General features: G+C 34.7%; 7 protein-coding genes across 11 annotated transcripts; 2 read left to right on the top strand and 5 right to left on the bottom strand.

Annotated features, from left to right (window-relative positions):
• Positions 1-8857: 8857 nt before the first annotated feature.
• On the bottom strand, positions 8858-11727 carry LOC132621391 (exocyst complex component EXO70E2-like). Of its 3 annotated transcripts, none has more exons than XM_060335641.1 (2): positions 11575-11727; positions 8858-11147 (listed from the first exon to the last, which is right to left on the bottom strand). In XM_060335641.1, exon 2 carries the CDS (start codon positions 10995-10997, stop codon positions 9027-9029), a length of 1971 nt encoding a protein of 656 aa, XP_060191624.1. In that variant the 5' UTR covers positions 10998-11147; positions 11575-11727; the 3' UTR covers positions 8858-9026. The 3 variants fall into 3 exon arrangements, with proteins under 3 accessions (XP_060191624.1, XP_060191625.1, XP_060191626.1); XM_060335642.1 differs by having other exon boundaries at positions 11358-11662; XM_060335643.1 differs by having other exon boundaries at positions 11474-11662.
• A 9018-nt stretch (positions 11728-20745) lies between these two features.
• On the bottom strand, positions 20746-28967 carry LOC132622958 (serine carboxypeptidase-like 25). Its single transcript, XM_060337650.1, has 8 exons — positions 28580-28967; positions 26159-26362; positions 24528-24703; positions 24150-24431; positions 23129-23259; positions 22921-23016; positions 22688-22793; positions 20746-21201 (listed from the first exon to the last, which is right to left on the bottom strand). The coding sequence occupies exons 1-8, from the start codon at positions 28833-28835 to the stop codon at positions 21055-21057; spliced, it is 1398 nt and encodes a 465-aa protein (XP_060193633.1). The 5' UTR covers positions 28836-28967; the 3' UTR covers positions 20746-21054.
• An 8992-nt stretch (positions 28968-37959) lies between these two features.
• LOC132624911 (uncharacterized) lies at positions 37960-39254 on the top strand. Its single transcript, XM_060339671.1, has 3 exons — positions 37960-38289; positions 38821-38941; positions 39029-39254. The coding sequence occupies exons 1-3, from the start codon at positions 38057-38059 to the stop codon at positions 39080-39082; spliced, it is 408 nt and encodes a 135-aa protein (XP_060195654.1). The 5' UTR covers positions 37960-38056; the 3' UTR covers positions 39083-39254.
• A 1626-nt stretch (positions 39255-40880) lies between these two features.
• On the top strand, positions 40881-43799 carry LOC132622751 (uncharacterized). 2 transcript variants are annotated; one of them, XM_060337415.1, is made up of 4 exons: positions 40881-41308; positions 41442-41569; positions 41950-42968; positions 43389-43799. In XM_060337415.1, the coding sequence occupies exons 3-4, from the start codon at positions 42019-42021 to the stop codon at positions 43618-43620; spliced, it is 1182 nt and encodes a 393-aa protein (XP_060193398.1). In that variant the 5' UTR covers positions 40881-41308; positions 41442-41569; positions 41950-42018; the 3' UTR covers positions 43621-43799. The 2 variants fall into 2 exon arrangements, with proteins under 2 accessions (XP_060193398.1, XP_060193399.1); XM_060337416.1 differs by lacking the exon at positions 41442-41569.
• Positions 43800-45962: 2163 nt separating this feature from the next.
• On the bottom strand, positions 45963-50596 carry LOC132624935 (uncharacterized). The gene is made up of 4 exons (XM_060339703.1): positions 50092-50596; positions 47617-48507; positions 47001-47475; positions 45963-46930 (listed from the first exon to the last, which is right to left on the bottom strand). The coding sequence occupies exons 1-4, from the start codon at positions 50375-50377 to the stop codon at positions 46777-46779; spliced, it is 1806 nt and encodes a 601-aa protein (XP_060195686.1). The 5' UTR covers positions 50378-50596; the 3' UTR covers positions 45963-46776.
• Positions 50597-52754: 2158 nt separating this feature from the next.
• LOC132622764 (probable sugar phosphate/phosphate translocator At3g17430) lies at positions 52755-60590 on the bottom strand. Of its 2 annotated transcripts, none has more exons than XM_060337426.1 (10): positions 60226-60590; positions 58983-59296; positions 57549-57656; positions 56761-56792; positions 56630-56680; positions 55536-55597; positions 55190-55451; positions 53947-54212; positions 53775-53869; positions 52755-53362 (listed from the first exon to the last, which is right to left on the bottom strand). In XM_060337426.1, exons 2-10 carry the CDS (start codon positions 59067-59069, stop codon positions 53180-53182), a joined length of 1146 nt encoding a protein of 381 aa, XP_060193409.1. In that variant the 5' UTR covers positions 59070-59296; positions 60226-60590; the 3' UTR covers positions 52755-53179. The 2 variants fall into 2 exon arrangements, with proteins under 2 accessions (XP_060193409.1, XP_060193410.1); XM_060337427.1 differs by having other exon boundaries at positions 58983-59214.
• A 2904-nt stretch (positions 60591-63494) lies between these two features.
• On the bottom strand, positions 63495-68090 carry LOC132622403 (ninja-family protein AFP3-like). Its single transcript, XM_060337011.1, has 2 exons — positions 67213-68090; positions 63495-64239 (listed from the first exon to the last, which is right to left on the bottom strand). Exons 1-2 carry the CDS (start codon positions 67805-67807, stop codon positions 63851-63853), a joined length of 984 nt encoding a protein of 327 aa, XP_060192994.1. The 5' UTR covers positions 67808-68090; the 3' UTR covers positions 63495-63850.
• Positions 68091-70768: the final 2678 nt, after the last annotated feature.

Here is a 70768-nt window from a genome sequence, read left to right as displayed (position 1 = left end):
CTGCTTATGGGCGTATTGCACGCCACGTTTATAATTAAGATACTATAAGCCTATGTTCCGTTCTCGTCACCTGTGCACTACCCTTACAAAGTTATAAATCCATTCTCTCTACAGGTTTGGCCACGATTCTTTCCATACCATCATATTTTCCATCAATTTTCCTAAACCGTACTTTCTTACAAACTCATATTCGTCAGTCCAAACAAAATTGGCTACTACGTCAACTTCTTCGCCCGAAGACTCTTACATCATCTCCGGTCGAAGAGGGGCATCTGTTGACACCCAATTTTGTCCCTCTTTTATTTAATTTGCCCGGGTTTTTTAATTTACTAACGAGCTAAATACTTTATTTTTCGCGATATTTTATTGCTACTACTATTAATATCACAACTTTTATTTTTTAACATTATAAGCATTACTTTATCACAAATTTCAAACGGTTAGTCATCGTCTCGTTTTCGGGTTCGGATTCGTCAAATTAATTACAAGACAACACTTGGTAAAATCCTTACTTTCTATACACTAATTACTATTTATCTTCACATAATAGATATTGTACTAGTCACTAAATTAAAAGCCCGAAGATAATTAAAATAGCGGAGGAAGGACCAACAATTTTCAGCCAAATTAATGGCCTAAAATACAAATGCAATATTATTTCCCTACCAAACAACCTACATGTTAATACCCAACCCACATTTTCAACCCATATTCAAATTAATGGGCCAGCCCAAACGGACCAGCCCAATAGAATTCGTCCGACCCGGCCCACCCCTTTATTTTCCTCCTTACCCTAAATCCCTAAACCCGCCTCCTTCCTTTCTCTTCCTCTTTATCTTCACCCGCCTCCTCTCCTTCCCTTTCTCTTTCTCCTTCCTTTCCTCTCGCCTCCATCCTCACGTTCCCCTCCACCTTTATACCAGCCCACGTTCCCTTGTCCCCTACACGCTGCTCCCCACTCCGTCTCTCTCTTACGCTCCTCTATTTGTTTTTTACCAAACAAAGTCCTATAAAGCGGGGGATTTTTTGGGGGTTACGGGGGCAAAAAAAAAGGACATTGTTGAATAACAATCTTTACTTTCTATTTCCTAGCATTTTTCGTTCAATTCGTCAAAAGTGAATACAGAGCTTTAGTTCACAAAAATCCGTAATATTTTCGTTCGAATTCGTTTGGCTCAAGGTTCGGGTCTATTCATAACGAGAGAGTAGATTTGACGACATCGACGCCCCATTCACTGCGACCACAAGAGGTAAATTTCCTATCTCTTTTACCCCTTTTATTGGATTTTTAGTTATGCTTTGCTAAGTTTAGTATCAGTTTAAGCTTGATGTGGTTCATTATGTCTACCAAGTTAATTTTACCTAGTTCGAACAGAGTAATTAGTTAAGTGGTAATTTTGTTTAGTCGAAGATGTCTGTTAAGTTATTTGCCGGCTATATTGATTAAATAATGTTTATGTGGATGATCGGATTCATAATGATCAAAGATTGTGTTCATCGGGTGTGAATTACTGTCGTTATACTACTAGCTTTAAATTTCTTGTGCATGACTTGATCTCGGTTGTTTATCTCATATGACTTTGTATGTTGACACCATGAGTAATATATAGACTGATGTATACCTCTTGAAGCATTGCTTGTGTTTGTTCTAATGCATAATTTGGTAATCTGTCTAGGTAACTTGATTCCTGTGGGTCTGATTCTGTATTTCTCAAAATATAAATGGGGTTTTGATATATGCTTGTATTTAGAACAATTGGTGATTACTTTCCTCTATGTTGTCCATGTCAACTTAGTTGTTAGTTACATCTGTTATTTGATTGCCTGTGGGTACATTGAGAATGTTCTGTCGCATAGTTGGAAGTTGTTGTCTAATGGATAAAAAAGGCTATTTTACAACTTCCAGTGATATCAAGTGCTAAAATTAACATATGCTGCAGATGTGTGTGTTATGTATAATTGAATGTGCTTGGAATAAAAGTTCAGTCTTCGTACTTGTTAGTTGTTCCTCAGGGTCATGTAAACCCACATCTGTTATGATAATATATTAAAAAAAAAAGAGGGGGGGGGGGGGGGGGGCCTGAGCTCTGAACTTTCAGCTTTTTTATCTTCAACTAAGAAATCCTTTCTTGTAAACTGAGTTTCGAATCCAAAATATCCTTAAGGTGCTTTTTGTAGACTGTTATTGCATTAGAAGGATTGTAGCCATAATGTTCGATGCCATTTTGTTATTTAGCTGACTATGACTAACTTAAGGGATTGAGAGAATGTTTATTTGAATGCACAGTATTATGGGATGAAACCTTGTAAAGGATTTATGCCTTCCTTTTTTTTTGAACCCTGTCCTCTTCAGTTTTGCTCTCTGTTTTTTTTCTTTCTCTCTGTTCTTTACCACATTTTAGAAATGATCCGAATTTGCAAATGTCCTTGAATGCCTTTGTGTTTGCCAAAATCAGTTTGTTGCGTGTTCCTTAGCATGCCTGCGAGCCTCGAGTCAACTTTGGAAGCTCTTGCACATTGAACAAATATTATCTTCTTCTTGCCTCATCATCGTCATTCGTTGCTTCATGCTTCATTCATAGAGTTTAGATGCTTCTGTCGTAATATTCGTTAGTGATTAATGAGGTTAGTATAGGGAGCAATATGAAATTTGTACCATGGGTGATTTCCAGTTGTAATATCCGTTGTACTAATACCATTATATGCCTATTGGATTAGATATCTTTAATATCAGTGTTGTAAAGAAAATTCAGTACTCCAAACGCTGATTCCATGGACGATGTTTCCCACAAATTTTCTGTTGCTTCTCATTTCTTGCCTCTTTCTGTATGTGCCATGAAAATTAGCATGCGCCACTTGCCAAATTTCTTGACAATTAAATAACTGATTGTTCGGGTCTTAGGTACTTAGTCATGTATATGTTTATAGGTTCTCCTTTGTACGAACATGTTGACGCGGATTAAACGAAACTGCTGCTGCATGTTAAGCATGTTAAACTGCTGTTGCTGCGAATTAAACATGTTTCTACTGCAGTTTTGGGCTTGAATACAATCGCTTTTTTATTGCACTTTGAGTCTTTCTCTATTGCTGCTTAGTAGCCATTTTGGACTTATATGCCTCTAAATCTTGGAATGCTTGGCTGGTACAGTTCTAGGGGGGGAATAATCACTAAAACAGTGAACCATTTGAGCATTAATTATTAGTTGAAACGTTCTACTAAGTTTACTTGGCTTAATCCTTTCTAAAAGCTGCTGTATTGATGCTTCATTTTGTTGCTGTGTCTTCTTTGAAATTTATGCTAATATTTACCCTTTTCTTTACATGTATACATCGGAGAAAAATGGAGTCCTAATTCGGGACTCATCATCTGCCGCATTCGGTGTTGGGCCAAAACCCAACGAAATCTTCATCTCGAGTCATCCTCAACCCGCAACATACAAAAGAAAAAAAAATCTTGGGCCATGCCCATATAGCAAAGAACCGAACGCCACAAGCCTTTAAATGGGCTAGGCCCATCTACTTTCTCTACTCTATTCCTTTTTTGTATATTTGACTTGCACGGATTGACTAACATTTATCTTAGTTTGCTGTTTTCTTAGCTTAGACGAATCCTAACGGGGTTCATAAGAACTGTAGTTTTGGAAGATCAAGTAGGATCATTTAAAAAATCTGGAATGAAATTAATGTTAGTATTTATAAATTTCTTGGGTTAAATAAAAAATGTCTTTCCAAAAGAACATCAAAGGCCAAACAATAACTATACCTTCCAAATAGGTCATGTTGATTTAGGAATACTTTTAAAATAATGAAGACTTGTATCTTTTAAACATTAAAGACCTCTCAGATATCTGGCGATACCATCACATTTTAATACTGTAAAACCTTAAATTTACTAATATTAATCTTATAGTGATTCCTTCTAAATGGGTAGTTGATATAATTTATTTTCCTCAAATATATTTATGCAACATTGTACAGTCTTGCGTTTTCTTCAGTTTGTTTATAACTAAAATTATTTTATGCAAATTGTTATTTTTCTACAAGTCCTATTTTAAATAGCACTCTTACATGTCTATCTATAACATTAATAATAATTACAAAGCTATTTTCTTTTTCTATAATATTATGCTTACACTTAGCCTTATTAATTAAGCCCTATCGGTTAACCATTGTTAATGGGTCTTAAAGGGTGCCTAATACCTTCCCTTTAGACTAATTGAACCCTTACCTAGAATCTTAAGTTTCGCAGACTTTAAACAGAGTTAACTTTAAACATAACTTTAATGAACTTTAGGTGTCCTAATTCACCATAAATAATTAGGTGGCGACTCTTTAAAACAAATAACAAAAAAAACAGGAATCTCCAACATGTCGTATTTCAACCTTAACTCTTCCGGGTTAAAATGGGGTGTGACATTAAGTAGTTCACATCAATTCACTCTAATGATAACTCGATTTAGTGCATACTGACTTAGTATATCATATTTCCTGACTCAAAATACATCAAATTGATTAGGTATATACATTGATTACTAAATATCGTTGATTTCCTTTGTTTATCATTAACTATGGGTGAATCAAGTAGTTCACAGTGCATACTGACTTAGTAGATCATCTTTCCTGACTCAAAATACCATCAAATTGATTAAGTATTATATGTTAATAACTAAATATCATTGATTTCATTTGTTTATCACTAAATATGGGTGAATCAAGTAGTTGATATCAATTCACTCTAATGATCATTGGATTTAGTGCATACTGACTTGGTAGATCATCTTTCCTAACTCAAAATACCATCAAATTGATTAAGCATTATAAATTGATCACTACATATCGTTAATTTCCTTTGTTTATCATTAAACATCATTGATTTCCCTTTGTTGATCACTAAATATGGGTGAATCAAGTAGTATCTGTTGCAACTACTGTAATATCTGTTGTAGCAAGTGTAGTATCTGTTGCAACAATTGTAGTATCTGTTGCAGCAAGTGACATAGTTGTTGAACAAGTCCTTACTCTTGTTGGATAAACACAACAAGTTACCCAGTTTCTGCAACAAGTCACTCCACTTGTTGGAAAAACCCCAAAATGTAACTTAGTTGTTGCAACAAGGCCTGTCAGTTGTTGCAACAGATTGCTTACTTGTTGAAAATCTTTTAGCAGTTAGATAAAACCCAACAAGATAGTAGTTGCTGCAACAGCCAACAAGTCCTGTTACTTGTTGGATAAAACACAACAAGTTACAGAGCTGTTGCAACAGATTCATTAGTTGTTGGAAATTATTCAGCAATTTACTAACCTCAGAATACACACATTTGTGATTGAACACGATCAACATATCATATAAACTAAGTTCACAAACACCAAGAACAGAAATTATCATTCTAAAAAAAAAATAACATTAAAATGTCATAAAGTTCCAACAAATAACTATTATTACAACACAATGCAATTAACAATTATGGATCATTTCGGTTTGGACATGTTATTTTTTGTGCCAACTGTTTTGCATAAAGAGCATTTGTTTTTTCTCGTTCGCAATGATTCCCCGATTCCATGCCTCCTCTTTGTCCGCCTTCTTCCGGATTTGGTAGGATCAACATATGGAAGAGGTATCTCTCTCTAATTCAAAACTTGTTTTCAAGTTTTTTTTTTTTGGGGTGGGGTGGGGTGGTGCAAAAAAAAAAATTCAAAACTTTTTGTAAAGCAATTTTTTTTTGGGGTAGGTGGGTGGAGCAAGAAACCAAAGAAAAAAAAATTCTTTTCAATTTTTTTTGCTGGTGGGGGGGGGGGGGGGGAGGAGGGGGGGGGGGGTGCAAAAAAACAAAACAAAAACTTTTAAAAAATAAAATTAATTTTTTTTGGGAGGTAAGGGGTGGGGTGCCAAAAACATAAACTTTTCAAAACTTTTTTTTTTAAAATAAAATTAATTTTTTTGGGAGGGTGGGGGTGGGGGGATAGGGAGGGGGGCGTGGTGGGGACTGGGGGCAGGGGTGGGGGTGGTGCAAAAAAAAACTTTTAAAAATCTTTTTTTAAAAAAATAATTTTTTTGGTGGGGGTAGGGGTGGGGGGTGGGGGTTGTGCAAAAAAAAACTTTTAAATTTTTTTTTTAAAAAAATATATTTTTTGGTGGGGGTGGGGGGCAAGGGAGGGGGCGTGGTCGGGGGGTGGGGGTAGTGCAAAAAAACAAAAAAAAAACATTTAAAAATCTTTTTAAAAAAAAACATTTTTTTTGTGGGGGGTGGGGGTGGGGGGCAAGGGAGGGGGCGTGGTCGGGGGCTAGGGGCAGGGGGTGGTGGTGGTGGTGGTGCAAAAAAACAAAAAAAAAAATTAAAAATCTTTTTTAAAAAAAAACATTTTTTTTGGTGGGGGGTGAGGGTGGGGGGCAAGGGAGGGGGCATGGTCGGGGGCTGGGGGCAGGAATGGAATTGGTGGAAAAAAACAAAAAAAAAACTTTTCAAAATCTTTTTCAAAAAAACATTTTTTTTGGTGGGGGGTGGGGGCAAGGGTAGGGGATGGGGTGGGGGGATAGGGGTAGGGAGGGGGTGGGGCAAGGGACAAAGTGTTAAAAATAAAACTTGAGGGCAAAGTATTAAAATAAAGTTGAGGGTCAAAGTGTCAAAAACAAAACTATTGGACAAACTCAAAACTCCTTAATCACTAATAAAAAATCATCATCTCTGCTCAATAATTAAAACTTGAATCATCTCCCCTCAATTTTAAAACTTAAAAGTCACTTATATTTAAATGCCCAACAAACATGGGTTCAAGGTTCTTCCCGTTTTTTTTTTTTTTTAAAGCCCATTTTTGGTGTTTCTTTTTATATTTTTCATTTTAACCATAAGGCACAAAATCGGAGTAGTTTTTGGGGGGATTTTTTTAACCTAAGATAAGATGATATTATATGTACACCTAGTCATCAAGCCTTTTTTTTTTCTACCCGACGTCCTGTACTCGCATTAGAGCCTGACTATATTCAGATTCTGCCGCTTTAGGCAGTGACAGAGCCAGAATTTTCACTAAGAGGGTTCAAAATATAAAAAGTAAACACACGCAGAAGCCAAAGGGGGTCAATATCTACTATATATATATATATATATATATATACATAAAAAATAATTTTAATCATGTATAAATGGTGTAATTTTTCGTCGATACCTGACTCCGCCCCTGCCCGTAGGGCCTCATTTGGGGAGAAGCGCTCCCTATCGAGTATTTTTTTTTCATACGCAGGGCTCGAACGCGAGACTTCTGATTAAGAGAGGAACAAACCCATCCGTTGCACCACATCCTTTGGTGGTTAATCATCAAGCATGAGTTCCATTTATTGGCTGTATTAACGTTTAAAATAAGTAGACTGGATAAGAGGGGTTGTTCAGATGGCCTACACCCTCACCTACAACCCCACGGTATCAAAGGGGAATTAAAAATAAAAAATAAAAATAGACTCGTTTTGATATCAGGTGCAGTAAAAAGAAAAATAACATCATTTTTGGTATTCTTTTTGTACGTAAAATCTGTCGAATCTGATAGTGATGGAAGCTCCTATCCTAAGTAGTAGGAGTAATTTTTGCTGTCTTTGATATTTACAATCCTCCCTCTATGTAATATTTATTCTACTTCACCTTGGTGTTTTACTTATAATTTATGTTACTATATCTTATTCTAACTTTAATTTAAAGTTCACATTAAAAGCATGTCTTGAAATTTCGTTTAATGAAAAGGTATCCTAAAGATGATCTGCATCAGCGTTATATTATGGTAAAATTTGATGATTCAATCATTTTGCTTAATCTTTTGATTGAAATTTGAAAATATCATATCATGGGTCAAATTGGATAAATATATGCCATACAACTGTTAACTATTAAGAATCTTGTATATACGACTGTGACCCCCCTTTTGACTTACTCGACTCCCAAACACGTTGTAATATGTCTGTTCTTATTTCACAGTCCAAGATAAAGGTCGTCTTCCGATAAGACCATACCTTGAAAAAGTGCGGTCTATGCTAGAAGGCTTAATAATCCTCCTCATTGAGGTAGAGTTCACAAATAGCCACTTTTTAGTTACTGTAAATTGAAAACTAGGTAAGTTTCAAATTCCATCACTCTATGGTAAGTTTCAAATTCCATCACTCTATGACAACGGCTATTATTCAAAGACGAAGTTGAAAGTAGGCAGTGAGCGCTATTTCATCTCCTTATTGCTAGTGCAGTTTAAAAGTGGCAACTTTTTGTTAAAATCTGCAAATGGTGTATTTATATCTTTTATTTTTCCTAAGCAAAAGAGGTGGCTGGAAACCACAATTGAACAAAAAAAAAAACGAGATAAGCGACTTGTTCTAGGGTCGAAGGAGAAGCACTGATCTCATTTATGGCCCAATGAATATGACAACAATCCAATCCACACTTGGGTGTATGGTGTAGCCGTCAAGCACATGGGGAACTTTAATGCAGAATAAATAACTCAAGGCATTAAATGCAATATGTTACTGAATTGGGAAAGCTTTGCTAACTCTGATCAAATTTACAGGATGATGAAACAATAGTTAATGGACAAAGAGAGACATGGTCTCTATCAGTCTCAGACATAATATCTGTGAACAAGGTGATTGCAGTTGTTAAAAAAGAATGTTGCCATGCTAATCAAGATTCAAGATATCAGATCTCCAACCACAAGCAGCTTTTCCAGTACCCAACTAACAAACAAACTTTGTTTTGAATCTTGATAACAAAGTTATTAACAATCTTAAACAAACCTGTTTTGCCAATGTCGATGAAGTTAGCCGTGAAATTTATTCTAGCAAGCAACAAACAGCAAACAGATACTCTTAATCTATGCATTTCACAAGTACCATGTAATTGATCTTTTTGCACATAACACCAAATTTCTAAATTCAAAAAGTTATGAATACATTAGATTACAAAAATAGATATATCTAAATGTATAACAGGTATGATGATTGAGAATTAAGAATCCTCGACATCCTCTGGCAGAAACCCCTGATTAGCATATTAAGCTCACTTCCTGTAGGAACCATGTAAAGATCTTGGAGAACCCTCAAAGAGATCCAAAAGGAAGTTCTCCAAATCATCCGCAGTATACTTTATGTGCTTATCACTTACATTGTTGGTGTGTCTTCCAACAAATGTCCTGTATGCCTGAATAACCTTGAGTGATGTTGAGATTCGAAGATCTTCACGAAGTTGACTATCTGGGATTGACCATCCTGTCTGGCTCTTGTAAACATCCTCAAATGAAACATAAAAGTTGTATAGTCTCTCCTTGAGAAGAGTTCTCGAGATAGAATTCGAGCCTGGATTCGTTAGCCCTTCATCTCGAAGTAAAGAGAGGATAGAGCTCCAAGTAGCTCTCTCATAGCTCATTGCATGGTGTTGGAATTTCCAATTATGTTTTCTGATCCAACCATCGCCTAGTATTGTTCTTAGATTGGAATTCTTCACCTTTTCAGCCATGTAATGAATATTATTCATTAAGAAAAGGTGACCTAGTGATTCATCCTTGTATAACCTGGACTTATCCTCAAGGTTGCATTCCAAAATCGAAGTAAAGGATCGAAAATGTTGAGCCAGCGGAGAAATATAACACCGTCTCTCTGCGTTATCTTCATCTCTATCGGGTGTCATGTCCACTGAATCTTCCTTTTCATGGCCCTTCAGAAGCTCATCAAGTGTCTTGCTATAATCTATAAGAGTTTTCATGTAGTTCATAACATACCTTGTGAGATGGTGTATTCCACCACCCGGAAAAGGATTGGCCGATATGCTGGAAGCAACAGCATTTTCAAATTCCAGAAATGTCGCCTTTGCACAATCTCCCAAGTTTCTAAGGATTACCTGGCATTCTGTTCGAACGCATAAACCTGCCTCATCGGAGTACATAGCATCAATATCTGGGATAAGATCTGCAAGCACTTCATACATGTCAAGAATCCGAATCAACTTCTCCGGTTGATGAGGGCCAATAGCTATAGCTTCGCCAAAATTCAGAAGCTGCAAGATTGAAGCTTTCGAGGCCTCAGCAAAGCAAACTGAACTAACTGATTCCAGCTCACTAAAAATCTGATCACTTAACCATTTTTCACTAGCAAGGTAAATGCGAACAAAGATCTTCATAGCACGTATCCACCTCCTGATTTTGGAGTTCAATGACTTCCATTCCATCTTTAACACATCCTCGATGCTCAACTTCTCTACTTCAAGAATAAAGAGGCAATCATCCAAACCATCTTTTCGAACATTAATAAATGCCTGAGAACACTCGCGACCATAATTTGAATCGAACATCAAATTGGCAATGCATCTTAGATCAGGAATAACATCTGGATGGACCAATTCAATAATAAACTCCTCCGAGCTCCTACTCATACTATCTCTTTGAACCACATTATCCTCAACCGAGTCATCCCCAAACGAAACAATAGAGCCATCATCTAATGTATCGTCTTCGCTTGAACGAAAAGACATATGCTCCGGCTCAAAAGGCTGCCTATTGTGAACAAGCAAATGCGTAAACTCTTCCTCAAGACGATTCATCGCTGTTTGCAAAAGATCGTGAGCCCTACGAAGAAGCTCATCCTCTTTGCTACCTTTAACCAAGTTCAAACTCTCCAATCTCTCAATCAATTTTCGAGCTTGATCGACATATCTCAAATACTCATATGCTTCTTCTTGGCCACAATCCCATATCATTGACTTACCCACTTCCCAGCTCATAACTTTACTATGCACTAAAGTAAACTCCTCCTCTAGCTCAATAAACTGATCCTCAGTTTCATCAGCTTCCTCATCTTGGGGTTCACTCACTCTAGTTATGGAAGACAATTGAGTGCCTAGATCAGCCAAGATTTTTCTAGCATCATCGGTTAAAGTCCTATTTGACCCTAATGCTTTCACAATGTTCTGTGCAGCAGCTATTAGGTTTTCTTCTTCTTCTTCCATTTGGGGGACTGAAGGTTCACAGTCTCCCATATAATCCAAGAACTAAGGAAATCAGCTCAAGGGTAATCCCAAACAGGTAAAAATTGCAACTTTAGAAGTCCAATTGGGAAACGAAAGATAGAGCTAAGAAATTACTATCAGCAAGAAACTTCACCAAGAATGATATCAATATGGATATACCTGAACAAAGATCAATACTTTAAAATCAACCCAAATCTCTTTTTGAAGGCAAAACAACTAAAGTATGTAGGAAATATAAAAATGGGGCGGCAGGGTATAATAAGAAGATAAAAAGTAGCAAACTTTAGGTATAAACTAAAGTGGGAAATTTCAGAATCAGCAAAACAACGGACAGAAGCAAGAATTAGAGGAAGCTGAAAATGCACAAACCTCAAAGCTCAAATCTTGAATATGCAGAAAGAGAACAAATTAGCAAACAAGATCCATATATATATAGCAGAGGGGACTCAAAGTAAAGGAAAGAGCAAAAGATGAAATGAACTGACCCTTTTTAGCACAGTAGTTTTATGATCAGACAAAAAATGTTAAAAAAAGAAGGGTGTTTTCCTAGGAGAAATGAAGCTGAAAATTTGCACAGAAAACCGACCTTCTAAAAATATATGTCCATCATGTGGGTAGCTGCTTCCTATTGGAGTAACTTCGTTTTTGGGCTTTGGAGAATGGCCAGTGCTGCTTTGACCTTCAGTCTTCGAGGAATATATTGAGAAATTTACCTGACAGTGGACCTTGCGTGTAGAACTCTTATATTTAAAGAATGAAGTATTCAAGTTAAAATATTCTAATATAAAAAGGTTTTTATTGAAGCATTAATAAAAGAGTATATGAAATGGAATTGTGACAGTACAAGTACTCTTGCAGCAAAGAGAAATAACATGACCAAGATAAAGTTTTATGTACCAATAATATAAATATTTTTTACACGATTACTTTTTCTAGGAGCCAGCAAGAAGTAATTGCTTGTAATTTAGCGTAAAATAGGTATTTCATCCGTCTCAAATTATTTGTCATGATTATTAAAAATATTTATCTCAAATCATTTATCGTTTCAAAAGTTCAAAGCATAATTAATTATTTTTCTCTATTTTACCTTTAGTAAAATTTTATCATTAATGGAGATGACACATAAATAGAATAAATATTTAATTGAGAGAGATTACAACTTAGATGTAAATAAGGATAAAGTGAGTCAAATACCCTTCCTAATTAATATTTCTTAAAAGGCATGGAAAAAAAAGTAATTGTGTAAAAAATATTGATTACTCTTTTTTTTTATCCGAATGAAGTATTTATTGATAGATTATGTAAATATCTATCATTTCTTAAAAAGCATGTAAAACAAAACAAAAAAACAAAAAATAATTTAAGACGACGAAAGTAGCCTATAAAAGGCAAAGACAGTAGGTAATTGCAGCAACCAATAAACTTATTTTTTAAATACTTTTTAAAGATTATAACTTAAAGTGACGATAAATTCAGCTTAGACTTTACGCTGATGGTGTAAAACTAGGGGAAATGTTATCAGCAATGTTGGTCTTGTTAATTGCTTATAGATTAACGCAATAATATGGAAAAACATAGCTGTTAGGTTTTTTTCTAATGTTAAAAAAGGACAGATGCATGATAAGCCGAACAAAGCCGAAATCATCAAAAATCAGGTACTTTGATTTATTTATTTTTCGACAAGGTCTTTGACGAAGGAATTAGGGGAAGAAAAGTCACGAGACCAAAACTGGAGCAAATTTTTCCAATTTTGACAAGAGTAGCAGTCTTATTTTTAATCCCTGTTTTTTTGTATAATAGTTACTCGTTACCAACTTATTTCTTGTTAATGATTGAGATTTCATAATTGTTCAAATAAACTAATTTTCTTTCATCTTATTTCACAATCAAAGTTTAGACTTTTTTTTGTTTTGTTTGTTTTTTTGCTATCCTTTTCCAATACAAACATGATGACTAAAATCTGAGACCTCAAGATTTAGAGTGGAATAGAATTATTGCATTAAAAGTCAAGAACTCTAGAAATGTCAAATTCTAAAAGGTTGTCAATTTGGTTACAATCTCGAATATTTAACTAACTTGGAACTTCGTTCTTTGATATATTTTTAGTCAACGGAGGCATTTAACTTCTAGTATATGCAAGACTATAATACCATTGATTCCTGGTAGAATTCTAATTATGAGCCCTTACATTTTATTGGTAAATATTACCCACTTGGTATGTTTAATTCCTTCAATAATTGTCATATTATTTCTATATCATAATATTAATCAATTCTCTACGATTAATGAAAAACATCAATTGTTTTTTATGCATGTCATATAAATACATAGTAAAAAATGGGAAAAGATGTTGGTCAACAAAACTCTTAATGCTTTAAATTAGATCAAATGGACGGTAAACTTATTTAAAATAAGACATCAAGTTGGTTGTATTGAGAATTTTTTATGGAGGTGTGTTCAATTGGTTTCGTAAATTAAAGATCTCCAATTATTGAGAATTTGAGATCTGATGAGAACAGGAAGGAAACAAATCCCCCATTTAGGCCTCATTTATTTTCATTAATATTTAAGAAGTCTGAATCTAAATGCACATTTGAATGATTAAAATGTTATCCCTAGATCTGAACACTGAATGATTAAGACTTTTATTTTTCAACATTTGAATGTGCATAATGTATTTATTTAAACATAATAAATATACAATTCAAATAAGAAAGTAACTAATATTAGAAAATAAATACAAATTTAATAAAATAATAATATTATTTCATAAAAAATGAAACATTTATGTTTGCAGTAATGATGGAGATGTTTGTAATGGTGGTGGGCGGTGGGGTTGGTAGGTAGTGATGGTACGGTGGGTCTGGTGGGTGGTGGCGAGGGGGGTGATTGGGGGGTAAGGTAGGTGGGTGGTGGTGGTAGTGGGTGAGGGGTTAGGGATGGGTAGTGAAGGGTTGGATGGGTGGTGGTGGGGGTGGGTGATGGCGTAGGTGGGGGTGAAGGGTTTGGGGTGGTGTTGATGTTGGTGAGTTGGGGGTGGTGCGTGAGTGGGGGGTAAGGTTGAGGGGTGGTGGGTGAGTGGAGGGAGGGGTAGAAGGTTGGGAGTGGTTAATGGAGGGTTGGGTTGGGGGGGGGGGGATGGAGCCGGTTATAAAAATTATCCAGACAAAATACCTCTGAATGACATTAAGAGCCTGTTCGGCTTAGTGACTAAAAACTGCTTATTTTTGTATGATGCAGTGGGTTCGGTGGGCGATGGCGAGGGGGGTAGTTGGGGGTAAGATAGGTGGGTGGGGGGGTTGGGGTGGTGGTGAATGGGGGGGAAGGGTAAGGTTGGGAGTGGGGGGAAGGGGTAGGGTTGGGGTGGGTAGTGGAGGGTTGGGTGGTGGGAGTTTGGGGGCTGGGTGGGGTTAGAGCCAGTGGTACAAACTATTCATACAAAATACCTCTTAATGACATTAAGAGTCTGTTTGGCCTAGCGGCTAAAAACAACTTATTTTGATAAGTACTTTTCGAAAAAGTACTTTTGGTGAGAAATTATTTGTGTTTGGCTAATTAATTTGAAAAGTGTTTTTGACTGTTTTTAATAAGCAAATTGTGTTGGGCTAATCTTCTTAATGTGCTTTTGAGTGTCAAATTACAAAAAAATAACAAGTATCAATGAACGTTTAGCATCAATATTGTTTTACAGAGATAAATTATTTTAAATATCTATTATGGAAGGCTTCAATTGAGTTTTTACTTTTATTTAATTACAAATTAACCGTACATATTAAAATTATCAATGAAATGCATAGATAACTAAAAAAAAAATGTTAAATATTGATATATTATCAACACGATGATTTAAATATACTAAAAAACTACAATCAAAATAAAATTTAAAGTCATTCCACAAATTAAAATTCAACACAAAGAATTATTAATCAGAAATTAATGGATTGATGAGAGATATACTTGGTAAATATATATTTATGGGAGGAATATTTTTGTCTTGAAAAAGATAATTTCTATTTCTCTGCAACCACAGAAAAACTGTTTCTGCCTCTACTTAAAAGTAGTTTATTATTTGGCCAAACATTTCAAATATCCAAAAAAAAAAAGTGTTTTTAAAAAAAAGCGTTTTTGACCTCAAAACCGCTAGGCCAAACAAGTTCTAAAACTTTGTTCAAGATCTTAATCAGCTTCTAAAATCAGCTTATTTTAAAAATTATTTTTTTCAAAAGTACTTTTGGCTAAAAGCAATTTGTGTTTAGCCAATTAATTTAAAAAATACTTTTGAGCAGCAATTAGTGTTTGACCAAGTTTTTAAAAAGTGCTTCTTAGTGTATTTTTCTCAAAACTACTTTCAAAAAATTCTTTTGGGCAATTTTTTTTTTTGCTTCTGAAAAATTCTTATGTTACTCTTCAAAAGCATTTACTTTCTCCCAAAAGCTTGGCCAAACGCCTCGTTTTTTAAAAATAAGCACTTATTGAAAAAATAAGTACATTTGGGAAAAAACAAGCTTGGCCAAAACAGGATATAAGACCTGTTCAGACCAAATAAGTGATTTGATCTTAATGTAAACAAATGCACTTAATGGCCTAAGTTCTGAACCATTCAGATTCATAACCCCATTAAGTGCAAACAAATGAGGCCTTAGACTACTTTTAATATTGAGTTTAAATTACATCTATTGGCTGTAAAATATGTTTATATAATCAGATTATCCATAACAAAAATTACAGATAAATTTTATTATAAATATCAATTAATAACCTGGAGTTAATTCCCTAGATCAGGGTGTCAATGGTACGGTTCGAGCGGTTATTTTATAAAATTTATACCATACCAATTTTTCAGTTATTTGATTTTGTAGAACCAAAATTAGACTTTTTGAAACATTCCCATCATCTCGGTTTCTCTTCGGTATCGGTACGGTACAGTTAATTTTCGATTTTATAGGACTTTGGCAAAAACTCTCTAGACATTTTTACTATTTAAAGGGTGACGAATTAAGAAAACATGAAAGACGACAAGAATAAAGATTGATCTCACTATTTTACGATAGTGTAAAACAATGTTCAGCAACGACAAAAAGTATAGTTTAGATCGCATGAGGGGCAAAAATCAATCAAGACGGCACTCAAGAACGGAGTCTACTGAGATTACGTATCCAATAAGATAAATTTAAAATCATACGAGAAGAAAGATATCTAATACTTTGTAGCTTTCTATACAAAATTGTTGGAATACCTTGTAGCTTACAAATTAGATCTAATTTAATTTCAATAGGAGTAGTATAACAGGTTCCAGCCTTAACTTTAGGTGCTAATTATGCTGCCAGCTTGTAGTCATTTTCATCATCCCTAGCCGTAGGCAAAAATATTAATTTTTTATTATATTTAAATTTACTATATAGAATATATTTTACACATATAAACTTATTCGGTACAGTTCGGTATTTTTAAGGTTTGCTTTTATAAAATTAAAAATTCACCTAATTATTCGGTATGGTTATAAATTTAAATAAAAACCGTTGGTTTTATTAAAAAAACCTAAAAATCGGTTCGGTATGGTATAGTTCGGTCGGTTAAGTCGATTTTTTGAAAACCATTGATTCCCCTACCCAAGTTTGAGGAATTGCCTTCAAATATCATTTTGTTTCTTTTAGGACAATAAAGTTATTCAACTATCACTATTTTCCTCAAAATATACTATAACTTTTCAAAAGTCTCATTCTTTCCTAATTGGCATGTCATGTCATTAAGTTCAATTGTTTGAATAATATACCTATTTAACTTATCAAACTCATTTAACCAAATTCATATTTTATACCCAATCAAATATGACCCGGTTAAAAAGCGGCAAAAGAATTAAATCATATTTTATATTAAGCCACTTTTTCAAATCTAAGATTCTTTTATCTCAATTCAAGTATATTATTTTTCAATTTAAATTGAAATTTAAGTAGTTTTATCTTTTTCATTCAAATTCAAATATTTTAAATATCATATTTTTTCCACATTAAACGACATATTTTTTCCAAATTAAAATGAAATTACACAGATAACACAAAGATTACTTTCGTATTAGTTTAACTTTTAAAAACTCTAATTGAATCTTATATTTTTTAAAATAAAGTTAGTGTAAAAAAATTTCTTTGTATTTTGAGTTATTTATCCTTAAATATGTTGTTTATAACTTGTTGGTGTTTAATTTTCTATACTATCGAGAAATTATCTTTGCATACATAAAAAACTTCTTCAACTAATTCAATTGTTACAAATTTAATTATTAGTATGCATAAGCATCTAATTCAATAGTTACAAAGTATAAATAACCAAGAAACCTCAATTTGAGGCTTATAAAAATTGTCTATTGATATTTGATTTATGTCAGATCCTGCTTATTATAATTTCTTTATTGGCACATTATTGAGTTTGTTGTTCCCTAACATAAGGTCCTTTTTTTCACACAAACTACTGCATAACTTAAAAAAGATTTATGGGCATCAATAAAAGAGTATTTGTAACCATCACGAGTGGATGATGGAAATACAAAAAAATTACACACTGTATATTTGAAGATAAATAACTCAAAATATAAAGGAAAAATTTACACTAACAATATTTCTTAAAATATAAGATTCAATTAGATTTTTTAAAAGTTAAACTTATACGAAAATAAACTGTGTTTGTGTAATTGCATTTCAATGTAGAAAAAGTATGTCTTTAATATGGAAAAAAGTATGATATTAAAAAAATTATTTAAATTTGAATAGAAAGATAAAACTACCTAAATTTTAATTTAAATTAAAAGATAATACATTTGAATTGATATAAAAACATTTTAGATTTGAAAAAGCGGCTTAATAAAAAGTATGGTTTGATTCCTTTGCTGCTTTTTAGCCGGATCATATTTGATTGGGTATAAAACATGAGTCTGGTTAAATGGGTTTGATGAGTTACATAGGTCTATTATTATTAAAAAAAAAAAAAGGAGGCGGGGAGGGGGGTGGCTTAAGTGACATGACATGTCAACTAGGAGAGAAAGATGCTTTTGAAGTGTTTAGTATATTTTGAGGAAAATAATGATAGTTTAATGACTTTGTTGTTCTAAAAAAAAAAAATGATACTTAAATGTAATTTTCCAAACTTGAGTGAGTCAACTCTAATAACCTGATAGGAGTATACAATAATACACTATAATATGTTGAATCACACTGATAATTAATAAATTCATGAATGACGATTGACGAGGGACGAGTCACGATGTTGCCAACATAGTGTGAACAATAACACGTCGTTCTTGTCAGCTTCGTAATAGCTGACATATTTACAAAGGAAAGTGCCAGGATAATCATGTTTGAAATGAAGATGATTAATTAGTACTTAGCAGCCGTGATAATATAACAAAATTGTTATTATTATAAAGTCAATGTTTGGCAATCTAAGTAGTTTATTTTTCAAATGTAATTGAAAGAACAAAAAGGGTATCCTGGAGACGAATTGCACGTTGCAAACAATGATTTATCAATTTTCATCACTGAGAGACTAATTAACTTAGAGAGATGAGTCTTGCAAATTGCAGCTAGAAGCGGAGGCACAGGGATGCAAGGGGTTCGATTGAACCCTTTTTATTGAAAAATTATGCTATATAAATCGGGAAAAAATATTTTTGCAACATATAGGTTATAGAATCCCTTGATATAAGATATTTTTGTCAAATCTCTTATTTGAATTCCCAACACCCCACTAATTACAGGTGTTCTTCTTCTTGCCACAAATGTGGTAATTCTTTGTTATTAATTTTCTATCAACCCAACACAACAACAATCCAACTTGGATTCCGTATTAGTTTAATTAATCTTAGACTACACTTTAAAATAAGTAATTGTATCTTGGTATAAACTAGTATATATAAAAAAAAAAAAAAGGAAAAAGCAATGATCCACGTTGTTGGTCCAATTAAATTATATGAAGGAAGACCACAATGTTTGATCGGTTCTGTCCTCTTCTAATTTGTTAAAATGTCTCTTTCGTTTGATAAAGAAGGTACAATAAGATCTCCACGATCCACTTCGACCAATAAAACGCAAAATTCCTTATTTAATTTTTTATTTTCTTCTCATGATGCAGATATTTATTTTACAAATATTTACCATAGTTTGGATTATAAATTCTCAAAGTACCTTTTTGTTATCACAATAATGAATTAGCATAAAAGCGTTGAAGGAAAAAATTCATGCCGGTAAAGTAAACATAACTTTGGACTACAAAAAATGTACTTAAAGTAGAAAAGTCATTAAGAAACAGAAAGAATTTTGCTAAAAGTTCCATTAGCCCAAAAGTAGGCAGCAAGGTGCAATTCATGACTTGAGACACATCAAGTTCATCGCCAAAATGTAGAAAAAAAGAAGGCAAATGATCAAGTGCATTGACTGTTTAATTTCTTGACCTTTCACACGCAATTTCCTAATTTGGAGAGCGAACGTGAACAATTTCTTTTTAAGGAGTCATTTGGACATGATTTGAAATTATGAGATGAAATTATGTTTGGACATGACATTTTGATTTCTTAAGTTGTATTTTTTCTTATAGACATAAAAATCCCCACAAGTTGTGAAAACTATTAAAACTTTACCAGTTCATATACAATCTTACCAAATGAGCAAGTCATAATTTATAACAAAATTAATATGTTACTAGAAGGCCTTTTTAAAAAATACAACATCAATTGATCAAATTTTAGTTCAATAAAAAGGAAAATTTAACATGAATAATACTGTAACTACTCTTTAATATAATAGTCCCACATAAATAAAGATTGGTAGAAGTTAATGAGGTTGGTAAATGGTTGATGGGAGTAATTGTTAAAAGTATCTACAATTTATGGGTCTTTTTTTTTAAATATAAACTTGTGAGTCAAGTTTTACATTTAAAAATTTTGATCTTTCGGATGATTTGGGATGATTTGGGATTTCATCTCATGAGATGAAATCGCATGTCCAAACGGTGATTTCATCTCATGACATGAAATCGCATGTCCAAACGCTTACTTAACTTCGGCATTATTTTAGTAAGATATTTTCAAACGAGGAATGGATTCAATTACACCCTTTGTTATAACCTAGTTCCGCCCCTGTCCATAGGTATTATTTGTACCGTATTACCTTTTTCGGGGTTTGTGTGATTTGTCTCGTCAGTCCATCGAGCTAAATTTCACCTTAAATAGTAGGGTTGATTCACACAAATATTATTTGTTTGCTACCATTTTTTCTAAAAAAAAAGTTTTGCAAATATAAACCCTTGAAAATTACCCTTTCAGATTACGTTGGATATGAGTCTAATGTTTGTTTATATATTGCTCGACCATACAACAAAACATTAGACGACTGTGTCTAGTGTTTATAATAACTTACAAAATTTAAACCGTGATCTAACATTTTCTAAAAGATTTTTAATTTACTACCAAAAGATCTTTAAATTATAATCTAAAAGTTACATATATTACAAGAGAAATAAAAGAATCACCATTACAAAATAGTTGTGTGATCCAAGAAGAGACAACCGTCGAAAATTTCACAAATAGTAGTTGAATGATTTTTTTTATTTTTTGTAGAAAATTTTGCTCATTATTTAGTGGGGATAGAATTTAAATACAGCACCATTTTATAAGTGCCGGACTCCATAATGGGTCCACATAGTGATGAATACACAAAAAGTTCGCATACGGCATCCGACAATTGCGGAAGACCCATATTCAAGTACCTACTAAATACTAATAAGAATTCAACCCCTTTTTATTGAAATACAAAGAAAATTCGTTTTCCTAAAACCCGTGGAGTAGAATTCAGACCCCATCGACCTAATATTGTTACAGCAAATTGATGCCCTTTTTTTTTTTTTTTTTTTCCATCCCAAAGTCCTAATTGTAAACCCCGCCCTCTAGGCCTCTACCTCTTTCCCATCAATTCTCTTTTAAAAAGTTGAAAACAATTCTTTTTTTTTTCAACTTGGCATTCTTAGCCAAGAGTCGAGAAAATTACATTTTTGACTCATAGACAAGAATTTAGTGTCATCACTATCGTGACTTGGGAAGTGGCTGTCCTCTTAAAAATGAGCTAAATAGTTGATAAGCTGCCCTTGGCTTGAATAATGGCACTTCATGACCTGCCCCTCTCACTGTTGCAAATGTTAGCCCTTTGTATACCTCCGTCCAGCCTCCCACCTTACAATAACCATAACAAATTAACATTCAACATATTTGAAAACAAAAAGATGATGTAATCCAAATAGCCGCTTATCTAATCACTTAAACTAAAAACAGTTCGTGGATATATAATATATGTATAATTCATGTTTAATATGTATATAAACATGTATAATTAGTGTATAATCTATGTATATTGGCTTGGAAAAGTAAACAGTGAATTCGACCGGCTATTTATGAAAAATTCAAAAAAGATACTCCTATGGCACTTGATTGTTCATAAAAAGTCAAATTAATAACCTAAATAATAGCCTGTTTGGCCAAGCTTATTTTTCCCCCAAAAATACTTATTTTTTCAATAAGTGCTTATTTTAAAAAAAGTGAGGTGTTTGGCCAAGCTTTTGGGAGAAAATAAGTACTTTTGGGGAATAGTAGAAGCAGTTTTTCAGAAGCTAAAAAAAATAGCTTTTGTCCAAAAGCACTTTTTTGAAAAGTACTTTTGAGAAAAATACATATAAAAGCACTTTTTAAAAGCTTGGCCAAACACTAATTGCTGCTCAAAAGTACTTTTTAAATTAATTGGCCAAACACAAACTGCTTTTAGCCAAAAGTACTTTTTTTGAAAAGTACTTTTTTCAAAAGTACTTTTTTTGAAAAGTACTTTTTTCAAAAGTACTTTTTAAAATAAGCAGTTTTTAGAAGTTTGGCCAAACAGGCTATAAATATGGCCAGTTGCAACTGGTTGAAATACGTTGAGGGCGCATATAAGTTAAAGGTCAAAGGTGCAAATATACCCCTCAACTTTACGATTTAGAGTAGATATACTCCCATTAAAAAAATGGTGTATATATACCCTTGCCGTTACAACATGGTGTAAATATACCCCTGCGTTACAAAATGGTGCAAATATACTCTTTTTGCTGACAGATTTTTTTTTTAAAAATCACTTAGTTTATTTTTTAATTAAAAACATACCACGTGGGTTTAAAAAAAAAGAGTCTACCCACTTTTTTTGAGTAGATATATTTTTCTAACGTCATATTGTAATTTTTTTTCTGGTGGGTCGGGTCTAGTTGGTTTAAAAAAATATCTCCGTGACTTAAAAAAAAAAAAGTCTACGCATTGTTTTTAAACGAACCAGATCCAACCCACCAGAAAAAATATTTATCATGTGGCTTTAGAAAAATATATGTACTCAAAAAAAGTGGGTAGACTCTTTTTTTTAAACCCACGTGATATTTTTTTAATTAAAAAATAAACTAAGTGATTTTTAAAAAAAATTCCGTCAGCAAAAAGAGTATATTTGCACCATTTTGTAACGCAGAGGTATATTTACACCACTTTTATAACGGATATACCTGTTCCAAATCTCAAAGTTGAGGGGTATATTTGCACCTTTTCCCTAAGTTAAATCCTAGTTTCTTATGTCTTTTATTGTTCACATTTCTGGTCACATAGTTAAGGGTACAAATTGGAATTTGGAAGTTGGGTTTTATATACTGACCTGTTTCTTGACATACCAAGGGTACCATGGAATTGTGGTGGATAACTTGAGCTGTGCTAGTGAATTCCTTGTCGCTGTGACAGGTACCACTGAGTCTACATCACCACTGCAATATGACAATCCCAAAGCAAAAAAAAAAAAAAAAAAAAAAAACGAAGAAGAGAACAAGAAGAAGAAAGTCAAATAAGTTGCCTGGAATTTTGAGAATAAGCACTCAACTAAATGTCACGTACCTGAAAACCCAAATTCTCAAACCAGCAGCAATTAATTCCCGGTAGATTGGAAGAATCGAGTCGTCTGTATCGTTCCAGTTTCGATTCAGAGTCTCACTGTAACATAGTTGCAAGATCAATCATTTGCAACATGAAACAGATATTAATGGGAATTTTCAGACTAAGTTCCTTTTTGTTAGTCATTGGTCGATTTAGTTGATTTATTTACCTGCAGGCTGTCCATTTATAAGGAATTCCTGTTGTGTTCGCGTGCATAGCCTTCTGCACATCAGGCCTATTATAGTAAATTTCCGCATACTTCTCCGTGCAAGGATCATATCCTGATAGCTGCTTGAACATCTTAATTGATGGAAATGCAAATAAATCAACAAGCAAAAGCCATCAGTATACAATTATTAACTACCTTGTAAATGTTATAAAATGTTGAAGGTTGTGTTAACATATATGTGTATACGGTAAAAATCGGACATATGTTAGAACCGGTAAGACCAGAGATTGAAGGAAAAGAGGGAATATCGTCATCTGGTCCGGTTCCTCCATAGCCGAATTGATCGTGGCCGTTGGTCCGAACTGATTGTGGCCGTTGGTCCGGGAAATCGTGGCCGTTAGTCCGGGAAATCCTGGCCGTTAGTCCGTTTTGGCCCGGTCTCTATGCCACCGATGGTTCGGGGACTCTTCCCGAGGGTTCATCACCGTTGATCCGGACAGCCGTTTGCCCGTGTATCCGTTGGTCCGTTATGACCGTTGCTGAAGCGCATCAGTGGTGTCACATCATGGTCGGCTACCAACTATGCGTGTGTCAGACGGCGCCGTCAGTCTAATCCCACCAAATCCGTGCAGAGCTGTCCTTGTTGATATTATTTTATTAGCTCACATCATATGAGACCCATGGAGGTCACACTATAAATAGAGCACATCCCTCTCCTTTGTAGGGGCTGGCTCCCTGGGATCATCAACATTTTTGTACTAGAAGATATATACAAATCTCTCTCTCAATATTAGATTTTGGTCCGGAATCATTGTGTTCATCTCTATTACTTGTTCAAACAAATAATATTTATATGTTAGTAGATGTATAAATCCACAGTGGTCCTCTAAGCATCATCGTTTTCTTCACATCTTAACCATACGAATCTTGTATCCATCAAATATATCGAGATTCAAACACATATCCTATACCCGCGTATAAATTCAATTGATTTACCAAATTCGGGGTAAACAATATGTACCTTGTAGGGTCGGTGCGGTAAGTTCATGGTCTGCCTAGTTGAGGTGCTACCATCAGAATTGTTACAAGGAGGAGCATAAATGTTGTACTGGTCGATGTTCCCAAATTCTTGATCCATTGCGTAATAGTACAATGATTCGCACTCGTTTGATTCTTTATGGCGCCTGAAATCACAAGTGTTCACTAATTGCTTGTACGTCTTATCAGAGATCATAGCATGGCTCCACCAATACGTCACTGTTCCTAGGTTGTCATAGTAGTTATCTGTCACTGCATTTCCCACCTGTATTTTTCATAATGCAATATCAAAAATTATCTCGAACAAGTTTCAAGATGTTATTGCGATTAATACTCCAAATTGTAGATATTGACAGGTTACCATGAATCCTTTGAGGTTTATTGGGTTCTTAGAATTGGCATTGTAATGGACAATTTCTCTGGCTAGCTGAGGAACGTAATGGCCAGCATAACTCTCTCCCGTGATGTAAATTTCACGATGTCTGTAGCGTGGGAAGCGATCCATCCAGTGGATAAGGAATTGTAGTGAGTCCTTAGCTAAAAAAATACACAAAAAGAGTCATCATCTTTATCAGTTTAATCATGATTAATTAACTAATGTATATTCCCACATGAATTAATCACTTAACTACGATGAATTAACAAAATTAGTGCAAAAATCAGGTGGGGCTAAAGTTTTTCCAAATCAATAGGACTAGACAGAACTCCGCCTGTGTGAGCTCGCTCACATTGCCGGTCCCAAGCCCGGATAAAGGAGGAGGGTTGCCGAGGGTCAATCGGAAACAGCCTCCCTACCCGGGTAGGGGTAAGGCTGCGTACATCTTACCCTCCCCAGACCCCACTATTGTGAGATTACACTGGGTAGTGACCAAGACCAATAGGACTAGACAGAACAGAGTACTAATAAGGTCAAGTACTCAACTTTTCAACGATTTAAGTCGTATCAATTTCTTGGAGAAGATTTTTGTATCTGTGGCGAAGATTTAGCTATTTGACTGATTGAATAGCAGTGAAAGATGAGTCTGGACAGCAACATGTAAGGTAGTTAGCAATTGCAGCATTCACTTCAAAAATCTCAAGGTAGGCCACATTGCTATTGAGTGCTGATATGCACTTTCTGTGCTCCTAAATGGGCTAAATTGTCACTGCTTGCCACATTTGATTTCTACAGTGGAGAAGTCGGCAGCAACATACTACCATCACTTTATGTTTACTGGATTAGGAATTAGAATAAACTAACTAACATGATCACTAGAGTGGCAAAATCAATCCATTATCTAGTAATCTGTCCAATCCATCCAGGTATAAATGGGTTGAATTATGACTTGTTTGTTGACTTAACCGAACGTGGTTGAATCTGAAATAACCCATCAAACTATTGAGTAAAGATGGATCAAAATAATGTAACTCAACACCAAGAACATACCCAGTGTGGTCCCATAAGTGGGATCCGGGAAGGGCGGGTGTACGCTAACGTTACCCCTACCTTTGTGGGGTAGAGATCGAAAATCAACCATGGAAATTGAAAATTATGTAAATTTGGAAGAACTAAAGTTAATAAGTTAAAGAAAAATACATTAACTTCCCATTTTCCCACCAAAAGCAACACAAAAAAGAGGGAAGGTTGGGTGACATTGGGCAAGTTGGGTTATGATCCGTTATCTAACCTACTTTGACCGGAAAAATCTTTGGACGGTTTGAGTCATGCTCACTTATCAATTTGACTCGCTTAAGTTTAACGCAATCTGTTCATTTGTCACGTTTAGTCAGAAGCAAGCATGCGAACATCGCTTCATGTTCACACATTAGGAGTTAGAACAACTGAACAAGGACCCAAAGATGACCATAAATTGATGGTCAATCAGTCCATAGATTGAGACACTTCATGAAAACTATGGATGGATAAGAAAAATCCAAGCCAAGAAAAATAATTGAATAGCAATAGGACAAAAAGGGAGAGGGCCTAAATGAATATGAGTTAACAATATTTACCAGTGCGATAATCCCCGGTGTCAAGGAGGTCAGAGGACCTATTGCTGTAGGAAAAACCAACTCCTGCTGGAGTTTCCACGAATAGTAAATTGGCCATTTTGTTCCATGAGAACTTGTTCAGGTAAAGCCCTGAAGATGTCTTGTTTATCCTGAATGGCCCTATTTCTTCCGACGCGCCATAGGCCACTGAAGAGCATCCTGGACCTGATTTTCCCAATTGACACAGAAAAAATAAATAAATTTAAGTTATATACACTAACGCTGTAAATACTTATTTTTTACACAATCAATGCAATTTAATGTGGATTACAAGAACTTATTTTATCTTTTTTTAAGATTATTATATCAAGCTTATTTTGAAGGAGAGGCAAAACATGAATTTGAAATATATGAGTTCGGAATTCTAGTCTTCTAAGTTATTGCGTACTCAATTAATAATTTGGACATAATTAATAATTTTTTTGCGACAAATACAAGGTGTAGACTAAACCTAATGGGTTCAGCTGAACCCGTAACACAAGCTCTAGGTTGTCCCTGTTACGAAGAGTTACTGCTTGTTATAGGTCATTTGATCTGCAAAGGTGGATATGTCTTATAAGCTGATGGTTCAGTTGAATCAATCATTTTCGATTAGAGATATAAATATATTATGTGAGAAACTACAAAAATATTTCTGAACGCATAATTTCAAATAATGAGTTCAAAATTTGAACCTGTCACATTTATATCATGAATTAACCTATTGTAACATGACGGGGTAAAAATTTGCAAGTATCAGCATACACGAAACATACTTAAGTACCAGAAACTACTACGATATATATAAGGGGTCCCCGCAGGAGGCTCTGTCCATTATCACAGACGGTTGAGATCTGCACATGTATCTATTTATGAACCATATGGTCAAGAAATTGAAACCCCATTTACACGAAAATGACGACAGATCTCAAATAGACACTTAGTTGGCTAGACTTTAATATTTTGAACAGAATTCACGGTAAAGAATCTTTCTTATTCTGATTTGAAGACACCAGATCTCTGAGGTCACCATAAAGCCACGGTACACTATTGGTTGATACCATTACCATCCTTAAAAATGACGCAATGTCATGAAATTGCAGCTATAAGCTTATGCAGCTCACAATTTATTAAGTTCAACTAAACTCAGTATTTTCGACCTGAAGTGTTAGCATTTAAATGTTAAGTACTTATTAAACTCTCAACGTGTATATATAATCAAAGTGTGTTGAGTGATGGTTGAAATTTAAAGGTTGAATTCATCAAATTTGAATTCTGAATACGTTTCTAATGAGTCTGTTAGGTAGCTGACATGGGGAAGGTGGTTGCAGAAGCGTAATTGGTATGGGCATCTATCTAAGACTCTGGGCACCTAATGAAGTTGAAAATTAAATGAGGACTGTATTTTTTTAAAAGAGTGGTTGGTTGTAAGCATTGATTTTCGCTGGTTCCTGCGTGCAAATATTAATGTAGAGAGAGAAAGAGCAACTGGTAAAGTTAGTGTCTTATCTGTTCATGGATAATGGATTTTTCCATATCAGTCGACAGTTTAGTCATGAGTCAAGACTAAACAAAAGGGTCCCTCCCACTCATTATCACACCTAAGCTAAAATCCTCAATAAGCGACAAAATGAGTTTTAAAGCATTTTATAAACACATAATGCATGGCAGCCCAGTGTGGAGAAGGGCAAACCACAGAGTTCTATTGTATGAGCCAACAAAATAAATTAAATAGCAACACACAAGCCATGATTAATTTCAAATAACATCAGGAATAAATGTACAATTCAAGACAACTGTGCAGTAAAGTGAGAATAACCCTCGCTATACCTCACTCGTATACGAGAAATATGAACCTTTTTTTGAAGATTTCCTTTAAGTTACAGGAAAAGAAGAGAGGTGACAAAAGAAAAAACAATGATGAATAAAACATTAACCAGAAGTTCAAGTAATCATAATTAGTGTACCATTTCCCGAAGGAGCTTATATGTGTCAGACAATATAGCCCCTTAGGGTGGGTGCGTACGTGCGAAAATAGAAAAAAAAAATCACAAAAATAAAAATTGAGCTCATTGTTATCAGAATAAGACCTCACGTTAGAAAACAAACAAACCATACCTCCTTCACCTCCCAAATTTTCTTGCACACTAGCGGAAAAATAAAAAACCTCTAGTGTAAGTCACATGAAGGAACAAGTGCAAATATATAAAGTGTAAGATATACTGATTGTGTATATATACCAACAAAAGAAGTGCTAATATATACAGACAGTGTAAAAGATTGGTTATGTTTTATGAAGTTACAAATTGATGTTTCAACTAATATCTATCGTAAAAAACGTGACTGTCAGTGCATAAAACTTAAAATGCTTATGTAGTGGGAAAGATAGGGGGGAGATCTGACCTCCATTAAGCCAAACAACCAAAGGCTTAGAAAGAGGTTCATCAACAGCTTCAGTAAGCCAGTAAAAGAGAGCTCTACCAGCAATTTGATTGACAGTGACATACCCTGAGTACTGTTGAAACGACACCTTGGGTTGTCCTGGCAGAGATACTATTCTATCAGCTTCTTCTTCTTCCTTATGCTTGTCTAAATTTGCAGCACTCACACATGTTATTGCAACCAAAAACAAAAGCAAAGCTAATTTTCCTTTGGCCATATTGTTGTACTTGGCCCTGAAGGAAAGAAGAAGAAGCAAGAGAAGGAAAATAAGAATGGGATGGTCGTCCTAGTAGTGTGTGAATAGTGATGGGATGATGTAGGTCATCAAGGGCGGGGTGTAATGTTAATGGTCAGCCAGGAATAAATAGGAGAGAGAGCAGCAACTATGCATGCGTAGATGATATAGACGCGTCCGTCATTTGTTTTTTGAGTTTAATTTCTATACACGGACAGGTGGTACGGCTTCTAAGTCGACGATAAATTTTAAAATTATTGCACTAATGTCCCATATGAAAGAAGAATGGGCTAGTTGAAGAGAAGGCTTATTTGTTACCGTATCAATTACATAATTTACATATTCAGATAAGCAGATTCCAGCGGATCTAGTAATAGTAATGGAGTAGTAAAATTAATTAAAGAGTTCAACAAATTATTAGCTCAAATCACAAATTCGCTAATAACTACATATAACTATCCAAAAATTATTTCAATTACTAATTGAAAAAATAAGACAATAACTTGATATGATATGTTAATACTCCCTACATTTTTTTACTAGTCCGGTATTAATTTTATATTCCCTGAAAATAAAATTATTTATTATGAGTTTATTTTACTAAATAGGCTTTTTAATGATAATATAAAGTTGTAACTTCAATAAATTTGAAAGTGTAGGTACTTAATGACAAAAATAACAATGAAAGAAATAATAAAGTTCTCATGCTTCGCATAAATGGGCATATAAAAGTAATTTTTTTTTAAAATTACCCGACTAATAAAAAACAGAGGAAATATACATTAATAGTGTAATTAATTATTTATATCGTCATTTTATCTATCTATCTATATTATTATAAAAGCATGAATATAAATGTTGGTTGACCAAAATATCCTTTAGATATTGAACGACTTTTATACCCTTAATGAGCTCTAATTCTATTTCTTTTAAAAATACTTCTTGTTAAACCAAAAAACCTAAAATCACATTAGTAATTTTTACTACAAGAGAATATGGAATTAGTTACAGCATTTGTCGGTAATTCCTAGCTAATCCGTCGCTAAATAGCTTCTCGCTAATTAGATTTTCTTATAATGCATCGCTAATCCGTAGCTAAATAAGATTAGCATGGGATTTTGCTATTTAGCTACGAAATTCTATCCGTCGCTAATTTCATGTTTTCTTGTAAATTTCTTTAGGTTACAATCCTATAACTACTAGGAAGTTAGAAATCACATCTACGAAAATATCTACTCCTTCGCACATGAGTAGGTAATAATTATTAGACCATATTCTATTAGGCTTAGCTATTCTGGGTTTACCTTTTACCTCATTTTAATAGGTTTAGGTATTCTTAGTGTACCTTTTACCTCTTATCTTTGATTTTAAAGATAAAATAAGAGTCATTAAACTAAAGTATTTATTTCAAGATAACGAGTAAAATAAATATAACGATATTGAATAAAATTGTAATTATGAGAATTTTATCCAATATCTAGGTCTTTGAATTTCTAATTAACTAAAAACATAATACTATTACTAAATTAAGCTACATAATAAATTTGGATGAGTCGGGTTACTTATGGGTTGGGTCTTATATCTACGTACGCCAATAAATCTGTGCCACCTATTTAATTAAAGTCATACGTACGACATATGATTTCATTAAAATGAGGGACATTTTTAACAGTAAGGATATTTGGGGTCCTATAGGTGGAAGGAATGACATTTTTAACCCGAAAACTAACGTTGAGGACGATAGGAGTCCAATAGGTAGAAGCAGGACAAACTTATACCATTTTGCAATATGTTAGTGACTTTTTTAACTCTTCTCATTTCACATTTAATGACATTGCACATAGGTAAGAAAACGTGTCAAATGTTGATTTGATAATATTGATCAATTTTTATGCCCTTCATTACATTAAAATTAAGTAAGCATTTCATAGTATTTGGTTTTAATTAAAAAAAAAAAAGAAGAAGCTTTTCATAGTATTTGAAGTAAGATTTTGCACGAACATAAAGACTAGTATAGGTTAAATTCCTCTAAATCCTTGCTCATGTGGGGCGCAATTCTTTCCTAATGATTCTTCTGGCCCGCTAATTTGAATGTCATTTTTTCCGTTTTGAGGACCAGAGTCAAGTCCAAGCACCGATTACATGATGACTGAGCATACAATTATTGCATATAATGATAACACTGATTACGTAGTTAGGTAACTTACAATAAAAAGCAGATTGACTTTGGTTTTGGTAGGTTAGCTATGGTTCTCAAATTATGAATAAACCAAATTAGCATTCCTTGTTTTTATTGTGGGCACACTTCTTTCATGTCCAAGAACTTCATTATCTGTTACTTCCTCCGGATAAAAAAAAGAGTCTACTTAGCAAATTAAGAAAAAATTAATCTTATTTTTTCATATTTGCCCATATTAAGTGTTATATGATCAAATCCCAATGCCTATTTAATTAGGGTAGTTTAGTCAAATTACCTATCTTTGTGTAGGAGTTAGTATTTTCTTAAGGGGCGTGCAAATGACTAAGTGAGCTCTTTTTTTTTATCCGGAGGAAGTATTTATGAAGGGCCGCAACCCACCCCCTCCTCTAATTATAGAAGATAATTAACACATTGAAGAGAAGAGACACAGATGCTCCAGTGCGGAGGTGTGAGAGGTTGGCTATGGACGGTTTTAGGAGAGGTAAAGGGAGGCCGAAGAAGTATTGGAGAGAGGTGATTAGACAGGATATGACACAGTTTCAGCTCACCAAAGACATGACCTTAGATAGGAGGTTGTGGAGGACTCAGATTAGGATAAAAGGCTCGGTGGCTTATCCTTTCACCATAGTAGTTGTAGTTTTGCTCATTCGTCCTCTAATTATAGAAGATAATTAACACATTGAAGAGAAGAGACACAGATGCTCCAGTGCGGAGGTGTGAGAGGTTGGCTATGGACGGTTTCAGGAGAGGTAAAGGGAGGCCGAAGAAGTATTGGGGAGAGGTGATTAGACAGGATATGACACAGTTTCAGCTCACCGAGGACATGACCTTAGATAGGAGGTTGTGAAGGACTTAGATTAGGATAGAAGGCTAGGTGGCTTATCCTTTCACCATAGTAGTTGTAGTTTTGCTCATTCGTTTATTGTCATTTGATTTCTGCATTTGATTGCTGCTTATATTTATTGGGCCGTTGTACTTTGATTATCTTATTTATCTATAGTAGTTAATGCTCCTTTCTTTCCAAAATGTTCTACCATGACTTTCTCGCGTTTGTTATTCCTTGTTTTCATATTGTTTTCGATATGCTTGGCCCTATCTGACCTTTTGTCTTGTTTTCCTCTCTTGAGCCGAGGGTTTTTCAGAAACAGCCGCCCTACCTTTCAAGGTGAGGGTTAGGTCTGCGTATACTTTACCCTCCCCAGACCCCACATGGTGGGATTATACTGGGCTTCTTGTTGTTTGTATATGTCCAAACTGTGTATGTAATTTATTTTTATATTTTATATCTCTAATATGTAAGTAATAAGTATTCATTTATTGTCACAAAAAAGGTAGTATTTTATATTAACCGACTTAAATTTTTTGAATACACATCGTATCTTCTCTCGTCTTGTCTGATGCAAGTGAACCAAACAAAGTGTTTTTTTTTTTTTTTTTAAAGAAAAATGTACTTACTCGTAATAAGGAAGTAGATTTTGCACGAATGCTTATCATATGGTTTAGTATTTTATATTTCTCTGAGGGTCAAATAGCGCCGAAGATCCTGCTTCAATTCCTCTTGTGACCATTGGACCCCTCCTTCTTGCAAATAGTAAAAATTCTTCCCAACTCTAATAATTTGAGTTTTTCCCTTTCTTTTAGGCTAAAAGGCTTATTCGATTTACTCTCCATTCCCTTTAGTCCTTTACTGGTTCAGTATTAATTATATTCTCCTTAAAAATATTAATATTAACTTTACCAAGTTTTTCTTAGTAACAATAAATCTAAATTTGATTATTAGTATCCCAATAAATTTAGAAAATGTGGTTACTTAATAATAAAGGTAAAATTAAAACAAATTACTTAATTTCTATTGATTTGTAAAAATAGACAGATAAAAAGAGAATTTGATTGTTGGTACTATATTGGGTAGTAAATAAAAAAAGGGCTAATAAACCTTTTCTTTTTCACCTCACTACACGTGAAGCTTTGGAACTAGCATCAATAAATTCCGTAAATTAAATTGTCGAAAACTAATTATGAATCAAAAGCTAGTGCATGCTGAAGTTATCTATAAGGTCTCTCGCATTTAATTTGGTCCTTTAGCTATCGTCAAATTTTAATTTTGATCATTGTTATATCTACTGAAATTTAACCTTCAATTAGTAAAATATGCGCTTTTGATTCTTCAACTGACGAATTTCTTTTACATTTAATAATTTCGTAAACCATGTGATATTCGGTTTCATGCAAGGAGTGAAACTTGACAGGTGCTTTCACTCCGAATTTTAGATAAAAATCATTCAATTTGTAAAAATCTGTTAGTTACAAATTATATCATGAACTGTAAGTTTACAACTTTCCAATTTATAATGCGGAAAAAAAAAATTATAATGTGAAGTTTTCTTGCGTCCTCCTCCTCAACATATTAGCTTAGGATGTTATTAATTTTAGCTGCATGATAATTCCATATTGGAATAGTATTTCCTCCATTTCTAATTATATTACTCAGTTGTTTTGGCAAACTATATTCTTTTCACAATATTTGACGTTTTAATAATTTCAAGTGAGATGCGAGTGTTAATCAAGTGAGATGTATAAGAAGAGATAAAAAGGTAACTTAACAAATATTCTTATAATTCAAGTTATAAAATATTTTCTTAAGAGGGATACAAAATCCGTAAAAGTAGATAGATACTAATATGAACCGAATGTAGTATTAGTGTATTTTTGCGTGCCAGTGATGACCACACAGATAATGCATGGGCAGTTGGATTAACTGAATTCTGAAAAGGTTCAATCTTAGAAAGGATAGTGGTCAGGGTCATGATAATAGCAATTTTGGGTTTGCATTGCTATAATTATAAAAAAAGTTATAACAATATATGGTTTGATTAAAACGGAATGTCATGAGAATAAACTCACCAATTCATATGGGGTTCCTTTTCCCCTAAATTTAGCAATATTTGTTGATGAAAGGATTGACTAACATCACTTGTTCAGTAATCGTAGTCGTGAGCCCAATCGTCATCCACCTCACTTACAATTTTCTTACGTCTTCATCATTTGGCTTCTAATGTAATGGAGACCAACGGTTCTATATCATCTATCTTCATTCTCCTTTTTTTTTCCCTTCTGTTTATAATTATTTCATTTAATCTAGCTAGAGTGCCACGGTTGACTATCGGGAAAAGTTACAAGAATAAGGTTTTGAATTGATTAGTACATGCGTAAGGATCAACTAGATAAGTTTTCAAACTTCTTGATAGTTTAAAACGTGAAAAGGAATGTGGATATAAATCAAGACTAGTAATTGTAAACGAGATTTACAATTGGAGAAAATTGGTCAGGTATTTTGGACAGGTTAAAAAAAAAAAACGATCAACTAATTTGCAGCCCATTGCTGAGCCACTCTTGCTAAACGGGTGTTAATTGACACTCCTTTGTTGAAAAATTATACTGTGCATATAAAAAAAATCAATTATGTACAAATTAAATGTTGAAACCCATTACTTTGTCTGTGAGTATACTTTTTTATATTTTGACACTCTTTGTTAAAAAAAAAAAAGTTTTAACTCTGTCATTAATTGCTTCAGATAGAGAAATATTAATACTTGTTTTTTTGGGATAGTCAAGCAATATTAATGATGGACATGGCTCAAGTGCAGTACGTTGCGGAACTATATTGAGCCCACAAATAATTAGAGGTGATCATTGTCCTGGCTGGGACAGTACACACTTATGTTTACTAGACTAGAGTAGTTATATATTAATTATTATTTGGAGAGTCCATATAATTTCTTTTCTTAGTATTAAAGATTTTCAAATTGAAAAAAAAAAAAAAACTTGGTTTGAATTGGATTAATTTGGTGGTGTGAACTATTTATTCTTCAGACACCTGCTCTTCCACGTTTGTTTACAGCTTTTTCCCGAATCCATTTTCATTTCCAACGAAACAAGAAAATAATAAGAATAATCTTTACCCTTTCCTTTATTTTCTCTATCTTACACTTACTTCCTGCCGTTCCAACCAAATCATTAAATTATGGGGTATGAGGAGGAAAATATAGATGATTGGCAAACACAAACGTACTAGAAGGTCTAAAAGATTGTAATCCATGAAGAGACAGAAGCTTGTGCAGCTCAAACAAGTGTGCGCATCAACAGTTAATTTGTGGTCACAGTTGTAGTGTAGTGCCCATTATTTGGCATCATCATGACCATGTCCAACCTCAAGAAAACACACTGTTGCTGCAGAAAAAAACAATTATTGTACAAATTCAATGTGTAAAAGATATGCGTGTATATATGTAATGTATCTACTTATACTACTACTACTAAATTATACTGCGGAAATTTGCATAATTTTTCATCATGCAAACTTCAATATATAACTTGAAGTTAGAAACATAGATTAGAGGAATTTTTAGATATTTTAATTTTCATTCAGTAAATTTCAATTGTGTTCTCATGTCTAACTTGCAAATATTCTTTTTCAAATTCATTTTAAATTACTCCATTTTTTAAATTTCAACTAAATCACGCCGCCTAGACATTTAGACATGATTTGGTTGAAGTTTGAGAAAGGAAGTATTTGAAAGTCAAAATTATATCTGAAATAGATAATTTGAAGCTTGAAAAGCTCTTAAAATATACTTTTCAAATTCTCTATGCCAAGTCAAGTTGAAAAAACTGAAACTATTTGGTAGCCAAACAAAATATATTTGGACAAAAGGATATAGTTCAATTATCCATTTTTGACTTGATTTTAAACATTGTTTTTTAAAATACATACCAATTCATGTTCAAACACATGAAAACCATTCGTTGGAGATACTTGTTCCAAAAAGTATCTTTTTCAATATATTCATCAATGCTTCAAATAATGCAAGTGAATATTCGCAAGTACATATGCCAAAACTTTAACTTGCAAATATTGAAGTCAATATCTGCAACAGAAGTAATGGCCAAACACCTATATGCTCGCTATAGTTTGTACTAGCACTTAACTATGATAATTGTATGCACTATTTGAATTAGTGTATAGAACACTACATTGAATTGGAGCAAATACTTTTTCATTGTTAATGCGCTCGCTCTCTCTGGGTCAGTCTTCTTCTTATGGAAACTTGGAAGACACTAAAAAAGGTCTAATCAATAGCCTAGTAAATTGATTCTGACGGTGCCCTGCCAATTTGAGGTAGCCTTTCTCCTTCTTTTTATCTCATCGATTTTGGTGGTGTAAACAGCTACATTTACCTGCCCCTTTTGCCTTCTGAGTTCTGTTGACTGCTGCAATTAGTTGAAGTCGAGAAATTGTAGTAAATGACAAAACCAGTGGTCCCTTTCTTCTTCATTGGAAACAGCTAGATTTGATTGATAAGACTCTTCTTTCACTCTTTCTATGAATCTCCTTTGACCTATCATAAGATTGAACCAATGTGATGGCAGGATCAATAGTATCTCAATTTCCAACCTCGAAGGGCGATGAGAATTCAGAAATCAAGAAGGTTTAGAGCCTGTTTGGATGGACTTAAAAAAACAGCTGCTTTAAATAAGCTAAGTCAAACAGGCTTAATTATTTTTTTAGGCTTATTTTAAACACAAAATGGCTTTAAGCTGACCAACTAATCACTCAAAAAAGCTGACAAGCTATTTTTAGCAGCTTATAAGCCAATCCAAACGTGCTTTTAATCTTTAAGGGCTCGATTGGTACACGGTATTAGTTGGGATATCTCAGCACTAACTGCAGGATTAATTTTGTATCATGATTGGTAGAAGGTATAAATTTACAAAGTATAAAGTGCATTTCAAACTTAAAGATGGGATATCCATCTTATCCCATTAATCCTAAGATTATTTTATCCCATCTCCTAGAAAGGATAAATTAGTCCCAAGAGATGAGATAAATTAGTCCCTGTCTACGTACTAAACGACCTCTAAGATTGTTAATATTGAACTCATTATATTTTAAAAGCTATTGGCTCATATCTCTAGTACTATTTGTTAAATTTTGTATCGAAAAAATGAGTTCAATTGAACTTGATACCAACACTGTGCATCTGTCTCTGCTTGAAGGAATTATTTTGCTTAATATCGAGATCGTTTTCATCAAAACTTAAATTAATGATATATGAAAACGTTTGTAATTATTTTCAAGAAATTGAACATTTCTGTTTTTTTTTTTTCTTAAACAATTTTTGTTTGCAAGACCTTATGGTCCGTGGTCCAACATTTTTTTTTTCCCCTCAAGAATAATGCAATGCCCATTATGCATTGACTTGTTAACAGGAAAACAGATGAACATCACTTCTAAAAGTGCCGCACTACCAACATTGCCATTCAAACAATGGTATGCCATAAAAAAGTTATTCGTTCTTTTCTTTTCCTTTTTTAAAAAAAAATTAATTCAATATTTGTTAAGAAAGTAATAGAAACTAAAAGTTGGTTCATCAATACCTCTGCTATATCTCGGCCTTACCAAGAAGGCTACAAGTAGATTTTTTTTTTTTTTTTTTTAATAATAGTGTTCGCGTCAACTTGTATATATCTCTATTATGCACTAAAATACATGTTACCTTTCACAACTATAATTATCGGATATCTTTGACTTTGCCTATTGTTCGCTAAAACTTAAAAAGATAAAAGAAATTCCATAGTAGTAATATTTGTCTTTATTAAACATTAAACCTTGTCATCATATTTGTATCCACTTCATTTTTCACCAAAAAGAGAGTAAAAAACAAAAGAGCCATTTTTTTCCCGTTGGATTTAAAAAGACATTCTAGAGTAGTCTAGTTGTCCTCTTTTTACTCGAATGGAAAAAGCAGAATTTGGTTAGTCTCCACTTGACCCAGCCCCACTAATTCGACCGTTGAAACCCTTAATGCTGAACGGTCGTCTTTCTGAATATAAAAAAAAATCACTCCACTTCCTTCTTAATCCAATCATAATCTCTCCAATTCCATTATTCGAATACAGATTAAATTCACAAAATCTCTCTGCTAGTACAATAGTTTCTTCAATGGAGGGAATTAAGGAAACAGTTGTCCCAAAATCTCCTTTTAATGAATCCCTAGAGGAAATAGTTGTACCAAATGCTCCTATTAATGAAGCTGCTGAAAAGATTGTTGTCAAAGCAGAACCAAAAACACCACCGCTAAATAGACCAACGATTGTTCTTCCGAATTCTCCAATCAAAAGTGGGAATACACCTGATCGCCTTAAGGTCCCCAAGCCATTCAAATACCCTGAAAGGTATACTTACTTTTCTTCTGATCTTCTATTTGAACTATATATCCACAATTGAATAGCTGGTATAATTTAACAAAAGTTATATACAATGGTATAGTCGTAGTAGTTCTCCAAATCTGTTAAGATCCGCCCATGTTTCACGGAATCAGTCATTCAGATTCCATAGACAGGAGTCATCAGTAAACAAGAATTCTTATGCCGCGGGGACTCACTTATATATATGCATGCAAAAAAAAAAAAAAAATTTTTTGCCTATTTACGTAATATAATTTGAACCCTTTGCACCCCTCTGACTCCGCCCCTCGGAATTATAATAGTGAAATTAGCTTATCTCAACTCCCCTAATAAGTAATAATGCTGAATATTTGCCCCTGCAATTGTATAGGCTCCCATAGCAATAACATATTTTGATTCAGGCATTTGCTCATATAATCTCATTACCATCAGTCCGTCATAGAGTAATAGTGCGTGAATAACAATTGGAGACTAGGAAGTTGTTTAATTTGATGAATAACGACAATTGAGTTAGTGCAGGTACACAAGTCCAACAGATCAAATGATGTCCCCGGTTTCGAAGAGGCTTCTAATTGGTAGAAGTAGAAAGGCCAGCACACTGTTGCCACCCTCCAAAAATCGACCTCTTCATCAGCATATGGTTTGTATTATGTGGCTTCACATTTTCTATTTCTTTTCCATATCTAAGTTGAAAAATGTGATTTTTATGCAACCTTACCTTGTGCAGGTTCAAGGTTTAAAACTTCAGGAGCCTGGTCTTTGTCAAAGTTTGAATTGCTGATGTTAGGAAATTCTTATTTCTTTGTTACTTCAATAAAATACTACTAGTGGGGTTTATGCTTATTTTCCCTTTCATTTGTGACGTATCAACCTCCAAATGTAAAAGAGTACACTGTTATTTCTACTTTATATAAATACCCGACTTGATCTTACCAAGTCGTCTAGGAAATGGATGACTTGTAGCTCATCTTTCTGATAATTCTGATGCTTCAGCAAATCGTCATAATTCCCAATCCAACTGCGCATACTGAATTGACTGAAACATATTGCTGCGTATTTTTGATTCTCTGTCCCCTCCAAGAAAGTAGTAAACAATTACTACGAATTATATTTATGCATTCCCTTTGCTTCCTTCCATGTATTCCGTTTCTAACAGCCCTGTAGTTTCCTCTCACACATTCAAAGACCAACTTCATAGAATAAATCACATTAATCAGCTAGAAACACTTAAGTGACTAAACTAAAAGAGAATTTAACACAAAGAGGGATGAGTGAACATATCCAATATAATTTGAATGAATGAATGAAAATGACCCAACAAAGATTCTTGTATTATTTTTAGATATCTTATATTGTAAAAAGACATAAAATTAAAAACAAATTTATTAGGTTAAAATTACAAGCTCTGCCAAACCAGACTTTGGTTGGGCTTAGATTGCACACAGGTGACCACAATTTTAAGGAGTAAATTACGTGGCTTGTCACCCTTCTAAGAGTTTGAACATAATTAGCATAACTCTTAAAATTAAGTTCCACAAAAATAGCAAGTTTTATTACTTTTTAAAAAATATTAGAAAAAAAAAAAAAAACGCACAGTTAATTGAAGATTTAAAAATTGCATCCCACTAAATTAGGGATGTGGTTATTATTTCTTCATGTTTGTTTATCATATTTTCTCTCTCCTCTTTAACGTACACTAACTCTTAATCACTATGAAGATAATTCATCTTAATCAATATATATATTCTATGCATACTAATGTTTTTATATACGTGGTATAATTCAATTATAAGATAATTTTATTGAGGTATAATATAATATACACGGTATAATCCATTTTAGAGGTATACTGATATATTTTATACATAGTATAATTCAACATATACTATAATGGTATTAAGGTATAATATTATACACTTGATATAAATATAATATACGTGGTATAATTCATTTTCTGATGTATATAGATGTATTTTATACATAATATAATTCAATAAATATAATATATAGCAAAATCAGATTACTAAAATGGAAAGGAAGTAGGAACACAATTGTTGGTGTGGAAGATAATTTTTTAGCAAAAAATAGAAAGATAAGTAAGGTTGTTAATGACTCGTCCAACTACATTCCTGTAATATAGAGGAATCCTCAGGATAGGTAACTCCTAATTGCTATTCAATTTTGATTAGATAATTCTGCTAAGGTTTTGTAAATATTTTTATATAATTGTACAGTTATGTTTTTTGCACTTCTTGGATTAGAGTTTAATTTCTATATAGTTTAATTTCTATATGTCAACAAGTATAAACTAATCTTTATATTATCACGTCACCTAATGATAATTACTGAGCCTGTACATAAAATGGGATTATAAAAATTCAACGCGCGTAAATAATTTAAAATGTTAATGCATACAAGTTAATTCCACTGGTTTATCCATGAACGTTAGTAAAGGAAAATGACTTTACAAAGATCTCTTGTATGTTCTCTTTGTAAAGGAAAATGACCTTACAAAGATCTTTTGTATGTTCTTTTTCTAAAATATCCGGTACACCCATCGATTAGGAAAACATGGGCCAGGTAGGCCCAATTGGCCCAAGTATACATACCCGACCCAATACCAAGAATAGCTAAAAATGGCGCCAAGAGTTGGTTAAACGGAGAAACAGATGACGTCACCGAAATGGCCGCTTAGCCTCCCGTTTCTGAAGCAACAATTTACCTAAAATAAAACCCTTAAAATTGTCCCTTTTTTTTTTTTTTTTTTTTTTTTTTTTCGGTTTTCAATACTTTTTTTCTGAGCCCTCTTAAAAAAAATTACAGAATTTTTTCTTTTATCCAAATTCGAATTCATTGAATTTTCAATAACTTACCTCACAATCTTGAGGGGTAAGTAGCTGTATCTTTTTAAATCTAATTATTTTATCTTAGGATTATCATTAGCAAAAAGGATACAGCTAGTTATCAAGATTTGGTTTGATGATTGGTGGGATTCCATAAAATTTAGGTAACTTCAATTGCTTTTGGTTCTTTTATTCACAATTAGCATGATCTTCTGTTTCTTCTTTCGAGTTAATCTCATTTGAAAACAAAACTTGAACCTGTAAAAGGAACTGAAAGATCCTTTTTCTTTTGGTTAGGTAAAATTGAATTTGAATCAGGCAAATTATTGATGGTTAAAATGAAACAGGTTCAGAAATAGAGCTGAATGTATACATCAATCATATAGTCGACCCCAACTGGTTTATGATTATTGCTGCTGTGATAGGTAAATTTGAAATGATATTTTTTAAAGAGGTGTTGTTGAGATGATTGTTTAATGAGCCTAATAACGCGAAGAATTGCTCATGATTTGATGCTTTATGTTGGTTACAATCCAATCTAAAGGATTTATTGTGTTCATTCTGTTTAGCAGATTCCAGGTATTGAAATAATTGTGTTGCTATCTCCTACAAACAAATTAGAGATATAAAATGTGTAGGCTTTTTACGCGTTTCCAACTTCCCAGAATGTCAAAATGACTCTTTCTGATGCTACCCTTTCATGATCAGTTTAATTTTGTTTTAATATTTGGCAATTGTGGTTTGAAAAAGTATGATCTCATAGCTTAACTAGTATGCTTTTTGTTGTATTGTTCTTGTTCTGCAGGAGAACTATTACTCGAACTACATTAAGTGCTGAAAATTTCTATTGATTGGACAAGAGAAAAAACAAGAAATGGAGAATTGGAGTAATGGTAATAATAAGCCTATAATGCAACAACCTGAGACTGAGCATGATGATAGCAAACCTCTTATGAAAGTGAAAACATCCGGTTTATCTCCTTCATCATCTTTATCGTCTCCTTCTTCATCCGAGTCATCACTGGAACTAAGTAGTAGTCAAAAGGACAATGAAGCATCTTCATCTTCTCCTGATGTTCCTAATCAAACACCACAATGGAGCATGATAAGTGCATCGCCACGTGGCGAGCCAGAGCCCCATCCATTTCCTGATTTTCCTGAATGGAATGGAACCAACAACCCTATGGCGATGAAGTCTCCTCCAACACATAACATGGGTCATCCTCCGGGTTATGATCCAAACCGTATTCCATCGTCTATATTTTCAAGTAAGCCTAATAATGGTATGGAATGGAGTACTGCTTCAAATGAGTCATTGTTTAGTATTCATATGGGAAACAACAGTTTCTCTAGAGATCAGTTCAACATGATGTACAGATCTGGAGAACTTATAAAGCCAGAAGAATGGAGTAATTCTCCATATAATGCACCTGAAGTTAAATCCAATGAAAAGAAAAACCTCCCTCTGAACCTTCCCCCTGTTGTCGAAGTGGCAACAGATAAAGAGGTAAAGAGTGAAACTACACTGGAGACTCCACGTATGCAAGAAAAGATTGTTGAATCCCCCAAAATAGTCCTAGCAGAAAATCATGATCATGAACATAACATCAAAGAGAAGAAGACATCTAGTGTCGATGAGAAGAAGACATCTAATGTCGATGAGAAGAAGACATCTAATGTAGATGAAGTTCAATATTCTGCGCCCTCAACGCCCAACAAGTCAGACGGTAAAGTTGTTTCCCCCACTCATGAGGCATTTCATGCTACCTCGCCCCGCCTTTCCAATGAGAGTGGAAACAGCAGCAGTTCCTTTGCTTTTCCATTGTAAGACCTCCTTTTCACCACTTCCATATGCGCTAAATATGCTCCAAAATACATACTTTTGCCCCCTCATCAAGTTTGGGGGTATGCAATGCACTATGGTTTTCTTTTTTGCTTCTATATGTGTTGGGGTATCATGTTAGCAGATTGCATCTAAAACTATCCTACATATCAGTTCTGTATGTTCCGATTCTAAACAAACACAAACTCTTTCATGGACCATGTGACTTGCTTCATGATTTATAGATATTTTGGTGCTCAATGGTCTAGAAGTTGTACGTAGATTTATTCACTTCTCATTCTGCTAAGGGTTCACATTTGAGATTATCTTGTTAGTTGTTTGGATGAAATTTGCTCTGGTAGTAGTTTGTTCCATGCATGAAAGCATTTGAACTGTATATAATTACTTTTGGCTCATTGCAGACTGCTTAACGATGCTGGGAAAACTGGCTCACTCAAAGCTCCCTCTGCGAAAATGGAGAGACCTCAACCTCAACCAGAAATGCAGCCACAATCACCTCAAAAGTCACAGCCACAATCACCGGTACAATCACAGCCACACTCGAAGCCAGAGTCAAAACAACCAGAGTCGCAGCCTAAACTGGCAGCGACCACTTGGTTTTCTTGTTTCTCTTGCTGGCCTCGATGTTGTTAATATAGGCTTTATCCTTGTCGTTTGTATGTATGCAAGAAATACTAATTCATTTGGTCTTGATCAAGGAGGACTCCTAGAAGTTAGAACTGTCTTCACGGTAAATTGTAAATTTTCTTTTGCCATGTGAAATACATGTGAGGGCATTCGGTGTTACATATATTACACACGGGTGAATAGCATTAACGAAATAGTTCAGTTTTTGATGATGTTAAGCACGACAATATTGGGGGTGCATGATAGCCCCAATAGGGTAGAGTACTAACGCTCGAGGGCTTTGGTTTAGTGGCAAGTGCGCAATGCATGATAAGTGGGTTGTCTGTATGTCACGGTTTGAACAAGGGGTGGCAAAACAATCCCAAACCCATTTGATCCGCTCAAACTTTAATGGATTTGGGCTAGAGTGATTTTGAAGATAAACTAATTTGGGCTAGCCTAAATTGATCCATCACAAATCTCGCAAATCATGGGCAATTTGTAGGATTGCCCTTTGCTGGGGGGTGGTCTTTAATTTTTTCCTCTCAAATTGGTGGTCTTTAACTTTTGCCCTTTGCTAAAAATTTCTTGATTTCTGGGTCTAGAAATTCTGCCTTAAGATTTTTGAAGCAAAATTCTACCTTGTGAATTCAAACATCTGTCTTGCGAATATATATATATATATTTTTGTTTTACTAAGCTGGAGTTTCGAACCCACAACCACGGGGTATTAGGCGAAGGCCAAAACTTAAAGACTACCAATTTGAAGAGCAGAAATTAAAGACCACCCCAAATGAAGGGAAATCCACGCAAAAGGATGACAAATCCTCAACCCAAACTGACCCATCAAATGAGCCCAAACAGACCAATCAATTTTCCTCCATTTATAAGAATAAAAGCTACAAAATATGATTAGCTTCTTTTTTAATTATTATTTAAATTTATTTTTGTAATTATCTTTATTTTTTAAAAATGTTTATTTTTATTTTTTTTAGAAAAAAAATAATTTATTTTATTTTTTATTTCCTTATTTAAAAAAAAATTACTAGTAATTTTTTATTTTTTATTTTTAAGTTTTAATTTTTTTTCCTGAGGGTCTATGCTTATCCGTTTTTGTTTAACCTATTTCGACCTACCCATATCCGACAAAAGTTTGCCCCTCTTAGTTATGTACAAGACAAACATAAAAATATATAAATAAGACAAAGGAGTAAAAGAGAGGAATCTGACAAAATCACTATTCATTACGTCAATGAACATTTAATTTTCTTTTGATTTACTTTTCGGAATAATTTTAAATATAATTTATGTACTGGGATAACTTATGAGAAAATATTTACAGTGACTACTTTTTATTATTTTGAGTAAAAGAATACGTTTGAGTTTTTTTTTAATATCCAAAAACTATTTAAATTTGATTTTCAAAACACCATTTATTTAGAAAAGCATGAGCAAGAGAATATTTACAATCAAAGAATATCGATATTTTTAGTTTCTCAAAATGTTGAAAAGGTGGGTTAAATTGAGCAGATTGAGCTATGACTCTTCATTTAGCTCATCTTGACCCAGCTCATCTTAGCCCAAACAAGCTTTGGGCAGGATTAGGCTTTGACTCATCTATAGGTTCAACCCATCTTGACCTGCTCAACTTTAGCCCAAATGACCCATTTGCCACCCCTACAGTTTGAACCCTACCCCAAATAAAAATCTGATACTTAAGTGAAGAAGAATAGAGGAGCGAATCCATGATCCACGGACAACCGCAGCACTGACTATAAAATAAAGTAGAAATAATTCGCATGTTGCTGGGACTAATTATACCCCTGCCTATTTAAGTAGAGAAGGATAAAGGATCCATCCTCGAGGACCGTAGCAAAACAAAACCCTGAAAAGACAAGTTACTTCGTCCAAGGTGAAAAATTTCAGTAGATCAATAACATGCATTTCTACTGGCTGGATTAATGGAATGCAATTAAAGCTCCTGTATAGCAGAAACGTAGATTTCCGATAACTCTGCCAAGCAACAAAATGCACTGCTGAGCTGTTTTAAGGAATACAATAACTTGGTGCGTTTTCAACAATGTTATTAAATTATTCGTTCCAAATGCAGGTTAATTTGCTCCCAACCACGTTATAGTGTTAACACCAAAGACAACAATCCATACACCGAATGCTGGTGCCCCCAGGAAAAAAGCAAATTGAACAATGATTTCGTCACCTGTCAGAAACTTACAGAAACATTTTAACCCAGTAGTTTATCGAGGATGATTGCCGAAAATAGATACCATCTAACAGACATGATCCACCCAACAAATTATTAACTATAATAGCACACAAATGAGACAGAAAGAGAAGAAGGGGAAGCATGATACGAAAACGAATGCAAGTGCCTGCCAAGTAATCTACAAATGCTCTATCTGACAAAGTACTTTACAGTCATAAGCTCCAAGAAACAAAAAGACGAGGCAAAAGCGCAAGTTTATGGAAACATACGAAAATCCCTGTCAAGTAAATGTACATACTCCATTTGACAAAGTCCTTTCTTCTTTGTGATCATAAGCTCCAAAAACAAGGTTACTGGATCTGTATTCTAAACCGCTCTTCTAGATTTATATTCTAGCTAGAACAACGACGACAGTGACTACAAAATTTCTTGTCAATGTGCAACCCAATCTTGCCAGTTTTCTACTCACCAGGTTACCAAAAATACATTCTTCCTGAGTGCTTCAAATCTAGTAATGTGAAAGCAGTAGTAGACTTTCTGATGTAAACAAAATTTCCAGTGAAAGGGAAATTTTCAGATAAAGAAATTGAGGATAGTAGCAACCATACAGCTGGAATGAAAGATTACGAGATCCATCAGCATAGTTAGGTGGATAGAAGCATGATAACAATTCCATCCCTTTAACATAAGGTTTGCCATGGTGCAGAAAGCTGCCCGCTATATCAGCTGCATAGTGTCTGGAAAAGCCTCCCACAAAAGTAAAAACGACCTCACTCCTGTGCTAGTGTCATCAAGTAGGCACAGAATGTACCATCTTATACAAAATTGAGCTTCCTTTAAAATCCATAACTCCAAGATATATCTGATCTATTTGTGAAAATTTCTATGACTACGACATGCTAAAATACTGAAGCATCTGTCAACTAGGTACCTCTTCTGGTATCTTTATCATTATTAGTTTATGGAAGAGTGATAGTAATTGGTTGCCAATCAGAGCGTGAAGAAGTTTTAATCCAACGCTTCAGACTGATAATCATATTCAGGATTTGAAATACTTCACCCAGTGTAAGGTCTTTAAGACATGCATTTCTAAGAATCAAAGCGGCTTCATACCTGGAAGGCAGACAGAACATGAGAAAAAGCTCTGAGAATCACTAAAAACCATGCAGCAGAAATTGTTTACCTGCATTCAGATGCTGCTAGTGCTGAACGTCCAGCAGCTGAACAAAGATATTTCTCAATTGCATTCCAAGTTGCATCTCGATACTGGTTAGGATTGCCACCAAGGGGATTCTCACATTTCCAAATCCTCTGAGTCCTACCAACATATAGCTCAAAATCAACTTGTCCTAACTTTAATATCATTTGTTGCTCTAGTGCAGTATTTAAGGCTACTGTAACATCAATATGACGATATTTAGGGTTACCAAAACGTATACATTTACTAATGTTTTCTTTGGTAGGCACAAGCTTCTCAAGCTTCAAAGTATTCAGCGCAAGCAAGATGACCCTTATAAGAACTTGAATGTGTTCAGGCAGCTGGAGACCCAAATCTGAATTACCACACACAGATTTAGAAACCCCGGATGAGGATGGAAGTAAGGAAAAGTCAGGACGTACATCACTCTTGTTCATAGAACCACATAAATCACCCCTGCCTGCAAGCAAATTACACCATTAGTTGCCGCAAGAAAACTATCTGGCTTGATACAGATCAGTTTCGGTCACAACACTTCAATATTTTGTCAATTTAAAAGTAGGAGTGTAATACAAGTTTATGGGGCTATCAGATAAATTACCCATGCCAGCATTAGGATGACGTACAAATAGTGTAGAAAAATCAGCAGAACCTTCAGGTTGTGGAAGTGCAGGCTGCAAACTGTTCTGGCGAGAATCTAATTTCACAAAGTTATCTGGAACAAGAGGAGGTTGAGATTGAGTACGCTGAGCATCCTTATTTTCTATGAATTTACTGCTAAGGTTCTCTGAACTATCAGACTTTGCAAAAAAATGATGTGGTGCAAACTGCTTTGGGGCGACAACTGGTTTTTGTGAGCAATGGCTGCTACTAGTTTCTTCAATTCTAGCTGGCATATTTGACATGCCAGTGATATTCAGTTGATTCAAGTTCTTAGGTACGTAAATAGTTTTAGTTTTAGTATTAACATTGCGTCCAGGATTAGATAACCTTTGAGGCCCGGAAGCATTAGTATTGGTATTGGCATTGGCATTTGCATTGGAATAAGCAGCAGGATTAGATAACTTTTGGGGCCCGAAAGCAATAGTATTGGTATTGGCATTGGCATTGGCATTTGCATCTGCATTTGCGATTGCGTTTGCATTTGCATGGGAATAAGCAGGTGTGTTTGCTGATATAGGTTGAGTAATTGGAGTCGGTATTGGTATTGATTCTTGGCGTAATGTGTTAGTACCAAAAGCAAGTTCTCGTGGAGATCCTCCAGCAGCAAGGCTTGTCCATTGCCACACATTCGTGGCAGCAGCAGCCAGAGCAGGAGAAGCTTGAAAAGGTTGTGCAAGAAGAATATTATATCTCCTCATGCGTAACTGATGAATAGCATTTGAAAAATCCCTGTCTCCTGAAATGAGCAAATAATTTGCCGGTGCAGGATTGTCTACAGCCCAAAATAGCATATCCACCAATATTTTCTTATCACTAGCATCTTTAACCCCTGTTCATCAAACAAAATTCAATGAATGAATTTGTACTTCGCGTGCAAACACTAAATAATGATGTAACCAACAAGCCAACAACTACTACCAGTACCAAGCAAGTTTGACCTGTTTGGCCATAAAAATGATTGATTTTTTTCTGGAATAATTTTACACTTCATTTGAAAACAAGTGTGCCGCCATGAAAATTCCAAATCCAACTTGAAGTAATTCAAATTTGGAAAACAACTTATAACTTGTTCCAACTTACTTTTCACTTTTGAAGTTGTATTTCAAACTTGAGAAGTACATTTAAACATGAATTCGCAAAAAGTATAACAAAAAACAACTCTACCTCCAACTCCAACTACATAAATTGCAAATAAAGTGAAATTTTTTGGAATCTATGGCCAAAAGCCTACTTAAACTCATCTCAATTTAATATTATGAAGGCCTTATTTGTTTTCACTTAATGGAGGTCTGAATCTGAATAATTCAAACCTTAGACCATTAAGTGCATTTGTTTACATTAAAATCTAATTTTTACCACCACTATATTCATAACCACCAACTCCACCCCCACTACCTACCACCAGGGGCGGATCTAGGGCCCAGTGACACCCTCGGCAAAATGTTACACTATATATAAGGTATTTTTGTATATTTTACGTACATATATACATTTTAAATACCCTGAACATAAGAGTAGGGGTTGGTTCAGTGGTTTAGGGGGTTCAAAATTCACCTCACTTCCAAGTTCAAGCCTCAAACACTACATTTTTATTTTTCGAACCCCCCGTGTAAAATCCTGGAACCACCGTTGCCTATCATCACACCACCACCTTCGCCAACTACCAGCCACCACCAATAACCACCTCTGCCATCACAACCACCATCGCTAACAACCACTACTGTCAGTCGCTACCACATCTACCATCTCCATCATTATAACTACATCAATAGCCACCAGCATCAGTCACTACTACCACTGCAGCCAATCCTTACTACAACCTCTATCATCATAATTAGCAACGCGCCAACTACCACCAACATGTTCGTCAACCAACACACATTCTTCAACCACCACCACCAACACCGTATTACTAACATCAACCAACTCCACCATCACAACCACCACCACTACCAATCGCTACCATAGCGCCAATCACTACGACACCAACCAGCTCCACCACCATTACTAGCCACTAGCATCAACCATCACCACCACTACAAAACATCTCCACCATCACTAGCAAACATAAATATTTCAATTCTTTATTAAATAATATTTTTATTTTATCAAATTTATATTTATTTTCTAATATTTAGTTACTTTTTTATTTGAATTGTATATTTATTACTATATGTTTAAATAAATACATTATTCACATTCAGATGCTGGAAAAAACAGCGTTAATCATTCAGTGTTCAAATCTAGAGATCATTCGCACATTCAGATTTAGACGTCGTAATCTTAATGAAAACAAATAGACGGCAGTTAAGTCTCTCACACAGGGCTAAACGACTACTAAAAACATTGGACCAAAAGGAATTTTCTTCAAATAGCAAATGTAGCAAGTATAGAAGAGTGATTGTTAGTGTACCGGCCGGGACGTGATTGAGACCGATTCCAGTACTATTAAGTGCCTGTTGAATATACGAGGGAATGCCATTGGTATCTCCATAAGCAGAAATAGTGACAGGTCCATTATAGTTCATCTTCCTCAATGCCTCATTTATATTCTGAGCGATAGCGTGAGGGTCACATCCCCTTGGCACCTGACAATTCTCTATATCCCACCATACCGATGTTTTTGCCGCCTCGTACTGCGGTTCCGCCGCCGCTGCTCCGCCTGGAAACACCGCCGCCTTCAATCCGTCTCCGGCCATCGACCAAATACGCCGCAAGGGTTGGTTCTCTCTCACTCTACAGCCATTAAACTAGCTGTTCAAATGGTTCTCTTTTTTTTAAATGTTTTGTTATGCCTCTCTCACTTAGCACTTCGAATTTGGCACTTACACACTGTATTTGAACTGCTCCCACTATCGTTCTTTGTGTTTTACCCAAATGCCCTGTTTCGGCTTGTCTATGGGAGCTTACATTTGATTTCCGTTTTAACAATGTATGTATGGGCGCGTTTTCCTACTTACTTGAAAATATACAAAGAATAAAAGAGCATGTTATTTATATAAAATAATAAAATGCTAGAAAGAAATCTTTCTTGGTGTATTCAATAGTTTATTGAATTAACTTATTTATTATAGCAACAAAAGGTTTGTTACAAAACTTATCAAAAACATGTTACGAATCTCAAAACCAACCCAATTCTAGACATGGCAAGACATATCTAGATATTCACCACTTCAAGTGGACATCCACTCTGCAAGTGGATTTATAACCGGGCAGATATATTCCTTTATACCGAATTTATATTACAGTATTTTCATTTTTTAAATTGTTTTAAAATAATACAACAACAACATATTCAACAAAGTGAGGTTTGGGAAGGATAAAGTATACACAAATCTTACTTCTACAGAGAGACGGTTTCCGGTAGACCCGGACACAAATTGTTTTAAAATACCAACGATATTAATTAATGATATAGAGTTTTTCTGAGTTTTAGATTTTAAGTCTTCTAACTTATCTAATGTAAGGATTTGTTCTTTCAAATCAATGCTTTAATATTTTCTTTTACAGCTACTTACATATGTATAAGTTAACAAAATATTAAATACCAGTTAATTTAGTAGTATCACTTTTGATTTATGCAATTTATTGCTGATTACATCAATTCTTTTAGGATTAGTTTGAATTATCATGCAATCAGATTATGTTCCATTATAAACTGTTGAATATGTATATGAATCATCAATTTGACTTTACTGTGTGACGTTTTGAATTGATCAAATATATGAAAGTAGTTGTCCGTATATCTCAAATCTTTTACTTAGAAATGAATTCTTTTAGTAGCTTTCTTGCTTCCGTATAATAGTTTGTTCTTATCGCTTGGTGTATGCATATTGAAATTTAACATTATGCATTCAACATACCTTACTCAACATTCTTAGCAAATAATCGAAACGCAGATTTTTAGGAGATTTGATAATTCTTTTTTCCAATTCCTTCTTCTTGTATTACTTAAGGGGAGCAATGTGAACTCTTAATAGTATAAAATAAGAGCACATGCTCCTGCCTACTATGCTTAGAATAGTGTACGCACATTTCTAAGTTAATTTAAACTATACTCATCGTGGAACATTTGTATTGATCATATAAAGAAAAAGAGAAAATGATCTTCTGTGCTATTTTATTCATAAATCTCCGATATTACTCTTTAATAATCTTTTACGGACAGAAGATTTGTGATGGACTACAAAACCATAAATAACTTTTGAAATAGCAATGCACCTCTTTTACGCATAAGATAAATTCAAGTTTAGTCAGCTAATAACATCAATTTCCACCCAAAATTTGAGAAAAGGGAAATCAACGAGATTTGATACCTCAGTCATTGTTTGGATGCTATGAAAGTAGCTAAAAACGTTCTTTCATAAGAAAATAGCTGCAAATATGGAAAAGGTGATTTCTTGCGCTTATACTTCTTTTCCTGACAACCAAACGGTATCTTGATATTGAAAATCCACATTTTACCTTATAACTATTTTAATGCGTAGTTGAGGTATTTATATGCGTCTTTCGGAAGGAACAATAAAACAAGCTTGCTATCTGGTAATATGTTTATTCTTTATTTTATTTGAAAACCCTTGTAAGCATTATTGCGAGAGCTATGTATTAACGGTTGTATGCGGGGGTGGATTTAAAGGGTGAGAAGAGTGTTCACCCAAACGCCTGCGACAAAAAATTACATTGTATATATAGAATAAATTTTTTGTGTTTATGTACATATATTAACTTTTGAATACTCTGAACAAATGCAAAAGATTAGTTCAAGTGATCTAGGATATTCAAAATTGTCTCTAGCGTCATAGGTTCGATTCATAGGGACAACATTATCTTTTATTTTTAGCTTTTGTTGTTTTCTTCCAAACCCCCGAGTGAAAATTCTGGATCCGCCGCCACTGGTTACAAGCCTCTACAAAAATACAATTTTGATATGCAAGCTGAGTCTTGCTTTTCACTTCGGTATCTACTATCGACTTCCTTCGTGGTGGTATCTAACAGCTGATAGCGGATACAATCATACAACAATAAATAGAATAGATGACTAGCAAAATAAAATTTAACATTATACGTTAACCCAGATTAGCAGTTAAAGTCCCTCCGGAAACAAAGAAAAGAATTGGATCCATGAATCAGTTTAATGTGAGAAAACCGTACAAAGAACCTGAAGTACTGTCAATTTCTACACCAGAGTCCCAGAAAGTTGCCTCAGCTAAAATCTATGATCAAGATTTTCCTTGCCAAGGCATAGTGAGAAATAACTCAACTATGGATACCGTGCATAAGCATACACTCTACCTATCAATATTTCATTGAATATAGCAAGCCTAAAACAATATTACAATAAATAACTAGTATCAACTTTAATGGCAGTAATACCCTGCAAAGAAATGCAATTCTTACTAAATGGTGGAGGGCGTATGAACAAGACAAGATCTCATCAATCTGCTTGATACTGTGATTCTAAAAAATGAACCCGAAATGACACCTAAAAGAAATAACGGTTCTCACGCTGAGTAGCTGCTAAGTGGGCTTCGCCCAAGATGAGAGACCCTACTTGAAGGAATAAAGGGTGCTTCCTCATCCACTATTGAATCGGGAGACCCATTCCTTGTACCTTTTCCTCCACTGTTCTTAGCAATATCGTCTGGCACATAGAGATCAGATGACTTCTTCTCCATCTTAAGTTCCTGTCAGAGGCAAAGTGCAGAAAGGAAAAAAATTGGCGCTGCTTGCGATAAAAACCATCTTTACTAGAAGAAATTTTGCATGCAAGCTAAAGACTCCATGATGAACTGAGATAGACAAAATTAAGCAACCATGCAAGCTCAAACTGTGTTAAAAGAAAAGGAAACTAACTGTTGATTATCTATTTAGCCTATTCTCGAGCTCCTGTCGTATTTCTTTTTCTCTTCATTAGGAAACTATTTTCTAGACATGCAAGGCTGATTTTCATATTGGGAACTTGATATTGGAAACCTTTTGGGAAAAATTGAGAACGAGAAAATGATGAATAAAGAAAAAGAACACAAACTCAAAAAAAAAAAAAAAAAAAAAAGGTGCAAATTCTGAAATTGAAACTTGAAAGTCATTAGGTGAGACCTTAGCTATTCGATCAGTAACGCTATCTACAGGAAGTTGAACAGCTCGAACATCCTTGATCTTTATGTAGTTATACATCACAACACCGCATAATGCTGTACAAAAACAGAAATATTTCAGTAAGATGATGATGGATAAAGCTCCCATAAGTAAGAAGGAATAGGAAGCTTACCAATGGCATAGCCTGTAATATTAAGAGTGGTTATTGTCGACTCTGGAAAAATTAGAGTTGAAAGGGCAATAAGTATCCAATCTTTCAAGACACCGGCAACTCGGATGGTTACAGCACCAGTTCTACCAATCACTAAGAAGATTGAGAAATTCAGAGCAAGAGCACAAAGTGCATTTGAAAAGAAAATCCAGAAGTTGAACTGAATCTGTGAGACTTCCATCTCAGGCTTCTCCAGAAGATACCATGGGACAAAAAGAAAGACAAAGCTGCGTGTTGAAACAAGTTCTCATAAGTAACCCCAAGAAACAGTATGACAGCACTTGCATGAGACTCAAAACTCAAATAAAAGACAGACAGTTAAGAGTACAGAGATCACTCGTACTTTCTTATTACCAGGTGACATATAGCAGCAATTGCCACTTTGCAGAAAATCTCTCGCTGAGTGAGATAAACATAACTACGGAGAGGAGTTCATGCATAGCAGAGCATGTGTCTATCCATGTGTGCAGAGAACAAATTTTCTGTAAAAGAACTAACAAGCAAATACCAACCCCTGGCATCATTTCTATTTCTTTTCACTTCATCAGACCAGCCCAGGACACAGTAATAGCTAATAAATCATGCCAGATACGGGACACAGATTAACACATGACTACATGCTAACGGAAATAAAAAGTATGGTCACTTGTTTCCAAAAAGATTTATTATATATATGTAGAATTGCATGCAAAAGAAATACATTCCAACTTGAGCTATAAAACTTCGAAGCACATACTCTCAAAACAATTCGAATGACGACAAATTTAATAAAAATGTGATACAGAAGTGCCTCTTTCACTTTTTATATCAGCAATTAACTGATAGGTACATTGCAATCATAATGTCATAAAAAAATGAGCATTTATTGATGCTAAAGAATAAAAAGATGAAAAACTAGCTCCAAGCCCATCTGGAAAGGTAGATGTATGACAAGAACCAAATGTATGGAAAAGGTTTCCTATTGTATGTGTTCTTTGTTTACTTTTCTCCCTTTCCCCCAAGTGTGGAATGAGCAAGGTAGGAAGTTTAGAATCATTATAAGCCAAGATCTAACTGGAGTCTCTTTTTTATTTTAGATTTAGTTTTTCTAAAGGCATAAGATCTAACTGGAACCATATAGACCTCAACATAGGATCATCTATTCACCTGCGCCACATGAGAGCTAATAACTCAACTCCATGAGATAGGATCCTCTATTACATACCTGCATGGAGCTATGTAATATAGGCTGGTGATAGGATTCAGAGTTAATCCCTTCTTCTGAAGTAGAACTTGAGTTAAGACCAGCCTAAGCGCCTCAGCAAATATTCCAGTGACTTGATAAAATGTACCAACTATGTTGAAGTGAATTTCTCCATAGGAGGATACTACGACACCAACGCTGACCAACAGCATGTTCAAGAATACATCGCATCTTAACTTGTCAGTTCCACAAATAACAGCCATGACAAAGGTGGCCACTGGCACTGTAATTTCAACACACCACTACAGCCAATCAGTACATTCGCAAACATAGGATAGAGAATTAGAAAATTGTTACCCATGCATACTTAGAGCTTTGAGCATCTGGATAAAAGCTACAGAAATGAACAGATAAGCTGTGTTTCCAAACCTGCAATAAAATAACATATGCTGCTTTTAGAAAAACAATTTTTAGAACCTCATGTTCATGCAAGTAATGAAGCATATAGCAACTCAGCAACTGAAACAAACAGGAAAACACACTCCAAAGAAAATGTTCTTTTGACAAACAAGTAGACAAAGTACATCAAAAACATCAGTTACCCAGCCAAAACAGAGAACATCAATTTTTTTTTGATGAAGAACAGAGAACATCAATTATGCATGAAAGTGTCCATATTTTCTTATTACCCCAAGTCTCATAGCTTTGTTATAACTCCATTTCTACTTTACCAGACAGAAGTAAAAAGTGTCCAGGAGGAGAAAAGGAAATCTAACAAGCCAAAACTCTTCCTCTGTCATAGCAAAACAGCTAGTTCTACGAGACAGTTAGTCAAATAGAGGAAAAGCATTTGCCAATATACTTGAAACCAATCAATAAACCCATCATAGTAGATGGCAAACAATGTTAAATGCATGCTTAATTTGACTCAAAACTAGTTCATTAACCTCAAATGTCCAGACTGCTTGGAATAGTTTAAACACAATTAATCAGATAATCCTAAAAAGTCAAGGTCTCCTGTGTCGTTGGAAACAGGAACAGTAGAGTACATTCTTTTCTTCTTCTTTTTTGGTGCTTTCCAGTAGCTAGTTACAAAAGAATGACTGGTCAGTTGGACACATGCACAATGAGCAAAATTTGTGCCAATCTAACATATCTTTCTTTTAACATAAGAGCAGATAACATAATATCATGTAAAAGTACTCTTTTAGGTTAGATTCAAAGGTATAAATGGTTTCGTTGTTAGTGCATGATAAGTAGGCATTAGACATTCATAATAGGTTAAAGGTGAATTCTCATCTATCACCAACATGCATTTATAACTAATCCATTTATCACACATGCTAACCCATCACTGAACCATTTACTATTTATGAGGTCGCATAACACCTTAGAAAAGGCACTTGAACATTCTAACCAAAGGCAAGCAAGGACTTTCAGTTCATCAAAGTAGAATCTTACCACAGACTTGAAGCAAAGAAAGCACTAATGGGAATCACACACGTCGCATATCTGCAGATTCAGCAATAAACAGTTAAATAAGATAACATTACATCTGAAGGCGATGTGGATCCAAAGGAGCAAACTCTTACATTTCAAACGTCATTTTGACAGGAGATACAACCTGCAGAAAATTAACAAGAACGGAATGAAATCAGTCGATCCCTAGTCTTGTGCATCGAGGGGAATGAAAAATTGTCTATATATATTAATTTTCCCTCCAGTGGATGAAAAGTGAGCCATAATCAAAATTCAGAAGCTAAAGACAGCCAAATGCCAAGTTAGATATCTAAACATGAATAAATATAAAAATGAATATATCTGCTGAGAGCCCTCCACAGGGCCCAGCTGGATCTAGAATGAGGAATTCTACAAGTGGTTCTTCAGAATCACTGCAGCAAGTTTAGAGTTACCCGGTATCTCAGCTGGTGGGAGGTAAGCAAGTACCTCGTGGAATTAGTCAAGGTGCGCGAAAGCTGGCCCGAACACCACGATTATCCAAAAAAAAAAAATCACCGCAAAAACCTCTCTTCAGGCCTCAACGGGTTAAAAAATACGATAAATCATTAAATAGCAACTGTTTTGCTCAGAAGAAAGCCCAAAGACAAAGTCGCATCAAAAGCATATAGCATCAAAAGCACAAAAGTGACAAAGGTTGAAAATTAACATGCGGTGAGTCGTTTAAAATCCGCGACACTGGTAAAATTAAAATGATACATAATGATCCAAACAAGAAAACATTCTACAACAAAGTCGACAATTAATATTGATAAGCAAGAAGTTGTCATCGAGGAGCAGAGCATGAAATGTTGCAAGAAACATAACACTGTAATTACCAAAAAAAAATTATTTACTGTAATTACCAATAACAATACAGTACCTTGAAGACACGGATAAGAAGGAAAGCTACTAAGCCTGAGAAGCCCATATGAATCATGGTAAGTGTTATTGGTAACGGGAAATTGAAATATTTTGGTGAAAGTACCCACTGCAAAAAAAAAAAGAAACCAGACCAAGGTTCATTAGCATACTAATGGCACTTGAGATACACAATAAAACCTGAATGATACAGAAAAATGAATTGAACAGCAGTATTGTCTTTTTCCTAAAACTACATTGCGTAAGTGCAGCGGAGAAATAACGACACCATACAGAAAGAGAAAAGCGAGAAAGTGGAAGTTAGTAACATGTCACTTATCCTAGAGCATGGCTTTCCCAAGACCATCTATCATATCTCGTCTACTTCTCCCTTTCCACACCCTCTTTCTAAACCAGTTTACCAGAAAACTGAAGCTCTTAAATGTAGTCAGTCCCTTTTTCCCCTGATTAAATTTTTTCCCTGCAACTTACCCAGCAAAATGGGAAAGGCTGGAAAAAAGAGAACAAGAGGGAAATAAGGAGGAAAAAGAAAACTTAGAAAAGAGTAAATAAACGGGTGCTTTCAATTTTAACATTGATGTTAGTGGAGGGTCGAGGTTTCTACAGTTCTGAAAGTTTGAGATGCAACGAGTATCTTATAACACAAGATAAGCGGGACTATCTTTTAATTAGAGGAAAATGCTATAATACTAAATGTTAGAGTGAAACCTATCCTCTATACTTTTAAGTTAACAACAACTGCTTTAGTATTATATATTCTTTAAGTGAACAGTCTCTATTCCTATATGCAGAGATAGACTCCCCATTTAGTACCTTCAATAACCATGATATTAGAAAAATGTTTATTTTTCAATGAAACATAGACCAAACATGTAGTATATTTAATCATCAGCCGACGTCATTGGTTTTCACATCAAAAGAGACAGTTAGATGATTACTCACACTGTGGTCGGTTCCCCGCCAAGATATTTTCTCTTCTCACCATGTGTTTTGGTGTAATTGGATGGAACATAAGAAACTATTTTCCAATTTTTGTTCAATCTAGACTAATTGTAAAAGTTGATTATGGATATCAAATGGCTTGATCAGAACTTCCCCTACTTTTCTTGCTCACTCCTCAACCAAGAGTGAACAACATGCAAACTTAATTTAATTACTCCTTGCAAGCCAGAGGAAGTAAATGATAACAGCTTGTCACTATGTTTTTTATAGGTGTCATAACAGCTTGTCACTTTTGGTTGTCCTTCTCGTAGGTTAATGGAACCACAGTGTTAATCTAAATTGTTCTTGTCATTTTTTAAGTTCTGAACATGTTCTATTGAGTTGAAACTCTAAAATATGAGAATATCCAAACCAATAAACAGTGATCCGTACCAAAAAAGATGTAAAAAATGAAGCCAAAGAAACTCACTGAATAGTATAGAAAATGATATACCTTGTTGTACAAAATAACTCCTGAGGAAAGCAGTATATAGACAAGCAGATATATATACGTCAACACAAGTTGTTTGCTGATCTTCATCTTTTCTTCTATGCCACTTTGCGATTTGGCTAGCAGGCCTCCACCAATCTAGCTAAATTTCTGATAGATGCCTTCCAATCCAAAAATCAAGCAACACAAGTCCGCGATATTTTCGCAGATAAGAGGTACACCTTCAGTTCAATTGCTGTTTATTCATTAGAAGATGATTTATGATAAGCCAAATCTGTTTCTGAATATGCTGTTGTCATAACTGGGATTGATAGAATCTGGAAATATACGATAAAGTGAGGAACATTTTCTTAAGAAAAATTATTATAAGAACTTCTCATTTTGACACAACAATTAGAACAAGAAATAAACACACTTTGTGATGAAGCGCAAACATGTATGACATAAGGAAACAAACACAATTACTGCAGATACAGATTGCAAAAGCAACTGCTATTATATATGACTTGTGAGTACGTCTATAGTCAGTCAATGGTTAGATGTGAACAAACAGAAAATTACATGCAAAATGAATAATGTCATCTGGTCAGTGCATGAAATGCAAAATAACAAAATTATCCAGCGAAATCTGGTTACCTCAAGAATATTCAGAGACATGTTAATGGCGTAGAGGCTAGTCCGGGTTTAAGAAGGGCTGAGCCGTCTGCTAGTAACTTAGTATCCAGAAAGTACAACTTGAGTAAAATAGATACACAGATATTACTGTTTCTTATAACTCTTGAGAATGGAATTAGCATGAAATGTAGAAATTTACGAACCAAAATTGGTAGCTACCTCAACTTCAACTTGAAACTTTTTTCTTTTACTTTCTGTAAGTGAAACTTAGAAACTAGGCATATATTTCAAACAACTAATGATAAACAGCACAGTGAGCCCAAATCAGCATTATTCCAATGTTGAATAGTGAATATAATCCACACAGCTAAGCACATAAGTAAATTCTCAAAAACCTACAGGCAATGGCGTTTAATTAAAAGTTGTACGAGATTAAAACAGAGCATATGAACTACAAATGAATGATAAAAGAACTTATCTCTGAAGGAAGCATGTGAATTACACAAAAACATAACTCAGGAAAAAAATAATAATAACACTCCAATAAGTATTACTACTAACAATAATGTAGGCATCTGAAGCACGTAAAGTTTGACTAAAAAAAGTAAGAATAAAAAAGAGAAATCATTACCAGTAGAAGAAGCTGGAGAGGAGATACAGATCTGAAATGCGATCAATGTTCGTCCGTTCGATCTGGAATGGTTGATTGGATTGAATCGTCTCGGTTCTCGAAATCTTTTGCCCTAATAATGCAATTATTGTAAATTTGAGATACCCTTTTTTTTTTTAATCCCTTTAAAATGTAGTTGTTGAGGAAGATCAAGCAAAGGTTTAGTAAGTGAGTGAACAAAGTAGCAGAAGAAGAGGAGAAAGATGCAGAGTTTGTCCCAAACGTAGAAGTGTGGTCAAGACAACATGCCTTTTCTTTTCTTTTCCCACTCGCCTATGAAATTTTATGTCATATATTTATTCATTGTTTAGATCAATGTTACATCAATCACGATGCCTTACTAAAATTAAACTAATGGAGTTAGTGAAATGAATTTTCAATCTCTATATTATTACTATTATATACTTACTTATTTTCTTATTTTCGAATAATATCTCTATGATTTGGTTCAAATCTATTTTATGTCAACGTCTAATGAAACACAAACTAGGAGTTTTCTATGTTTTTACCCAAACAAATCTTTAGAACAAACAATAAAAGGATACCTAAAATGTCACACATAATGCTAGTGTTTTAAAGTGGCTAAATCCTAAAGTTAACTAATTAATGGAGTTAGTGAAATGGATTTTCAATTTCTATATAATTACTTATTTTTTTTATGATATCTATGTGATTTGGTTCAAATTTGTTTCATGTCAACATCAGATTAAACACAACCCACGAGTTTTCTACTTTTCACCCAACAAATCTTTTGAGCAAACAATAAAAGGATTCCTAAAAATGTGATATACATAATTGAAAGTGTTTTAACGTGGGTAAATACAATAGTTGACTAATTAATGTGAATTCTTTTGCTTCACAAAATGTAGATCTATCTCAAACGTTAAGCATATTCGATTATCACAATGGTTTCAAATTTAACAGGATCATGTATTTAGAAATATATAAGAAATGACCAAATACTATGTCAAACACCATTTTCTTATTTTAAACCTCCACGTATACTATTTGATTGAATGTAATCGTTTCTAGTATTATCTGTTGTGATGCTCATCAAATGGATAGATCGATCCTTGTAGAACCAATATTCACTCTTATATAAAATTATTATGTATTGCATTTGTCCTCTAAAATTTGTATTTCATTATGTTCGTATCTTCAAATCTCATAACACTCACCGTTCCACCGCTCCATTTTCAGTAATCATATTTTCCTACATGTTTTATACTCTATTTATCATGTCATTTTTAAATGTAGATGTTCGAATTTATACCACCTTTGAACGTATGCGGTATATAATCTCATATAATCATACTTTAACTTTACGTAAAAACAGCAGAAATAAGTGAACTACCACTCCCTATCAAAGTGCCAATTACTAGCTACTACTACATTTTTCGTAGCACTAGATGCAAAATCAGTGTAAATCCGGCAGCCTGTGTACAATATTTATCACTGTCGGAAAAAATCATATATAAGGTAGCTCTGATTGTTTGCAAGATTTGTAGCCCACAAGCTTGGGCAAACACCAATTTTGTGCTTTTGATCATATCGCAAAAAAGACACATATGTAAACATAAAGCCCACACGTCGTATCATAAGCAATCATCACGAGCAAACAGTTAAAGAATATTGATTTTCGGTAATTTTTATTAGATCCACATTTTTCTTTACACGTGAATCTTTTCAAGGCATAGATCTAAATATATCATATGGCCTCTTTCATTTCTTAATCTTGTTTGTTCCCTTTCAACTACGTATCTTAAGTACCACCCCTATAAAATGAAAGTATCAGATAGTTTTTGAAGTGCTTCCACGATGTTTGGAAAAAGTTTATGTCTTACATTAATCCAACAATTAGCGTGACAATTAGATTTAGGCCCCGGATACGCTAAGAGTAAGACAAGAAATGTTCATGCACAAATACGTTCCAATCGGTTAAGAACGATTTGTTCATTTTAATTTTTTATCTCGGGCTAAAGAGCCTGCTTTAAGAAAAATAGAAGCAAATTGAGCTCCATCATTTTGTTTCTAATTCCTATTTCTTTCACTTTGCACTTTCCAGTAGCTATATTGAATTTTTAGTAGCTTTTTTTCCTGGTATCACTCATTTCAGGTTTGAACAGTTCGCATAGATATTTATTAGACAGCTACTTTAATACTCTAGTCAGTACACCTACCACATTACTGTAAAATGTAAATGAGCAAAAAGAAGTCAAATGAAAAAAATGATGCATCCTGTACTTCGCCTCGTGTTCAGGCCGAAAGACGAAAATTATATGTTACTCCTACGTAGCAGGGACGGATACCATTTTCCTACATTCTCGAAGATGGTGAAACAAAAATACAAAAACACATAACGTAATTAGGCATATTATTCCACTTCCCAAACACAATCACGCAAAGTATAATACCACTTTAATACCGAATTCTAGCTAAATTCTTTGATTGAAAAGTAGCGTTACGTTCCAACACCTTGTCGAAATTCGACTTTGCGAAGATCTTTCGTTGGTCAAAGTTCACAAATGTCAAAGATCCTATACAAGACTTGTAGATCAGAGCAAATTAATGAGACTCATGCATCCAGTCATGGGCCAAAAGCTGGTTACATGATCACTTAGCCATAGACACATTTTACATTACTCTTTTACATAATCGAACACACTTGAAGAAATAATGGAACAAAGAGCGCTCACCGTTCAACGGTAGCCACTAGCCACAATCCATAACTTATGCAGAGTCGAACAAGATATGGAAGAACAAAGCCTAATCTTTTTTCTCAACTAAAACAGATTCGCCCATCTTAAAGCCCACTAAATAAAACAAAATCAACACAAAAAATTCAAGATTCGAACGCCTTGGGCACGAGTCCTCTGATGTAGGTAGGAAAGGAAAATCGCATGTATTCTCCCACTTAGCAACAGAACAAAGTCTACTTGGTTAGTGTTTACACCTTCTTGGACAAGTCTCCAACCTCACTCTCGCCGCTACTAATTTGTTTATCCATTTGAAAGATCAGTTTGTTTTAAAACAACCATAAAGGTCGAAAAGAATATGCTTAACTTAAAATTTAAAAAGAGTAGTTGGAAGTACATTGATTTCACTTCCAGAAGTGAAAGAAAAAGCACTATGAGAAATTCAGGTTAATTTGACTAAACGCCATGAAACTGCACCAATTTAGAGCAGAATCCGCTCAAGCTTGTCAGACTCTGGAGTCTTCCTGCTATTAGCTCTGCAAGAGCACATGTTGGAATCCATGGCATTGATTCCACTGAGAGCAGAACCAACTGCACCGTTGTCCGCACAGGTAAAATACGGATTTCAAAAGTAACAAATTTACCAAAGGAAATTCTTGATTTTTTTGCAGAAAGATGATAAACTTGCCAATTGATTACTCAACATCCCGCAAAAAACTATACTATCTACCGAAAAACAAAAGAACCTTAGCCCAAGTTGTTATACTATCTACCGGAAAATAAAAAAACTTTAGTCCAAGTTACAAAAGAAGATAAACGACGATACTAAAGCTGAACTCTTGAAGCTTTACCCTTTTCTTGTTTAACGCCATTATAGAATTCCGCTGGCATCATCTCAGCAGAGGTGAAGGATTGATAACGATATGCTTCAACGGGTTTGCAACATCACCGCCACCACCGTGCTTCACAAACTCAGCTGGGGAGAGAAAGTTACCGTGACACACACACACTATTTTCAGTTCCTCTCCCTTCTTATATCGGTATAAAAATCCTTCAATCTTCCTACCATTTGGCCCGACGCCCTTTGTGGAAACACAAGGCATGTCGAGCATGAAATTTTTTAACATTTCCTTTGCTTCCTTGCTAGCGCTTCGGTCACATGTGCTAGGTGACTTTTCAGTTGTGGTTTCAGGTGGTCTATCTACCTGTTTCCTTTCATGCTCTTGCTCTGAGGGCTTGATGCTAGTCGGAGTATTTGCCCCAGTACGCTCACCTGGCCCTGCAATAGTTAGATGGAAAACAGGGTCAGTTCTTTCCCTCCAGAATTTATTAGCAGAGAGACAGGTGAAGACAATCTATCAACCATCTGCAAAAACAGATGACTTGATATGGAAATCAAAGCTTACTTCAATTCTTAACAACGCTAAAAACAACATGATAGAGAGATCTCACGGAGGACATCGTGCTAAAAGCGTCCGGAGCAAGCACGTTCACCACCATAAATTGGTTACCACTTTTCAGTTGGAACACACAGTGTCGAAGGAGGGATCAAATTCCTACTAGAACCTAGATGGTACAGCTCCTTCCAAAGGGCATATAAGGACATATATAACTCCTCTGCAAGTGGTTGCTGTTTTTAATTGCAACATATAGTGTTGAAGAAGAGATAAAATTCTACCAAAATATAGGAAATAAAACTCCTCAAACGACATTTTATCATCCCAACACTCAACCTACTACTGTAACAATTAATATAGCCAAGGAGTAAATTTCTCAAATGGTCATTCAAGTCTAAAGAAATTATAGGGTAAAATCACTTTGCTCTGTTTCATATCAATAAAGTTACTTAACTTACGCGTTATATCTAAGAAAATCACTATTGTCGGATTGTGAACTAAGATTCACAGGAGATTCTAGTTGGCATTTTAAACTAATTCATATTCCAAGTGCGACCCAACTAGTAGCGATGGCCCATGGAGGCATTTTTTTAATACAAAACCCAACAGAGTAATAAACTTATGGCAATCACGTTAGTTATTACCCTTAACTGGAAGGACAAATTTCAATTAAGTTGAAAAGCTATAAATGGAGCTGACACCGGTTTCAACAGTATCACTCGTTTGTTTGTTTTTTATACAAAAAAATATTGCACGGCAACTACTTGGGTCCCACATCGAGTATATATTAGAATTTAAAACGTCAACAAAGATTTTCGGCATATCTTAGTTCACAATCTGGCAAATGTGATTTTCTACGATATACTTCACAAGCTAAGTGACCTTATTGATACAAACTCCATAGTTTTTTTAATGTGAGTAACCATTTGATAAAATTAACTCTATTGCCAAGTATAAACAGTGACTGGCCACGTATCAAAAGACTCTTGGCCAAATCAGCATGTCGGAACAGTTCAAGGAATATACATATTAGGAGGTGCAACAAGGAAAGCTGCAGCGAATTCCACAAACACCAGCAACATTAATGACAGACAATGAATTCACCGGGAAACGAAAGGAGAGTTCCTAATGGACTACGGCCACGTATCAAAATACTCTTGGCCAAATCAGCATGTAGGATCAGTTCAAGGAATATTTACATATTAGGAAGTGAAAAGAGGGAAAGCTGCAGCAAATTCCACGAAAACCAACAACATTAATGCCAGACAGTGTATTCAGGTAAACGACAGGAAAGTTCCTAATGGACTCCGGCCACGTATCAAATCAAAATACTCTGCCAAATCAGCATGTCGGATCAGTCAAGGAATACATATTAGGAGGAACAAGGGAAACTGCAGCGAATTCCACGAACACCAGCAACATTAATGACAAGACAGTGAATTCAGGTAAACGACAGACGACAGGAAAGTTCCTAATGGACTCTGGACACAGGGAGTTGTCTTAATCTTTTCGCAAGTAACCATCTGTCCATCTCTATAGCCTAATATCAACAGTAACTGGCCACGTATCAAAATACTCTCTGACCAAATCAGCAAGTCGGATCAGTTTAAGGAATATTACATATTAGGAGGTGAAACAAGGGACAGCTGCAGCGGATTCCACGAAACCAGCAACATTAATGACAAGACATTGAATTCAGATAAATGACAGACGAGGTAAACGACAGACGATAGGAAAGTTACTAATTGACACCGAACACAGGGACTTTGTCTTAATCCTTTGGCAAGTAACATCAACGACGACGACAGACAGTTAATTCCACAAACATCAGCAACATCAATGACGGACAGTGAATTCGAAACGACAAATGACAGGAAAGTTCCAAATGACTCCGGGTACAGGGGGGTTGTCTTAATCCTTTGGCAAGTAACCATCTGTCATTCTCACTTCTTCTAAAATAGAAAATCCAAATTATGGAGATTCTGTTGCTTCCCACACAAAATATTCCAAACAAGCTAGTTGTCGGACAATCATTCTCAGCACACGTCGCCCAGCGCAAACACCAGATACAAAAGAAAACTATTCTTCTTGAAAATCTGTATATACAAGCTCCCGGATGGAGAGTGAAAGAGTTATCTTCACCTTAGTTCATTTCTTCTCATAACCTTTCCTCTTGGACTACTAGACAAAATATGCATATGTCCATGCCTACCGGATTTGCGGATTCAAGAACCCTAGCTTAAAAATGGTATAATACAATCAATACTCCTGTCATTTTGCATATTATTTAGGAGCTAATAACTAGCATCCGCTCTACTGAATACCAATGAACTCTCCGGTAGGAAGATTCAGTTATAAACCAGGCTGTAATGACGCTCTTTTACGTCATAACTCGACCAAAATGCTAAGGGACGTAACGTTTACTTAGTCATGAAATGCTGCATTAGAATACCTAATCGCTTCACTGGGTCTAAGATCGTTTAACTCAAAAAACCTAAAATATTCATCCTTTCAGTTCTTAAATAGCTTCAAGTAGCCACGTGCTAGTTGTCCAAGACACCATTAATCCTCCTCTACTACCACCTTAAGCTTAGTATTAAAAATTGATCAGCATTGCTAACAACTTGCTAATGAGAAGCATCTACTCAAAGAATTCCACTAGTCAAACCAGCACAACCAAATATCTAATGGCAAATTCAGGGCAACCACTTAACATAATCGGCAAATAAAACCTAATAATTAATAAACTCAAGAATTATATCGTCAGATATATCAAAACGTGCAAGCCCAAAAAGGAACAGCATTTATTTCGGAATAAAGAAAATTCAAAAAGGGAAGAGACAATTCAGTAATACCTTGAATGGGTTGAGTCCCAAAATCAGAAACTCCTGAAGAAACACTCCCTTGAGAACCCATCGACCCTTGTGACAAGGGCACTGAATTCCCATTATTACCCTCATTATTATTATTTCCCCCTACGACCTGAACATTTTCTTCAAGACGCAGGTCCAAATCAACCTTTTCTTTAACCACTCTAACATTCTGCAATTTTTCCATTCTCTTTCTTTTAGCTTCCAAACGCCTTAGAGATTGCATCTCCTTCCTTTTCCTACACTCTTCCTCGGCTTCAACAGGTAATGAACACGTCCTCGCTATAGGAGTATATGAAGAACCAGGTAACAAACGACCATTATTACTGTCATCACCACCGGTATACACACAGTTTGTAATTGATGAAGAACGTTTGAGTTTATTAGCCCTTTGTGGGTCTACACCAAAATGGCCGTTTAATGAGAGATCCAAACTCAGTTCTATATCATTTTCATCCTCATTGGGAGTTTCTTGTATGTTTTTTCCGGTCATGAATTTATCATTCAACAGATCTCTTGGAAAAGCATTCATACGCATTGAAATACACCTCTTTCCTCTAATTTCCTCAGCTTGGGCCATTTAACCAAGAGAAAAACAGCAAAAATTACCAAATCTCCGATAGCCTGAATGGGAAACTTGTATAAAGAGTTTTAACAACAAAGAAGAAGCAAAATTCTGAAACTTTGAACAACTTTCATATATATTTATACAACGAAGAAATTAAACCGAGAGTTGTGTAAAACGTAAGAGAATGCAGTTGTCGGAGTTCCAACAAAATTCACCAGCAAAAGAGTACACTTTTTAGACATATATGGGACCAGAACCCACAAGAAATATAGAAAAACAAAGAAAGAGAAACAACTTGATGAAACCACGACTTTTATATTGCCATTTAAGTATTAATTGGCTGTTTTAATATGAAGTGACGAAAAGACCCTAAAAAAATGAAACGTAAACACACGAGAAATCGACACGTGGTGGGCACGAAGAGTCCTCTGTACCCACGTGGTTAAGACAACCTGATTTAAAGGGACAACACCAACATGCATCGCCACCATCCCTTGAGGTGTCTCTTCATTAACTGCTAACAGGAATAGAGGGTTAATCGAGGAGACGGACACGTGTCGGTTATCCATCTGCTTAAGGTGTGTCCCTTCATTTACTGTAACAGGAATAAGGGGTCGTTCAGTAGTTAATTAGAATTATGCAGATTAAAATATACAGTATAAATTAGTTATAAGAGGATTTTTATATTATTTTATGTCTAAATTAGTTATACAATCAAATTTCTCTATAACTGTATTATTGGGTCCTAAAATTTTCAGCTATTATAGAGAATAGCTGTTATACATCTATAACATCATTGACATTTGAATAATACTTTGTTGTTATAGGTAAAAAAGATGCATAAAATCTAATTTTCATTTTTATTTGTCAAAGTCTAAGCTTAATCACATTTTGTATAATAAAGGAAAATTATAATTTTTTGTCATAAATGGTGTATTAAATGATCAAATATTTGGTCAAAATCTTTACGCTTATTATTAGTAATCATAGTTATTTTATTGCGCACTGTTATAAAGTTGATTGTTGTTGTTATAGGGCGAAATGCTTTTATAGAAAAGCAAAATATAACATAAAAAATCGATTCCCAAAAAATATGGTTGTTATAGATAGATGTTGTTATATGCGGGTGGTGTTATAAAGAGGTCTGACTGTACAACGTTCATTATTCACGTATCAGTTCTTTTATCTTTTATTCAAAATGAAATAATATATAGGTTATACAGGTTTCTAAATTAAAAATCAAACATCTTATAAATTTTATAGTATATCAATAACTTACCTCCTAACTAGCTACCTAAGTTAGGTAACCTAACACGACACTCCCTCAGTGCCATTTTATATATGGGAGTTTGACTTAACACGAGGTTTATAAAAGAAAACTTTTAAGACTCGTGGTCTAAACCAAACCATAAAACTTTATTTTTCTACTCTCTAGAAATAATTTCATTAAAGATAAAAAAGTTAATATGAAGTTAATACTCCCTCTGTTTTAATTTATGTGAACCCATTTGAGTAGGCACGACATTTAAGAAAGAGTGAAGACTTTTGAAACTTGTGGTTCAAATAAGTCTTGAATATTTGTGTGGATGTAAATCATTTCATAAAGTGAATTTGTTTCCAAATTAGGAGAGAGATCATTCATTTTGGTACGGACTAAAAAAAAATAAGTTCACATAAACCGAAACAGAAGGAATATAAGATTCAAATAAATTGAAACAAAGAGAATATAAATTAGGAGGGGAGAATATTATTTATACAGAATTTAATACCTCATATCGCACCTCTAACCAGCTAGCAAACTACCCCTGAGGATTAACCCGAGGAGACAGACACGTGTCGGTTATTGAGAAATAGGATATGGATATTAATACCACGTGGAGGAGAAAATCTCGGGTCCTGTAAATGCCGTGATGGTCTACATCTAGAGCTTTTTTTCCTTTGTGGTCACACTCACACTCACAGTCTTAGGGATAAACGGCAAATACTTAGCTGTTTTCTTAACGTGGAGATAGTTGGTTGACACGTGGCGTAATGGATTGACCTATGGGCTAACTTTTTTGCGACTGACTTGGCTTCTTTTCCAACTGATTTATGGGGAACAACTCCTTGACGTGTATCACTGTCATACTTGCCTATAATTATCGACACGTATCAATTTTGGCAATCTTGTATTTTCTTCACTCTACTCTGGCTTAGTTAATATCGGCAAACTTTTCGTCTCTTCTTTCATTTGCCTTTATTAGAGCTCCTGCAATTTATACCACGAGGTGGGACAGATTGATGAAGTTTACTCAACCTCGTTTTATTTTATACAGCAATATTTAGCTAAGTTCATATGTTAAACAAAAAAAAAAAAAAAATTAGGCATGTAAGAACTTTTGTGGTCTTTCGGAAACAACCTTCCTATCTTTCAAGGTGGGGTAAGTGTATACGGTAAAAATCGGGTATCTGCTGGACCGGTGACCGAGGGAAGAAAGAAACGAGGACATGCACGAAGGCTTTCTCTTTGGACTGGAGGAGTGTTTGGACCAAAGAGAGGGAAGATCTTCATTTGGTCTGGTTTCTTCGTTCCTCCGTTTGATCGTGGTCGTTCCTCCATTTGATCGTGGTCGTTCCTCCGTTTGATCGTGGTCGTTGGTCCGTTTGATCGTAGTCGTTGGTCCGAGAGATCCGTTACGCGATTGCCACACGTCGATAGCATCCTGCCATGTTCAACTGCCAATCGTACGGGTGTCAGACCGTACGATCAACCTAACCCAACCTAATCTATTTCAGAGTTTTTCTTTATTTTTTAGTTTCTCTTGTTGTATGAAGCCCATGAGGCAACACTATAAACAAGGGTCATTGTCCACTTTTGAGGGGTGGACTTCCTCATATCAAGAACCCTTGTAATAACAAAAAATATATAAACTCTCTATCTCTCAAATATCTGATTTCGGTCTGAATTTGTTGTGTTCACCTTCGGATCTAGTG

This window comes from Lycium barbarum, chromosome 12 (genome assembly GCF_019175385.1).
Source record: "Lycium barbarum isolate Lr01 chromosome 12, ASM1917538v2, whole genome shotgun sequence".
In the NCBI taxonomy this organism is placed as follows: domain Eukaryota; kingdom Viridiplantae; phylum Streptophyta; class Magnoliopsida; order Solanales; family Solanaceae; genus Lycium; species Lycium barbarum.
Note: the sequence above shows the minus strand (reverse complement) of the source record. Positions and strands in the feature narration are given on the sequence as shown.

What these genes read in the sequence shown, in the direction of transcription:
- LOC132621391 (XM_060335641.1), bottom strand. Translation starts at nt 10,997, where the DNA reads ATGGGAGACTGTGAACCTTCAGTCCCCCAAATGGAAGAAGAAGAAGAA.
- LOC132622958 (XM_060337650.1), bottom strand. Translation starts at nt 28,835, where the DNA reads ATGGCCAAAGGAAAATTAGCTTTGCTTTTGTTTTTGGTTGCAATAACA. An exon ending in TACCGCACCGACCCTACAAG is followed by an intron (nt 23,260 to 24,149) that starts GTACATATTGTT and finishes CCATCAATTAAG; the next exon opens with ATGTTCAAGCAGCTATCAGG. An exon ending in CTTGGTATGTCAAGAAACAG is followed by an intron (nt 21,202 to 22,687) that starts GTCAGTATATAA and finishes GGTTATTGTAAG; the next exon opens with GTGGGAGGCTGGACGGAGGT.
- LOC132624911 (XM_060339671.1), top strand. Translation starts at nt 38,057, where the DNA reads ATGGAGGGAATTAAGGAAACAGTTGTCCCAAAATCTCCTTTTAATGAA. An exon ending in CCATTCAAATACCCTGAAAG is followed by an intron (nt 38,290 to 38,820) that starts GTATACTTACTT and finishes GAGTTAGTGCAG; the next exon opens with GTACACAAGTCCAACAGATC. An exon ending in GACCTCTTCATCAGCATATG is followed by an intron (nt 38,942 to 39,028) that starts GTTTGTATTATG and finishes TACCTTGTGCAG; the next exon opens with GTTCAAGGTTTAAAACTTCA.
- LOC132622751 (XM_060337416.1), top strand. Translation starts at nt 42,019, where the DNA reads ATGGAGAATTGGAGTAATGGTAATAATAAGCCTATAATGCAACAACCT. An exon ending in AGTTCCTTTGCTTTTCCATT is followed by an intron (nt 42,969 to 43,388) that starts GTAAGACCTCCT and finishes GGCTCATTGCAG; the next exon opens with ACTGCTTAACGATGCTGGGA.
- LOC132624935 (XM_060339703.1), bottom strand. Translation starts at nt 50,377, where the DNA reads ATGGCCGGAGACGGATTGAAGGCGGCGGTGTTTCCAGGCGGAGCAGCG. An exon ending in TCTCAATCACGTCCCGGCCG is followed by an intron (nt 48,508 to 50,091) that starts GTACACTAACAA and finishes TTTGATGAACAG; the next exon opens with GGGTTAAAGATGCTAGTGAT. An exon ending in CTAGCAGCATCTGAATGCAG is followed by an intron (nt 46,931 to 47,000) that starts GTAAACAATTTC and finishes TCTGCCTTCCAG; the next exon opens with GTATGAAGCCGCTTTGATTC.
- LOC132622764 (XM_060337426.1), bottom strand. Translation starts at nt 59,069, where the DNA reads ATGAAGATCAGCAAACAACTTGTGTTGACGTATATATATCTGCTTGTC. An exon ending in GTCAAAATGACGTTTGAAAT is followed by an intron (nt 56,681 to 56,760) that starts GTAAGAGTTTGC and finishes CTGAATCTGCAG; the next exon opens with ATATGCGACGTGTGTGATTC. An exon ending in TATTACATAGCTCCATGCAG is followed by an intron (nt 54,213 to 55,189) that starts GTATGTAATAGA and finishes TTCAACACGCAG; the next exon opens with CTTTGTCTTTCTTTTTGTCC.
- LOC132622403 (XM_060337011.1), bottom strand. Translation starts at nt 67,807, where the DNA reads ATGGCCCAAGCTGAGGAAATTAGAGGAAAGAGGTGTATTTCAATGCGT. An exon ending in TGGGACTCAACCCATTCAAG is followed by an intron (nt 64,240 to 67,212) that starts GTATTACTGAAT and finishes TAACTATTGCAG; the next exon opens with GGCCAGGTGAGCGTACTGGG.